Source organism: Aegilops tauschii, chromosome 6 (genome assembly GCF_002575655.3).
Source record: "Aegilops tauschii subsp. strangulata cultivar AL8/78 chromosome 6, Aet v6.0, whole genome shotgun sequence".
Lineage (NCBI taxonomy): Eukaryota > Viridiplantae > Streptophyta > Magnoliopsida > Poales > Poaceae > Aegilops > Aegilops tauschii.
The window spans coordinates 478112452-478184540 of record NC_053040.3 but is presented as its reverse complement, the minus strand read 5'-3'; the positions used below and the strand labels follow the sequence as shown (position 1 = coordinate 478184540).

The window sequence follows — 72089 nt, the reverse complement described above, 5'->3', positions numbered from 1 at the left end:
GTCATTTCCCCTACTGTCACTGGGATTGAGCACCGTAAGATCGAACCCATCACAAAGCACCTCTTCCCATAGCAACAAAAATCGATCTAGTCGGCCTAACTAAACAAAAGATTCAAAGAAGAAATACGAGGCTATAAGTAATCATGCATATAAGAGATCAAAAGACTCAAATAACTTTCATGGATAAAAACATAGATCTGATCATAAACTCAAAGTTCATCGGATCCCAACAAACACACCGCAAAAAAGAGTTACATCAAATAGATCTCCAAGAGACCATTGTATTGAGAGATAGAGGAAGCCATCTAGCTACTTACTACGGACCCGTAGGTCTACAATGAACTACTCACGGATCATCGGAGAGGCACCAATGAGGATGATGAACACCTCTGTGATGGTGTCTAGATTAGATCTGTGGTTTCTGGAACCTGCGGCGGCTGGAATTGTTTTTCGTCAACTCCCCTAGGGTTTCTGGAATATTGGGGTATTTATAGAGCAAAGAGGCGGTGTGGGAGGCCACCGAGGTGGGCACAAGCCACCAGGGCGCGCTTGGACCCCCAGACGCGCCCAGGTGGTTTGTGTCCCCCTCGGGGCACCCCTCTGGTACTTCTTTGACCCATCCTGTGTCTTCTGATCCAGAAAAAATCTACAAAAAGTTTCGCTGCATTTGGACTCCGTTTGGTATTGATTTTCCGCGAAGTAAAAAACGCAAGCAAAAAACAACAACTGGCACTGGGCACTATGTCAATAGGTTAGTCCCAAAAAATGATATAAAGTTGCTATAAAATGATTGTAAAACATCCAAGAATGATAATATAACAGCATGGAATAATAAAAAATTATAGATACGTTGGAGACGTATCATCATCCCCAAGCTTAATTCATGCTCGTCCTCGAGTAGGTAAATGATAAAAACGGAATTTTTGATGTGGAATGCTGCCTAACATGTTCATCACATAATATTTTCTTTTGTAGCATGGACATTTGGACTTTTATATGATTCAAAGCAATAGTCTAGTTTTGACATGAAGACTTCAATACTCAAGCATATCAACAAGCAACCATGTCTTCTCAAAATATCAACGCTAAAGCAAGTTATCCCTAGCCCATTATGCTCAATCATTGATCCATTCATGAAAGACACTCGCATATTAGCTACACCCAATGCTCAAGTACGATCATAGTGCCCCTTTGTTGGTGCTTTATAAGAGAAGAAGGAGACTCAAATAAAAATAAAAATTGCATAAAGTAAATAGAAAGGCCCTTCGCAGAGGGAAGTAGGGATTTGTAGAGGTGCCAGAGCTCAAAGCGAAAAAGATATAGAGATAAAACATTTTGGGCGGCATGCCTTTCCTGTCAACGAAAACGATCAAGTAGTTCCCAATACTTTCCATGCTAGATATATCATAGGCGGCTCCCAAATAGAAATTAAAGTTTATTCCTTTTTCCACCACACTTTCACATTCCACGACTAACCGAATCCTTGGGTGCCGTCCATACCAACACTTTCCAAGGAATTTATTATTTAACAACATAAAGTAAATTCATTTTTCATTTTGGGACTGGGCATCCCTAATACCTTTGCCGTACTCTCATGGAATAACAAGTGAATAAACACTCATCTTGAGAATAACACATCTAGCATGGAAAAATATCAGCCACCCCCTACCGTTTCATGAGCGTTACGAGCGCACAAAAAGGAAATTTATTTTGAAATTAGAGATGGCACATACAAATTTGCTTAGAACGGCATGGAAATACCGCATATAGGTAGGTATAGTGGACTCATGTGGCAAAACTGGGTTTAAGGATTTTGGATGCACAAGTAGTGATCATACTTAGTGCAAGTGAAGGCTAGCAAAAGATTGAGAAGCATCCAACCAAGAAATGAAAAATCTCATAAGCGAGCATTAAGCATAACTAACACCGGATAATGCACCACAAGTAGGATGTAATTTCATTGCATAACTATTGACTTCCGTGCTTGCGTGGGGAATCACAAACCTTAACACCAATATTCTTACTAAAACATAATTACTCATTAACATGGCTCACATATCAACATATCGCAAAACTATTACAAAGAATCAAGTTTATTTTTTCCAATGATCTTCATGAAAGTTTTTATTATATCCCTCTTCAATATATATCACTCTGGGACTAATTCAATATGTTGCTTTTGATAGCTCAAACAAATTTAAGTGAAGAACATGAGCATAAATTTTTTTCTTCTCTCAAAATGATATAAGTGAAGCATGAGAGAATTTCTTCAAAAAGTTACTAACTCTCAAATAAATCTAAGTGAAGCATGATAGCATTTCTTCAAAAATAATAAAGCACACCGTGCTCAAAAAGATATAAGTGAAGCACTAGAGCAATTCCATAGCTCGAGAAAAAATTAAGTGAAGCACATAGAGCAATTCTAACAAATCATGGCATAATTTTGGCTCTCTCAAATAGGTGTGTTCAGCAAGGATACTTGACTTAAACTAAAAAGCAAAACAAACAAAGACTCATATAATACAAGACTCTCCAATCAAAACTCATGATATGTGACAAATAAAAATATAGCTCCAAGTAAAATACCGATGGTCGTTAGAAGAAAGAGGGGATGCCACTCGGGGGCATCCCCAAGCTTAGTTGCTTGTTCCTCTTTGGATAATAACTTGGGGTGCCATGGGCATCCCCAAGTTTAGGCTCTTCTTACTCCTTATTCCTTCATCCATCATGATCTCACCCAAAACTTGAAAACTTCAATCACACAAAACTCAACAAAACCTTCGTGAGATCCGTTAGTATAACAAAGCAAATCACTACTCTAAGTACTGTTGCAAACCCACTCATATTTTATTTATGCATTATATCTACTGTATTCCAACTTTGCTATGGCTCATAACCCCCGATAGAGTCCATAGATTCATCAAAATAAGCATACAACGCAGAGAAAACAGAATCTGTCAAAACCAGAACAGTCTGTACCAATCTAAAAACTTCGAATACTACTGCAACTCAAAAAATTCTGAAACATTAGGAGAACGTGGGAAATTTTTATATCAATCTTGTGTAAAAAAATTCAGAAAAAAGCACATTTCCGTGATTTATGAAAATTATTTTACTGGGCACAAAAGTTTCTGTTTCCCAACAAGATCAAATCAACTATCACCCAACATGATCCCAAAGGCTTTGCTTGGCACAAACACTAATGAAAACATAAAAACACATCTAATCAGAGGCATCTTTATATATTTATTGCAAAACATCAAGGAAACCAAAAAGAAAAAAAAAGATAAAGATTGGGTTGCCTCCCAACAAGCGCTATCGTTTTACACCCCTAGCTAGGCATAATGCATAGATCTAAGTGTTGTCATCTTTGGTTCTAGATCCATAAGATGCCCTCATCATTGCTTCATATGGTGGCTTAATTCTTGTTCTAGGGAAGTGTTTCATACCCTTCCTTAGTGGGAATTGAAATTTAATATTGCCTTCCTTCATATCAATCATGACATCAATAGTACGTAAAAACGGTCTACCGAGTATAATTGGACAAGACGGATCGCAATCAATATCAAGAACAATAAAATCTATGGGCACATAATTCCTATTTGCAAGAATAAGAACATCATTAATTCTTTCCATAGGCTTTTTTGAAGGAAATATGCCCTAGAGGCAATAACAAAGTTGTTATTTATATTTCCTTATATCATGATAAATGTTTATTATTCATGCTAGAATTGTATTAACCGGAAACTTAGTACATGTGTGAATACATAGACAAACAGAGTGTCACTAGTATGCCTCTACTTGACTAGCTCGTTGAATCAAAGATGGTTAAGTTTCCTAGCCATATACATGAGTTGTCATTTGATTAACGGGATCACATCATTAGAGAATGATGTGATTGACTTGACCCATTCTGTTAGCTTAGCACTTGATCATTTAGTTTGTTGCTATTGCTTTCTTCATGACTTGTACATGTTCCTATGACTATGAGATTATACAAGTCCCGAATACCGGAGGAACACTTAGTGTGCTATCAAACGTCACAACGTAACTAGGTGATTATAAAGATGCTCTACAGGTGTCTTCGATGGTATTTGTTGAGGTGGCATAGATCGAGATTAGGATTTGTCACTCCGTGTATCGGAGAGTTATCTCTGGGCCCTCTCGGTAATGATCATCACTATAAGCCTTGCAAGCAATGTGACTAATGAGTTAGTTGCGGGATGATGCATTACAGAATGAGTAAAGAGACTTGCATGGAACGAGATTGAACTAGGTATGATGATACCGATGATTGAATCTCGGGCAAGTAACATACCGATGACAAATGGAACAACGTATGTTGTTATGCGGTTTGACCGATAAAGATCTTCATAGAATATGTAGGAACCAATATGAGCATCCAGGTTCCGCTATTGGTTATTGACCGGAGATGAGTCTCGGTCATGTCTACATAGTTCTCGAACCCGTAGGGTCCGCACGCTTAACGTTCGGTGACGATCAGTATTATGAGTTTATGTGTTTGATGTACCGAAGGTTGTTCGGAGTCCCGGATGTGATTACGGACATTACGAGGAGTCTCTAAATGGTCGAGACATAAAGATCGTTATATTGGGTGGCTATGTTTGGACATCAGAATGGTTCCGGGTAAGTTTGGGCATTTACCGGAGTACCGGGAGGTTATCGGAACCCCTCGGGGAGTCAATGGGCCTTATTGGGCCTTAGTGGGAGAGAGGAGGAGGAGGCCAGGTGGAGGGCACGCCCCCCCAAGCCCAATCCGAATTGGGTGGGGGCCGCCCCCCTTTCCTTCCCTCCTTCTCCCTCTTCCTGTTGGAAATATGCCCTAGAGGCAATAATAAATGGTTATTATTATATTTCTTTGTTCATGGTAATTGTCTATTATTCATGCTATAATTGTATTGTCCGGAAATCGTAAGACATGTGTGAATACATAGACCACAACGTGTCCCTAGTAAGCCTCTAGTTGACTAGCTCGTTGATCAACAGATAGTCATGGTTTCCTGACTATGGACATTGGATGTCATTGATAACGGGATCACATCATTAGGAGAATGATGTGATGGACAAGACCCAATCCTAAGCATAGCATAAAAGATCGTGTAGTTTCGTTTGCTAGAGCTTTTCCAATGTCAAGTATCTTTTCCTTAGACCATGAGATCGTGCAACTCCCGGATACCGTAGGAGTGCTTTGGGTGTGCCAAACGTCTCAACGTAACTGGGTGACTATAAAGGTGCACTACGGGTATCTCCGAAAGTGTCTGTTGGGTTGGCACGGATCGAGACTGGGATTTGTCACTCCGTGTGACGGAGAGGTATCTCTGGGCCCACTCGGTAATGCATCATCATAATGAGCTCAATGTGACTAAGGCGTTAGTCACGGGATCATGCATTGCGGTACGAGTAAAGAGACTTGCCGGTAACGAGATTGAACAAGGTATTGGGATACCGACGATCGAATCTCGGGCAAGTAACATACTGATTGACAAAGGGAATTGCATACGGGATTGATTGAATCCTCGACATCGTGGTTCATCCGATGAGATCATCATGGAACATGTGGGAGCCAACATGGGTATCCAGATCCCGCTATTGGTTGTTGACCGGAGAGGCGTCTCGGTCATGTCTGCATGTCTCCCGAACCCGTAGGGTCTACACACTTAAGGTTCGGTGACGCTAGGGTTATAGAGATATGTGTATGCGGAAACCCGAAAGTTGTTCGGAGTCCCGGATGAGATCCCGGACGTCACGAGGAGTTCCGGAATGGTCCGGAGGTGAAGAATTATATATGGGAAGTCCACTTTCGGCCACCGGGAAAGTTTCGGGGGTTACCGGTATTGTACCGGGACCACCGGAAGGGTCCCGGGGGTCCACCGGGTGGGGCCACCTATCCCGGAGGGCCCCATGGGCTGAAAGTGGAAGGGAACCAGCCCTTAGTGGGCTGGGGCGCCCCCTTGGGCCTTCCCCTGCGCCTAGGGTTGGAAACCCTAGGGGTGGGGGGCGCCCCCTTTGGCTTGTGGGGGAAGCCACCCCTTCCCCCCTTTGGCCGCCGCCCCCCCCCCCCTTGAGATCCCATCTCAAGGGCCGGCGCCCCCCCCCCCAGGGGGCCTATATAAAGGGGGGAGGGAGGGCAGCAACGACAGCCTTGGGCGCCTCCCTCTCCCCCTGCAACACCTCTCTCTCTCGTATATGCTCGGCGAAGCCCTGCCGGCATCCCGCTACATCCACCACCACGCCGTCGTGCTGCTGGATCTCCATCAACCTCTCCTTCCCCCTTGCTGGATCAAGAAGGAGGAGACGTCGCTGCACTGTACGTGTGTTGAACGCGGAGGTGCCATCCGTTCGGCACACGGTCATCGGTGATTTGAATCACGGCGAGTACGACTCCGTCATCCACGTTCATTGGAACGCTTCCGCTCGCGATCTACAAGGGTATGTAGATGCACTCCTTTCCCCTCGTTGCTAGTATACTCCATAGATGCATCTTGGTGAGCGTAGGAAAATTTTAAAATTATGCTACGATTCCCAACAGTGGCATCATGAGCCAGGCCTATGCGTAGTTACTATGCACGAGTAGAACACAAAGCAGTTGTGGGCGTTGAGTTTGCCAATTCTTCTTGCCGCTACTAGTCGTTTCTTGTTTCGGCGGCATTGTAGGATGAAGCGCCCGGACCGACCTTACACGTACGCTTACGTGAGACAGGTTCCACCGACTGACATGCACTAGTTGCATAAGGTGGCTAGCGGGTGTCTGTCTCTCCTACTTTAGTCGGAACGGATTCGATGAAAAGGGTCCTTATGAAGGGTAAATAGAAATTGGCAAATCACGTTGTGGTCATACGTAGGTAAGAAAACGTTCTTGCTAGAAACCTACAAACCACGTAAAAACTTGCAACAACAATTAGAGGACGTCTAACTTGTTTTTGCAGCAAGTGCTATGTGATGTGATATGGCCAGAAGATGTGATGAATGATATATGTGATGTATGAGATTGATCATATTCTTGTAACAGGAATCACGACTTGCATGTCGATAAGTATGACAACCGGCAGGAGCCATAGGAGTTGTCTTTATTATTTTGTATGACCTGCGTGTCATTGAATAACGCCATGTAATTTACTTTACTTTGTTGCTAAACGCGTTAGCCATAGAAGTAGAAGTAATCGTTGGCGTGATGACTTCATGAAGACACAATGATGGAGATCATGATGATGGAGATCATGGTGTCATGCCGGTGACGAAGATGATCATGGTGCCCTGAAGATGGAGATCAAAGGAGCATAATGATATTGGCCATATCATGTCACTATTTGATTGCATGTGATGTTTATCATGTTTTTGCATCTTATTTGCTTAGAACGACGGTAGTAAGTAAGATGATCCCTTATATTAATTTCAAGAAAGTGTTCACCCTAACTGTGCACCGTTGCGAAGGTTCGTTGTTTCGAAGCACCACGTGATGATCGGGTGTGATAGATTCTAACGTTCGAATACAACGGGTGTTGACGAGCCTAGCATGTACAGACATGGCCTCGGAACACACGCAATACACTTAGGTTGACTTGACGAGCCTAGCATGTACAGACATGGCCTCGGAACACGGAGGACCGAAAGGTCGAGCATGAGTCGTATAGAAGATACGATCAACATGAAGATGTTCACCGATCTTGACTAGTCCGTCTCACGTGATGATCGGACACGGCCTAGTTAACTCGGATCATGTTTTCACTTAGATGACTAGAGGGATGTCTATCTAAGTGGGAGTTCATTAAATAATTTGATTAGATGAACTTAATTATCATGAACTTAGTCTAAAATCTTTACACTATGTCTTGTAGATCAAATGGCCAACGTTGTCCTCAATTTCAACGCGTTCCTAGAGAAAACCAAGCTGAAAGATGATGGCAGCAACTATACGGACTGGGTCCGGAACCTGAGGATCATCCTCATAGTAGCCAAGAAAGATTATGTCTTAGAAGCACCTCTAGGTGAAGCACCAATCCCTGAGAACCAAGACGTTATGAACGCTTGGCAATCACGTGCTGATGATTACTCCCTCGTTCAGTGCGGCATGCTTTACAGCTTAGAACCGGGTCTCCAAAAGCGTTTTGAGAAACATGGAGCATATGAGATGTTCGAGGAGCTGAAACTGGTTTTTCAAGCTCATGCCCGGGTCGAGAGATATGATGTCTCCGACAAGTTCTTCAGCTGTAAAATGGAGGAGAATTGTTCTGTTAGTGAGCATATACTCAGAATGTCTGGGTTACACAACCGCTTATCCCAGCTGGGAGTTAATCTCCCGGATGACGCGGTCATTGACAGAATCCTCCAGTCGCTTCCACCAAGCTACAAGAGCTTTGTGATGAACTACAATATGCAGGGGATGGAAAAGACCATTCTTGAGGTATATTCAATGCTGAAATCAGCGGAAGGGGAGATCAGAAAAGAACATCAAGTGTTGATGGTGAATAAAACCACTAAGTTCAAGAAGGGCAAGGGTAAGAAGAACTTCAAGAAGGACGGCAAGGGAGTTGCCGCGCCCGGTAAGCCAGTTACTGGGAAGAAGTCGAAGAATGGACCCAAGCCCGAGACTGAGTGCTTTTATTGCAAGGGAAGTGGTCACTGGAAGCGGAACTGGCCGAAATACTTAGCGGACAAGAAGAAGGCCGGCAACACCAAAGGTATATGTGATATACATGTAATTGATGTGTACCTTACCAGTACTCGTAGTAGCTCCTGGGTATTTGATACCGGTGCGGTTGCTCAGATTTGTAACTCAAAACAGGAACTACGGAATAAACGGAGACTGGCGAAGGACGAGGTGACGATGCGCGTCGGGAATGGTTCCAAGGTCGATGTGATCGCCGTCGGCACGCTACCTCTACATATACCCACGGGATTAGTTTTAAACCTCAATAATTGTTATTTAGTGCCAGCTTTGAGCATGAACATTGTATCTGGATCTCGTTTAATTCGAGATGGCTACTCATTTAAATCCGAGAATAATGGTTGTTCTATTTATTTGAGAGATATGTTTTATGGTCATGCCCCGCTGGTCAATGGTTTATTTTTGATGAATCTCGAACGTGATGTTACACATATTCATAGTGTGAATACCAAAAGATGTAAAGTTGATAACGATAGTCCCACATACTTGTGGCACTACCGCCTTGGTCACATTGGTGTCAAGCGCATGAAGAAGCTCCATGCAGATGGACTTTTGGAGTCTCTTGATCATGAATCATTTGACACGTGCGAACCATGCCTCATGGGTAAGATGACCAAGACTCCGTTCTCCGGAACAATGGAGCGAGCGACCAACTTATTGGAAATCATACATACCGATGTGTGTGGTCCAATGAGTGTTGAGGCTCGCGGAGGATATCGTTATGTTCTCACTCTCACTGACGACTTAAGTAAATGTGGGTATGTCTACCTAATGAAACACAAGTCTGAAACCTTTGAAAAGTTCAAGGAATTTCAGAGTGAGGTTGAGAATCAACGTGACAGGAAAATAAAATTCTTACGATCAGATCGTGGTGGAGAATATTTAAGTCACGAATTTGGTACACACTTAAGGAAATGTGGAATAGTTTGACAACTCACGCCGCCTGGAACACCTTAGAGAAATGGTGTGTCCGAACGTCGTAATCGCACTCTATTGGATATGGTGCGATCTATGATGTCTCTTACCGATTTACCGCTCTCATTTTGGGGCTATGCTTTAGAGACTGCCGCATTCACTTTAAATAGGGCTCCGTCGAAATCCGTTGAGATGACACCGTATGAATTATGGTTTGGGAAGAAACCTAAGCTGTCGTTTCTAAAAATTTGGGGATGCGATGCTTATGTCAAGAAACTTCAACCTGAAAAGCTCGAACCCAAGTCGGAAAAATGCGTCTTCATAGGATACCCTAAGGAAACTATTGGGTATACCTTCTACCTCAGATCCGAAGGCAAGATCTTCGTTGCCAAGAACGGGTCCTTTCTGGAGAAGGAGTTTCTCTCGAAAGAATTGAGTGGGAGGAAAGTGGAACTTGATGAGGTGATAGTCACCCCTTCCGAACCGGAAAGTAGCGCAGCGCGGGAAAATGTTCCTGTGGTGCCTACACCGACTGGGGAGGAAGTTAATGATGATGATCATGAAGCTTCGGATCAAGTCACTGAACTTCGTAGGTCCACAAGGACACGTTCCGCACCAGAGTGGTACGGCAACCCTGCCCTGGAAATCATGTTGTTAGACAATGGTGAACCTTCGAACTATGAAGAAGCGATGGCGGGCCCGGATTCCGACAAATGGCTAGAAGCCATGAAATCTGAGATAGAATCCATGTATGAAAACAAAGTATGGACTTTGACTGACTTTCCCGATGAGCGGTGAGCCATAGAAAACAAATGGATCTTTAAGAAGAAGACGGACGCAGATGGTAATGTGACCATCTACAAAGCTCGACTTGTCGCTAAGGGTTATCGACAAGTTCAAGGGGTTGACTACGATGAGACTTTCTCACCCGTAGAAAAGCTGAAGTCCGTCCGAATCATGTTAGCAATTGCCGCATACTATGATTATGAGATATGGCAGATGGACGTCAAAACGGCATTCCTTAATGGCTTCCTTAAGGAAGAGTTGTATATGATGCAGCCAGAAGGTTTTGTCGATCCTAAGAATGCTAACAAAGTATGCAAGCTCCAGCGCTCAATCTATGGGCTGGTGCAAGCATCTCGGAGTTGGAACATTCGCTTTGATGAGATGATCAAAGCGTTTGGGTTTACACAGACTTATGGAGAAGCCTGTGTTTACAAGAAAGTGAGTGGGAGCTCTGTAGCATTTCTCATATTATATGTGGATGACATACTATTGATGGGAAATGATATAGAATTCTTGGAAAGTATAAAGGCCTATTTGAATAAGTGTTTTTCAATGAAGGACCTTGGAGAAGCTGCTTATATATTAGGCATCAAGATTTATAGAGATAGATCAAGACGCCTCATTGGTCTTTCACAGAGTACATACCTTGACAAGATATTGAAGAAGTTCAATATGGATCAGTCCAAGAAGGGGTTCTTGCCTGTATTGCAAGGTGTGCAATTGAGCACGGCTCAATGCCCGACCACGGCAGAAGATATAGAAAAGATGAGTGTCGTCCCCTATGCCTCGGCCATAGGGTCTATTATGTATGCCATGTTGTGTACCAGACCTGATGTAAACCTTGCCGTAAGTTTGGTAGGAAGGTACCAAAGTAATCCCGGCATGGAACACTGGACAGCGGTCAAGAATATCCTGAAGTACCTGAAAAGGACTAAGCATATGTTTCTCGTTTATGGAGGTGACGAAGAGCTCGTCGTAAAGGGTTACGTCGACGCTAGCTTCGACACAGATCTGGATGACTCGAAGTCACAAACCGGATACGTGTATATTTTGAATGGAGGAGCAGTAAGCTGGTGCAGTTGCAAGCAAAGCGTCATGGCGGGATCTACATGTGAAGCGGAGTACATGGCAGCCTCGGAGGCAGCACAGGAAGCAGTCTGGATGAAGGAGTTCATTACCGACCTAGGGGTGATTCCCAATGCGTCGGGCCCGATGAATCTCTTCTGTGACAACACTGGAGCCATTGCCCTTGCAAAGGAGCCCAGGTTTCACAGGAAGACCAGGCATATCAAGCGTCGCTTCAACTCCATTCGTGAAAGTGTTCAAAATGGAGACATAGATATTTGTAAAGTACATACGGACCTGAATGTAGCAGATCCGTTGACTAAACCTCTCCCTAGAGCAAAACATGATCAACACCAGGACGCAATGGGTGTTCGATTCATCAGAATGTAACTAGATTATTGACTCTAGTGTAAGTGGGAGACTGTTGGAAATATGCCCTAGAGGCAATAATAAATGGTTATTATTATATTTCTTTGTTCATGGTAATTGTCTATTATTCATGCTATAATTGTATTGTCCGGAAATCGTAATACATGTGTGAATACATAGACCACAACGTGTCCCTAGTAAGCCTCTAGTTGACTAGCTCGTTGATCAACAGATAGTCATGGTTTCCTGACTATGGACATTGGATGTCATTGATAACGGGATCACATCATTAGGAGAATGATGTGATGGACAAGACCCAATCCTAAGCATAGCATAAAAGATCGTGTAGTTTCGTTTGCTAGAGCTTTTCCAATGTCAAGTATCTTTTCCTTAGACCATGAGATCGTGCAACTCCCGGATACCGTAGGAGTGCTTTGGGTGTGCCAAACATCACAACGTAACTGGGTGACTATAAAGGTGCACTACGGGTATCTCCGAAAGTGTCTGTTGGGTTGGCACGGATCGAGACTGGGATTTGTCACTCCGTGTGACGGAGAGGTATCTCTGGGCCCACTCGGTAATGCATCATCATAATGAGCTCAATGTGACTAAGGCGTTAGTCACGGGATCATGCATTGCGGTACGAGTAAAGAGACTTGCCGGTAACGAGATTGAACAAGGTATTGGGATACCGACGATCGAATCTCGGGCAAGTAACATACCGATTGACAAAGGGAATTGCATACGGGATTGATTGAATCCTCGACATCGTGGTTCATCCGATGAGATCATCGTGGAACATGTGGGAGCCAACATGGGTATCCAGATCCCGCTATTGGTTATTGACCGGAGAGGCGTCGCGGTCATGTCTGCATGTCTCCCGAACCCGTAGGGTCTACACACTTAAGGTTCGGTGACGCTAGGGTTATAGAGATATGTGTATGCGGAAACCCGAAAGTTGTTCGGAGTCTCGGATGAGATCCCGGACGTCACGAGGAGTTCCGGAATGGTCCGGAGGTGAAGAATTATATATGGGAAGTCCACTTTCGGCCACCGGGAAAGTTTCGGGGGTTACCGGTATTGTACCGGGACCACCGGAAGGGTCCCGGGGGTCCACCGGGTGGGGCCACCTATCCCGGAGGGCCCCATGGGCTGAAAGTGGAAGGGAACCAGCCCTTAGCGGGCTGGGGCGCCCCCCTTGGGCCTTCCCCTGCGCCTAGGATTGGAAACCCTAGGGGTGGGGGGCGCCCCCCTTTGGCTTGTGGGGGAAGCCACCCCCTTCCCCCCTTTGGCCGCCGCCCCCCCTTGAGATCCCATCTCCAGGGCCGGCACCCCCCCAGGGGGCCTATATAAAGGGGGTTGAGGGAGGGCAGCAAAGACAGCCTTGGGCGCCTCCCTCTCCCCCTGCAACACCTCTCTCTCTCGTATATGCTCGGCGAAGCCCTGCCGGCATCCCGCTACATCCACCACCACGCCGTCGTGCTGCTGGATCTCCATCAACCTCTCCTTCCCCCTTGCTGGATCAAGAAGGAGGAGACTTCGCTGCATCGTACGTGTGTTGAACGCGGAGGTGCCGTCCGTTCGGCACTCGGTCATCGGTGATTTGAATCACGGCGAGTACGACTCCGTCATCCACGTTCATTGGAACGCTTCCGCTCGCGATCTACAAGGGTATGTAGATGCACTCCTTTCCCCTCTGTCACGACCGGTTTTTCAATAAAATAATTATTGAGAAACCAATCCCTGTTACGGACCAGCGAGGAAGAATTCCTTCTCACTGATAGACAATACATTGGTCACAGAAGAAAAAAATACCAGGAGTACTAAATATAATACAAGGTTGAGCAGAGACTGCCCAACAATTTATTACATGCACGCCGATAAAACAATACGGCGGATAGGGTGGCAAACTACTAACTCACGATAAAGACGATGGTGGAGATATCACCGCGAGGCGAGTGATATGTCTCCAGAAGACTACAACTCTTCGAGCGTCGGAGTGAGGCTCGAGAAGACTTATTGCGGGTGGCGGAAGCGTAAACGATACAAGTGACCAATATCCGGGATCGCGCAGGACTGACTGGGACTCCTCTAGGCGTCGGACGCGCTATCAAACTCTTCATCCAAGAGATCGCCTTCGTCAACATTTGGCCAAATCAACAAGCCAGGTGAGTACTATGAAAGTACTCGCAAGACAGTTCGGACATAAGGTATAACAAATGCAAACATGAAGCACATGAATAAGTTAACCAGTGCGATCAGACATAGAGATAATAAATACTGGGTGCCAAGCGAGGGTCTGAATGACGCCTCGAGCGGAAACTGCAGAATAGTAATGTGGGTGCCAAACGAGTGTCTGAAAGACTCCTCGAGAGGAAAATGCGGAATAATAATACTGGTGCCAAACGAGTGTCTAAAAGACTCCTCGCGAGGAAAATGCGGAATAATAATACAGGTGCCAAACGAGTGTCTGAAAGACTCCTCGAGCGGAAAATGCAGAATAATAATGCCATAGTCGGGCGTCGGGGCGACACCACATAAAGGGCTTATAACAGAAAATAAAGACAGTACACGCCACAGTCGGACGTCTGAGCGACATCGCATAAAGGGCTTATATTTAAAGTGAGAAACGAATACACGCCACAGTCGGACGTCTGCGCGACATCTCATAAAGGGCTTATATTGTAACACAACAATACAATAGTTCGGGAATATAACTTATCACAAGCACGAGACAAATATAATGTTAATCCATCCACAGGAATAACAATGAAATTGAATTTACCACTTGAGCTTGTTCACCGAAGGCAAGTTTTTCACACGGATAGATTTGGACATAAGGTCTACATTACTGATCATGGATACGATGATTTGGAAAGAATTGACTCTGCAGAGTTTGTACTTAACCACAGCCAACGGATTTCAGTAGTCACGGGGACTAGTTCCGTCTACGGTGTTCTGGAAGGAACACGTCTAACCAGTACACACCCAATTTAACCATCCGAAGCCAGGGATCACCCTCGGCAACCTTCAGGAAAAACCCTGAGTCGGGGAGGCTACAACCTCGCGTAGCATGGGATCAAATTTCTATACGCGCGCTATAAGGGGGTGCCCCCCCTCTCGGTCCCAACCGGAAACACCCATGCCCCCTGACCGAATGACTGGCTTTAATCCTGGGCCAAGGTACCATCATCCCGGCCTCTCTGTTTGGTGTGTACACGGAAAGAGGTTACCAACTTACTAAACCGTATCCTGGCAATGAGACATGTGATAGCACGGAAAGGGGAAGGGACGATAACACGGCTCCAACCATGTTAACGTCGGAAAAGTCGGATGACACAAGGCTGGCATGCTACAACAGTACCACCTTGCTGCCCTTCATGTCACCACATGATTAGGCCACCTCTCATCAGAGGTCATCACAACTTTGGAACATGCGGGAAAAAATCGATAACGTGGCTCCAACCACGTTAACGTCGAAGAAAGTCGGATGACGCAAGGCTGGCATGCTACAACAGTACCACCTCGCTGCCCTTCATGTCACTACATGATTAGGCCACCTCTCATCAGAGGTCATCGCAACTTCGGAACAACTGGGTCGTTGCCTTACAAGCAACGAGATACTTATCGACACTCACATGCCACGCACAAACTTTCACATGAACATGCAAAACATCTGCCATATCAAATGTTCAAAAATGCTTGCCTGGTTCGGAGAAGTCGGAGTCTAGCTCGGCGAAGTTCGCGGCTCCGTCCCCTCTCCCGGAACCTACGGCAATCACGAAACGGGGTACTAACGTGAAAACCAACACATGCACAGAAACTTTGCCAAATATTTTTCAAATAAACCCCATAAAAAACTAGACAAAATTTGGGGATTGACAGAAAAAGAATCACTCAAAAATACCTTTTCATTAAAAAGTTATAAAGGTTTCTGTCCAGGGACCTTTCTGTAATGAAACAGAAAAGTTCCAGGGTTTTAACTGAGAAAACAGAAAACGCTTCGGCTGGGAATGCGCAAGCGCAAGGAGAAAACGTATTTTGCCCGAAGGCGCCAACAGAAAACGGTTCGGGGAAATAAAACAGAGGCTGACACACGGGGCCCGCATGTCAGGTTTGAAAGCTCGCCGGCGCCCGAAGACGGCGGTGGACGCCGGCGTCGAACCACGGTGAGTTAGGAGAAACGGAGGGTACCAAGAGCTTCAGTGTCTTCTTCCGCGTCGGTGGGTGGTGGACTCCTCCAAAGGGGAGGACCACGTCGACGGCGACACTATCTCCGGCGGACGGCGGTTCGGGTGAGGTTGGGGAACTCCGGTGGAGGGCTGCAAAGTACGAATTGAGGCGCGGGTCAGAACGGGTGATGCAAGGAGAAGCTACTGGCAAGAGAATGGGGGCTGTGGAGCACACACGGGGGCGAATCAGGCTGGATCCCGTGGCGGATCGCGGCGGCCGGAGTCGAGGAAGGAGACCCCCTCGCGGCTCTTCCAGTGGCTGGGCGTGCTCTAGGGGAAGTGTAGGGCTGGTGGGTGCTCGAGTTGAAGCTCGGGGCCCCTATTTATGGGCAGATCGACGGGGTGGCCGTGAACGGAGAATCTCCGGCGAGCGATTACGGCGGAGCAGTGGGTTGGCAGGGGGTTTGAGCGGTCGAGCAGCATCAGTGGAGGTTACGGGACTCGTTTTGCAGCTAAACGGAGCTGGCCTTGGCGTAATGGCGTCTGCCCACGGTGAGGTGACCGCACGGGCTCAACGGCGGCAGAGAGCGCGCTCCGCGCCCTGCGGTTCACGACGAGAGCGGCAGCGCATTCGGGGGAGTGGACGGCCACGCGGCGGGCTCCGGTGGTTTGGGCGGCGCTGGGTGGAGTCGGCGGCGCCGTGTCTCCCGCTGGCGTCCGCAAAGCCGCCGCCGGCATCGGTCACGGGGCGGCGCACCTTCTGCTGCTCGTCGCCGACGCCCGCAAGATGCCAGGCACTCGTGCGGTGCAGGAACAAGTGGGCGAGGACGAGGAGCAAGGCGACGCGATGGTACTGGCGAGATCGACGCCCGTTTCTGAAGAAAACGACAGCAGCCACTGCAGTGTTGTCTGAACTTAACTGAAACTTGACATGACCATGCACTGCAGGTGTTCGACAGTGGGTTTTGGTAAAGAGATAAATTTTGCTGGAGCTGTAACTTGGTGAGCTGGTCACTCAGTGCACCCAGAGGCTGCATGAATTTACTTGGAATTTTTGGAGAAGGTTTTGAATGAATTTCACCAAATTTGGCAAATCTGGTCCAAACTTGCAGCTGATGTAGTTTGAAATTTTTGAACTGGAGACCAGTGGATCTTCATGGTTCCAGGTTGAGGGTTCAAAGGACTAGGAGGGGAAAGAAGTTTGGTGGTAAAAGTCCAAACAGAAAATGGAGTTCCTTTGTAAATCTCCAAGAGGTAGAATAGAAGGCAGAAAATATTTGAATATAATTTGAATGGAAAATAAATACATGGGGAGGTTCAACTTGCTGGATTTGATGCAAATCATGATCCAAAGGTGAGGGAAGGGTTAGGGGAGAGGATTTGCACTAATGCCATGGCAAGAAGGAATAGTTGAAAGTGGCAAAGGACTTTCCAAAAGCCATAGTGCATTCTCAAAAATATTTCAAAGGTTATTTTCTCAAATGAAAAACATTTTGTCTTGAGCCCAAATGAAAAGCAAGAACCCCCAAGGTCAAAGGCAGATCTTGGGTGAATCCAAATAAAAAAAAATTGTCATAAAGAAAAATATTTGAGAGTGAGAGTTCTCTTGAAAAAAAAATTTAAATCACTCCCTTCAAGTCAAATAAAAATCTTTTTTGAAAAATCCAAATAAAAACTTGGGTGTCACACCCTCGTTGCTAGTATACTCCATAGATGCATCTTGGTGAGCGTAGGAAAATTTTAAAATTATGCTACGATTCCCAACACTTCCTTCTTCTCCTACTCCAACTAGGGAAGGGGGGAATCCTACTCCCGGTGGGAGTAGGACTCCCCCTTGGGCGCGCCATAGAGAGGGCCGGCCCTCCCCTCCTCCACTCCTTTATATACAGGGGAGGGGGCACCCCATGGACACACAATTTGATTGTTTAGCCATGTGCGGTGCCCCCCTCCACAGATTTCCACCTCGGTCATATCGTTGTAGTGCTTAGGCGAAGCCTTGCGTCGGTAACTTCATCATCACCGTCATCACGCCGTCGTGCTGACGAAGCCCTCCCTCGACCTTAGCTGGATCTAGAGTTCGTGGGACGTCACCGAGCTGAACGTGTGCAGATCGTGGAGGTGCCGTACTTTCGGTACTAGGATCGGTCGGATCGTAAAGACGTACGACTATATCAACCGCGCTGTTATAACGCTTCCGCTTTCGGTCTACGAGGGTACGTGGAAAACACTCTCCCCTCTCGTTGCTATGCATCACCTAGATGGATCTTGCGTGTGCGTAGGGAATTTTTTGAAATTACTCCGTTCCCCAACATTTTTTATAGTAGAATCCGCCAAGTGCAAATTAAGAGATCATTCTTCAATATCGGTAAGACCAAGCACATCACATAAAGATTTCGGAATTGTAGAAACACTAGCACCCAAGTCACATAAATCAAAACACTCATAATTTTTAATCTTGACTTTGATAGTAGGTTCCCATTCATCATGTAATTTTCTAGGAATTGAGATCTCTAATTCCAACTTTTCTTCCAAAGCTTTCATCATGGCATCAGCAATATGTTTAGTAAAAGCTTTATTTTGTTCATAAGCATGAGGTGAATTAATCATGGACTGCAACAAAGAAATACAATCAATCAAAGAGCAACTATCATAATTAAAGTCTTTGTAATCCAAGAGAGTGGGTACATCACTAGTTAAAGTTTTGACCTCTCCAAACCCACTTTTATCAATTTTCTCAACAAGATTTCACCCTCCAGATCATTGGGACGCCTTCTAGCTAAAGTTGGCTTCTCTCCAGTCCCTTTATCATCAATTTTAATCTTAGTAAACAAGGAATCAATAGAGGAAACACCAATCACTTTAAGATCTTCATCACTTTTATGTTCTAGTGAGATTGGTTTAGCGGCCATTTGATTTACTAAGGTAGCCTGTGCATCGGATATTTTACCTAGCAAAATTTCAGCAAAATCATACTTAGATTGGAGATTACAAACTTGTCTACTAATGTCATCAAGTTGTTTCGTTATAGCATCTAGCACAACAGAGTGTTCTTTAAGTTCTTCGGTAAAATATTTATTGTGCTCAAATTGTGTAGTCATATATTCCTTAGTACTTTTCTCAATTTCAACCAAAATATTGGGGTAAGGAACATCATAGTATTTTCTTTGAGGCATCATGACTACACAAACAAGATTGCACTCAAAAGCAGATCTGACGAGAAAACGGCGAACGAAAAAGAGGGCGAATAAAATGGCAATTTTTTGTGAAGTGGGGGAGAGGAAAACAAGAGGCAAATGGCAAATAATGTAAATTGTAAGGAGATGAGATTTGCGATTAGGAATCTGATAGATGTTGATGATGTCTCCCCGGCAACGGCGCCAGAAATTCCTTTTGATGTCGCTTGAACTACGTCGGTATTTCCCCAAAGAGGGAGAGATGATGCATCACAGCTACGGTAGGTATTTCCCTCAGTGATGATACCAAGGTTATCCAACCAGTAGGAGAACCATGCAACACTATATAAACAGTACCTGCACACAAAGAACAAATACTTGCAACCCGGTGTTTAAGAGGGGCTGTCAATCCCTCCCGGGTAAAAGGATAGATAAAATTGTAGTAGATTGGATAAATAGATCTCGCGGGGACGCGAAATAAATTAAATAACAAAAGAGTGCAGCAAAGTATTTTTGGGTTTTTGGATTAATAGATCTGAAAATAAAAGAAAATAAAAAATAGATCTCGAAGGCAAATATGATAAAGAAGAGACCTGGGGGCCGTAGATTTCACTAGTGGCTTCTCTCGAGAAAAAAACATACGGTGGGTAAACAAATTACTGTTGGGCAATTGATAGAACTTCAAATAATTATGATGATATCCAGGCAATGATCATTATATAGGCATCACGTCCAAGATTAGTAGACCGACTCATGCCTGCATCTACTACTATTACTCCACACATCGACCGCTATCCAGCATGCATCTATTGTATTAAGTTCATGGAGAAACGGAGTAATGCAATAAGAACGATGACATGATGTAGACAAGATCTATTGATGTAGGAATAGACCCCATCTTGTTATCCTTGATAGCAATGATACATACGTGTCATGTCCCCTTCTGTCACTGGGATTGGGCACCGTAAGATCAAACCCATCACAAAGCACCTCTTCCCATGTTAAGAAAAATCGATTAGTCGGCCTAACTAAACCAAAGATTCGAAGAAGAAATACGAGGCTGTAAGTAATCATGCTATAAGAGATCAAAAGACTCAAATAACTTGCATGGATAAAAAATAGATGTGATCATAAACTCAAAGTTTATCGGATCCCAACAAACACACCGCAAAAAAGAGTTACATCAAATAGATCTCCAAGAGACCATTGTATTGAGAATCAAAAGAGAGAGAGAGAGAGAGGAAGCCATCTAGCTACTAACTACGGACCCGTAGGTCTACAATGAACTACTCATGCATCATCGGAGAGGCACCAATGAGGATGATGAGCCCCTCCGTGATGGTGTCTAGATTGGATCTATGGTTTCTGGAACTTGCGGCGGCTGAATTGTTTTTCCTCGACTCCCCTAGGGTTTCTGAAATATTGGGGTATTTATTGAGCAAAGAGGCGGTGCGGGAGGCCGCCGAGGTGGGCACAACCCACCACGGCGCGCCTGGGGCCCCCCAGGCACTACAGGAAACAGCTACTTTGCCGTCTGCCATGGCGGACGGCAAAGGCTCGAAAGGCGGACGGCAAAGACCTTTGCCGTCAGCCGCGGACGGCAAAAGGCTCCGGCAAAGAAGGCTACGGTAAACAGCTGCTTTGCCGTCTGCTTCCTGGCGGCGGACGGCAAAGGCTCTTTGCCGTCCGCGGCAGACGGCAAAGAGGGCGGACGGCAATATTTGCGTTGTCAGTCCGTTAAGTGGCTAACGGCAGACCTTTGCCGTCCGCCGCAGACGGCAAAGAGCCTTTGGTCTTTGCCGTCCGCCTTATGATGTCATCTACACGTCACTAGATGGCAGGTTCTTTGCCATCTGCCACTGTTGGCAAAGTGCAGGTTCTTTGCCGTCTGCCACGGACGGCAAAGTCTTTGCCGTCTGCCACTGTAGGCAAACTGACCAAATGGGTCAGCTCCCAGGAAGCACAGTTGGCTGCCACGTGGCTTCTTTGCCGTCCGCGGCAGACGGCAAAGGCTCTTTGCCGTCGGTGGCAGACGGCAAAGAGCCTGCATATTGTCTGTTTTTTCTGTTTTTTATTAAATCCCACAATTTGCAGCACATATCACATATATAAGTTTCATATCCAGCACATATCCAACACATATCTAGCACATAAGTTTCATATCACATATCACATCAGTTTCATCCATACACATTGTTCATACATAAGGAAGTTCCATCCATACACATTGTTCCATCCATATATATATTACAATGCAAAGTGTCATGAAGATAGCAAGCTAGATACAATGCAAAGTTTCATCAAAGGAAAAGCAAGCACTCCATCATAGCAAGCTAGCTTCCATCAAGTGAATGAAATCTGCAAAATGGTAAATAAGAAAGTTAGAAATAGGTGACTAGAACAAGAAGAAGACTAGAACAAGAAGTATATGTCATTTATGAGCTAACTTAGGTGAAATGGATCATATATGAGCTAACTAAGTTGAAATGGGTTGTTTATGAGCTAACTTAGTTGAAATGGATCATTTATGAGCTAACTTAGTTGAAATGGGTCGTTTATGAGCTAACTAAGGTGAAGGGCATCGTTTTTGAGCTAAGTAAGGTGAAATGGGTCATTTTGGAGCTAACCTAGTTGAAATGGATCGTTTTTGAGCTAACTTAGTTGAAATGGATCGTTTTTGAGGTAACTAAGGTGAAATGGATCGTTTTTTAGCTCACTTAGGTCAAATGGATCATTTTTGAGCTAACTTAGTTGAAATGGATCGTTTTTTAGCTAACTTTGTTGAAATGGATCATTTTTGAGCTAATTTAGTTGAAATGGATCGTTTTTTAGCTAACTTAGGTGAAATGGATCATTTATGAGCTAATTTAGTTGAAATGGATCTTTTTGAGCTAACTTAGGTGAAATGGATCATTTAAGAGCTAATTTAGGTGAAATGGATCGTTTTTTAGCTCACTTAGGTCAAATGGATCGTTTATGAGCTAAATTAGTTGAAATGGATCGTTTATGAGATAACCTAGGTAAGATGGGTCATTTTGGAGTTAACCTAGGTGAAATGGTCCATTTTAAAGCTAACGTAGGTAAAATGGATCATTTAGGAGCTAATGTAGGTAAAATGGGTCATTTTTGAGCTAACTTGGATGAACTGCATCATTTATAAGCTAACCTAGGTAAAATGGGTCATTTTGGAGGAAAATAAGCTAACTCTAGGTCATTATGGTAAGCATATTGGAGGAAATAAAGCTAAGTCTAGGTCTTTATGCATTTGTTAAGCAAAACACTAGAGAAACTTACCGTGATCAGGGAGGTGTAGGAGCGGGGTGGCTAGTGCCGCTACCTGGAGAAGGATCGTGCGATGCGTTTCTGGAGTTAAGCTGCACCAAAGATCATTTCCAATGTCTCGTTAGCATTACGACACTCAAATGTTAAGACTACCAAGTAATGCCCATTCAAACTAAACTCACCGTGCTCCCAGGAGCAATCACTGGCATCGGCGGAGCGGGCTGACCGGACTTCTCGCATACAGACTGCACATTTGGTTTTCAGAACAGAGTCATACTAGTTAGTAATGAGACTCAAATGTTAAGACTAGCAAGTAATCTGCAGAAGAAACTTACCACAAGGAGCTCGTACATGGCCCTTGCCTGCATGTCATTCCGTGCCCTCTCCTCCTCCATCATCTTTCTCGTCCTCTCCTCCATCTCCCGCTGCCTCTCCGCCGCCTCCGCCAGAAGTTTCTCCGTTCTATCTCTCTCAGTCTGTATAGCAGCCTGCAACACCACTCACATGACCATTTGTAATCATTGATGGAAGCGCACACAATGTAATGGAGAAAGATAACTGAGTACGTATCACTAACCTTGATGGCGAGTTGCACTGGCCGTTCACGAGGCCTTATCTCAGGAGCGGAGCTCGACTGGCGTGCCTTGATCTCCGGGAGAGTGCTAGGACAACGGATAAGTCCATCTCCAATGGCTATGGAGCCATGGGACCTCCCGCCACCAGATATCATCACCAGCTCTGGATCAATGGGACCCTGGCTCGGGTTAAAGTCCTCCCCTTTCCTCGCCTTCCCCTCATCTCTATATCTCACGAGCTTGTTGTGGGAGGAGATGTTGGTGAAGTTGTTTGCATCATCGAGGTCAGACTGAGAGAAAGCCTTGACTTTCTTGTAAGAGCCAGTGTGGGCCATGGCATACAGGTCGTACACCTCTGGCACCTTATCCGCCTTATTGTGGCGTGCCTGAAAGAGAGAAACAATGAAAATTAGTAATTAAAGGGCTCAAGCTAGCATGATGAATGAATTGCATGAATCATGAAGCAAACCACATACCCAGTTGCGCCCGAACTGATATAAGTTGGAGCTGCCTTGATGGTGTGGCACACCTTCCATTTGGGCACGTTTGTCCTTGGCCTGGTTGTGGAGGGCTAGCCATTCTTGTGAGCACCACTCATCGACCAACACCTCCCAACAATCCATCCGATCCGCACACCATCTCGGAGGCGCCTAAGTTAGCAAATAGAAACTTGAGCGCTACGGCTAAGAATTACTAAATGAAGGAACTTAAGTAGAAGGCCTTAAGAATTACCTTCATGTACTGCTCCTTACTCAGGAACTTATCGCGGCACGCCGGCTTGGTCTTCTTGATACCACGCAAGGCGTAGTAGTCTCGAACAGCCTGCACCCGAGCCTCGTGCCGTAAGTTCTGGAGTAGGCGCTTGCAGACGTTCTGGATAACATTTGCGCAGTCCTCCTCGTATCCCTCCTCACACCTGTAGAATGTCTGCAATCAAATGAGACAATATTGATTAGTACAATTAATAACTAGCTAGTTGAAGATTTTGAAATGTGTAAAGGAGAAATTACCCAGAACGTCCTGATCACCATGTCTGCCCTCGTGTCGCACACGACACCGTCGATAATGACATCCGGCGGGGCCGGGGCAGCCACGTAGTGCTCCCAGCTCAACCCAAGCTCTGGAAGCCGACCCTCACCAGGCAACGTGACAAACCCCGGGAAGTTTTGCCGGCAAAGAACTCCAAGGACGGAGTTGGGCCGGCGGACACTATGATGGTGGTCCCAACCCCTGCAGCATGACAAGGCCAACGCATTAGTTATTTGAAGAAACGTGAATGCAGAAGGTACAAAAATATTAAATGCACTTACGTACCTCTCCCCATCAGGGAAGATCAACCACCTCTGCTCGCGGGTCGCCGGCACGGACGGGAGCCGTGTAGCACCACGCTGGTAGACGGTGCCACCCTCCTCCTCAAGATCAGTCGGCTCCCCGCCATCATCAGCATGGCCACTCGGCTCCTCGGGCTGATCCGGCCAGGTACCCCATCCGGACGTGTGCTCCTCCGGGGTCTCGTGGGCCGAACTCTCGTGGGCCGAAGGCCAGTCGACCCGAGGCTCGTGGGCCCAAGACCCGTGGACCAGAGGCTTGTGGACCGGAGTCCGTGTAGCCTCCTCCTCGGACGAGTCCACCCTAGCAGTCACGTGCTCGGGTGAAACAGCTGGGGGTGGCAGCGAGGAAGGCGCCCTAGCAGTCACCCTACCTCCTCTCCCGCGACCACATGCCCCACCTCCTCTCTTCCTACCTCGTCCCCTGCTGGGCACCGCGGTGGACGAAGAAGGGCCCAGCGGTGTGGACATACTGTCCAGCAACGCTCGGCGAAGAGGTACGTCTGGAATCGAAGACCTCAGACCACGCGCCGAGGAAGAAGGGGCCTTGGCGCGCTCCCGACCAGCGCCCACCATCTTTCAACACCTGCCATGACAAACAGTAAACAAAATTAGTACAACATAAAAAAAAGACCGACATGAATAATAATATGTGTATCACTTAAGTGTATCATCATCAAGTACAACATTAAAAAATTTAATACCTGACACTACTAATAATCTCGATCAGTATCATAAATAAATGCATAATCATCATCATCACTATAATCAATGACGGGCTCATAGGGTTCAGTGGCATCAACATGTGCAAGGCCACCTTGACGTAATCGGTCAAGCAATGACAGGTCATCCGCAGCAGTAACCTCTTCTTGTTCCGGCTCTTCTTGTTCCTCCTCTGGGGTGATGTCGGATTCACTGTCACTGTCTACTTCAATGTTTTGGGGTGAAGTATAGCGGTTCTTGAAACGCTTTTTGGAAAGACGTGTCTCTTGGAAGAATTCTCCTTCATATGTGTCTGGGTTAATGTGAGGTTCATAATCCTCTTCCTTTGGGGGAGATAGTCTAGCACGTGGCGGCACTTCATAAACGACATCCCAACCTTTCAGATTTGGATTAGTTTGGCAGGCCCACGGTAGATAGAATACTTGGGTCGCCTGTTGAGCCGTAATATAGACATCAGGAACATCTAAATGGGTGCTTTGGTTGATTTCAACTAGCCCTATATGTTCATGAGTTCTTCTAGTCTCCTTCGGCTGAAACCAATAACATTTGAAGACTACGACATTCGGTGGGTTTTCACCATAGAATAGAAGTTCATAAATTGCTTCAACTCTCCCATAATACTCGGTCCCTCCTTCGCCGATAGCAGATACACAACAATTTGTAGACTTTCGGTCGGCCATAGATAGCTCTTTGCCATAGGTACGAAAGCGATACCCGTTGATGTCGTATTTGTCAAATGAACGGACCTTATAGTCAAAACCATTAGCGACTTGTCTCAATTCGGCGTCCATAGACTCTGAATTAGCCTACAAGTTTAATATGAAAGGATTGTTGCATTACGCACAAATTAGCGAATGAAACCGGGATAGCCGCCTACAAATTAGCCTACAAGTCTAATAGAAATTACCGTTTGTTTGAACCAAGAGATGAAACCGGGATAGCCGCCACCTTGCTTTGCGAGAAGCTCATACTCTTCGACAGAATCCTTTTGGATCACCGCTCCATACGAGAATAAGGCGACGTATCGACTGTATGAAATATCCAGGAATAAGAGCAGTTCAAAGGAAATAGAAGTTGCGAAACTATGTACCGAGAACTTACTCGATGTACGGCCGCACTTCTATCAGGATGTTGAAGATATACAACGAAATGGTCCGCCATTGTTCGTTATCCAAAGATACTGGATTTGAAACACTGGCTGGTGCGAGATTCCCTTTGAATAGGCTGAGGTTGGATCCACCCTTTTTAGGGTCGTCAGCATTGTACCGAGGCTTCGGATTATGCAAATGACGATTTTTGGCTTCGTAGTGTGCTGTCACGAAGTTTTCCGCCTCCTCAGTGATGAATGCCTCAGCCATCGATGCTTCAATTCTACGTTTATTTTTACATTTTTGTCGAAGCGTCTTCTGCATCCTCTCAGTTGGGTAGCACCAACGATTTTGCACGGGCCCCCCCAATCTTGCCTCGGTCGGGAGATGCAAAATCAAATGTTGCATTGGATTAAAGAAGCCCGGTGGAAAGATCTTCTCTAACTTGCAGATCAACTCCGGCGCCAACTCTTCCATTTCTTCTAGCACGCCAGGCGATAGTTCTTTCGCACAAAGAACACGGAAGAAATAGCTGAGTTCTGCCAGTACTAGCCATTCATCCTCAGGGATGAAGCCACGCAACATCACCGGCATTACCCGCTCAATCCATATGTGCCAATCATGACTCTTGAGACCAAATACCTTCAATTTATCAAGACTGGCTCCCCTCTGTAGATTCGCTGCATACCCATCGGGGAACATCAACTGCATTTTCACCCACAAGATAATTTCCCTCATAGCCGGCCTTCCAAGATTGAACCATGCCTTTGGCTTCGTCCAGTTCTGCTTTCCTTTCGGTTCTTTCATGTTTTGTAACGGCCTATCACATAGCGCCTCCAGATCGACTCTAGCCTTAGTATTATCCTTTGACTTCCCATCTATGCCGAACAATGTACCAAAAAGTGCCTCGGCGATATTCTTCTCAGTGTGCATCACGTCGATGTTGTGTGGGCAAAGGAGGTCTTTGAAGTAAGGCAGATCCCATAAGCATGTTTTGTGAGTCCAGGCGTGCTTAGAATTATACCCCTTGAAGTACCCTGGACGCTCGGGATCTGGCTCGAGAGCGTTTAACTGATCCAGGGTCTGTTGGCCTGTCAATGCATGTGGTGCAGAGTTTTTGACAACTCTACCTCTGATGAAGTTCTTCTTGTCTTTCCTGAACTTATGGCGAGGATTCAGGAACTCTCTATGCATGTCGAAGCAAGAAAACTTGCGACCGGCCTGAAGCCAACGAAACTCAAGAGCTCCCTTGCATGTGGGGCACGGGAACCTTCCATGCACACACCAGCCAACGAATAGTGCATACGCCGGCAAGTCATGCGTCGAGTACATGTACCAGACACGCATTATGAAGTTCTGTTTGCTATAGGCATCGTATGTCTTGAACCCATTATCCCAGGCTTCTTGCAATTCGTCCTTAAGCGGTTGCATGTACACATTCATATTTTTCCCCGGATAGTTGGGCCCTGGAATTATCAACGTCAGGAAAATGTTCTTTCTTTGCATAATCTGTCCGGGGGGGAGATTGAGTGGAAAGACAAATACGGGCCAACAACTGTATTGGGCTGCCGTCATACCAAACACACTGAACCCATCCGTGCTGATGCCGACTCGAGGATGCCTCGGATCTGCCGCTTTGTCACCATGTAATTCATCAAACTTTTTCCACACAACACCATCCGATGTGTGTACAATCATCAGATTCCCATCTGCATCTAGTTCGGTTCTTTTGCCCGTTTTGTGCCATGTCAACTGTCTAGCCGTCTCTTCGACCATGAAAAGACGTTGAAGTCTTGGTACGATTGGCATATACCGAAGAACACTAACGGGGATTTTGGTCTGTGTCTTCTCACCCATACCGTTGTCTACCACAACATACCTGGAAGACTTGCAAATGGGACAACAGTTCAAGTCCGCATAGTCAAGCCTAAACAAGACACATCCTTTCTCACAGGCATGTATCTTATCATAGGGCATCTTCAGTGCACGGAGGATTTTGTCCGACTGGTACAGGTTTGCAGGCATTACATGGCCTTTGGGTAGAAAGCGTCCAAATACTGTCATCATTGCATCGTAGCATTCTCTGCCCAAGTTGAACTGAGCCTTCAGAGCCATTACTTGTGAGATGGCATCCAACTGACAAAGCTCAGTGTGCTCATGGAGCGGACGTTTTGAAGACTCCAACATTTCATTGAAGGCCTTTGCAGATTCCTCCATCTCCTCGTCCGAATCCCGAGCATCATCAAAGTCTTGCACCATGTTTTCCATACCGGTACCATGCTCGTCGGTGCGACGACGAGCCACCTCAGCTCGGTCACGTTGGGCAGACTCACCATGAAATGTCCACACCGTATAATCGGGCGTAAAACCACTCTTCTGCAGGTGTTTGCCCATTTCAGCCTCTGTCCTCTTTTCCCAATTGCCACACCGTAAACAGGGGCACCAGGTTTTCCTCTGGCCATTTGCAAATGCGGCTCGCACAAACCCCTTGGTTTTTGTGAACCATTCAGTGCTCCATTTGTTCTGACCAGTGTGACCGGTGTACATCCACGCACGATCACTCATCTTGACTTTCATAGCTACTAGACACACAACAAATATATATATATATATATAATTCACCATGTATGTATTCATCAGTTGATCTACTTTGTCAATTTTATTACGTCCATGCAACCTACACTCTAATAGGTAATGATAGGTCCTAATCCCACCCAAGTATGTTTAGATTGGGTTCATTTTCCCATGCTATGCCCCGGATCCTACGCAAAATTTCGGCAGCACCTCCCCGCTGTTCTCCTGATACACGTCTCTGCAATAAACAGAGAGGATGTGTACCCGGAGAACAACAGGGGAGGCACTGACGAAATTTATGCGTCGGATCCGGAGCAAAGCATATGGGACAATGAACCCAATCTAAACATACTCGGTCTGTCCATGGATAGCGTTGGACAATTCGAAAGAATCAAGGTTATAAATATGCAAATGCATGCATATTTATAACTATGACGCTTTCGAACGGGAGACACATATTGGTTACGCATACTGATGATTCAAGACACATATATATCTAGCTATCAAGTTTCATCGGAATAGATCAAATAATTAATGGGGGAGGAGGACATGTCATTTGTGCTCACCCACGAACGAAGGGGCAGAGCTCGTCAAACGCACGGCGAGGTCGTCGAACACCAAACCTCGCAGTGATGAAACAACTGCACATTTAAAACTACCCGATCAACACAATTATATATGATGTTTTTCATAACAAAATCGAAAGATATATGACCTAACTAATAATTCACAAATATATGACCCCGTCGGCTTCTGGAAGGCCAAAGAACACCTTTTCGGGGTCGGGGTCTCGGGGTCGGGGTGTCGGGTCGGGGTGCCGGGTCGGGGTCGGGGTGCCGTGTCGGTGTCGGGGTCGGGGTGTCGGGTCAGGCTCGGGGTCGGGGTGTCGGGGTCGGGGTCGGGGTCTCGGGGTCGGGGTGTCGGGGTGTCGGGGGTGTCGTGTCGGGGGTCGGGGTGTCGTGTCGGTCTCGGGGTGCCGTGTCGGGGTCGGGGTGTCGTGTCGGTCTCGGGGTGCCGTGTCGGGGTCGGGGTCTCGGGGTCGGGGTGTCGGGTCGGGGTGCCGGGTCGGGGTCGGGGTGTCGTGTCAGTGTCGGGGTCGGGGTGTCGGGTCAGGCTCGGGGTCGGGGTGTCGGGGTCGGGGTCGGGGTCGGGGTCTCGGGGTCGGGGTGTCGGGGGTGTCGTGTCGGGGGTCGGGGTGTCGTGTCGGTCTCGGGGTGCCGTGTCGGGGTCGGGGTGTCGTGTCGGTCTCGGGGTGCCGTGTCGGGGTCGGGGTGCTGTTTCGGGGTCGGGGCTTCGGGGTGTCTCCTCCTCCTCCTCCTCTTCTTCTTCTTCTTCTTCTTCTTCTTCTTCTTCTTCTTCTTCTTTCTCCTCCTCCTCCTCCTCTTCTTCTTCTTCTTCTTCTTCTTCTTCTTCTCCTTCTCCTCCTCCTCCTCCTCCTCCTCCTCCTCCTCCTCCTCTTCTTCTTCTTCTTCTTCTTCTTCTTCTTCCCCCTTCTACTTAACCTAAACCTAAACTAACCTAAACTAAAAACCTAAAGTAATTAAAACTAAACTATTTAAACTAATTAAACCTAAACTTAAACAGAAAAAAAACAAAAAAACAAAAAAACAGAAGAAAAAAAAAGGGAGGAGGGGCTCACTGTGGGGGGCGGCGATGGGTCGGGGAGGGGCCGGCGACGGAGGGCCGGGGCGGGGCGGTGGAGGAGGCGGGGCGGCGGGGGCCCGGCCGGCGGGGGGCCGGGGCGGGGCGGTGGAGGAGGCGGGGTGGCGGGGGCCCGGCCGGCGGGGGGCCGGGGCGGCGGGGGGGATGGGGGCGGGGGGCCGGGGCGGGGCAGTGGAGGAGGCGGCGGGGGGCGCGGGGCGGCGGGGGGCGCGGGGCGGCGGTGGGGCGCGGGGCGGCGGGGGGCCGGGGCGGCGGTGGGGCGCGGGGCGGCGGGGGGCCGGGGCGGGGGGCGACGGGCCGGTGGGGCGGCGGGGCGACGGGGCGGCGGGGGCGATGGGGCGGCGGCGCGCGGCGGGCGGCGGCGGCGGGCGGCGGCGTGGGAGGAGAGAAACGGCGAGGGAGAGGGAAGAAGTGAGTAACGGGCGGGGGGTACGGGCCGTTAGGTAGTAGGCTCTTTGCCGTCCGCCCCGCTTTGCCGTCCGCTTTTTTGCCTCTTTGCCGTCTGCTAGCGAACGGCAAAGAGGTGGCCCGTTAAGTTTTTCAAAAACGGGCGGGGGGTGGGGGCCACCTCACTCTTTGCCGTCCGCCAGCGGACGGCAAAGATTCTTTGCCGTCCGCTGGCCGACGGCAAAGAGCTTCTTTGCCGTCTGCCCTTTCTTTGCCGTCTGCTTTTGGGTAGCTGATGGCAAAGAGCTTCTTTGCCGTCAGCTAGCAGACGGCAAAGAGCTGGCAGATGGCAAATTAGCTGATTCCAGTAGTGAGGGTTGTGCCCCCCTCGGGGCACCCCTCTGGTACTTCTTTGGCCCATCTTGTGTCTTTTGGTCTAGAAAAATCTCCGAAAGGTTTAACTGCGTTTGGACTCCGTTTGGTTTTGATTTTCTGCGAAGTACAAAACAAGCAAAAAACAGCAACTGGCACTGGGCACTATGTCAGTAGGTTAGTCCCAAAAAATGATATAAAGTTGCTATAAAATGATTGTAAAACATCCAAAAATGATAATATAACAACATGGAACAATAAAAATTATAGATACGTTGGAGATGTATCAGTACACCAATTGCAAGCAACAGTTATGACCAGAGTTGAATGTCGGTGTTAAAACCGGCAGATCTCAGGTAGGGGGTCCCAAGCTGTGTGTCGTGGATCGATGGGTAATAGGAGACAGGGGACACGATGTGTACCCAGGTTCGGGCCCTCTCTATCGAGGTAATACCCTACTTCCTGCTTGATTGATCTTGACGAATATAGGGTTACAAGAGTTGATCTACCTCGAGATCATATGTTGTGGTCTAAGACCTAAGGGTATGATGAGTACTGTCATAATGATCTATCGACTAGCCTGGCCTCGGCTTATATAATGTACCAGAGGCCTAGGATAACAAGAGTCCTAGTCGAATACGCCGGTGGAGAGGAGTCCTTGTCTTGATCACCAAGTCTTGTGGAATCTTCCTCGTGTATACATCGGCTGTCCGAACTGGCCCATGAGCAAACGGCCATGGGGGGTCCTTGGCCCAATCCAACTAATCGGGAGACGACGTGGTGAGTACTTCCTAGTCCAGGACACCGTCAGTAGCCCCCTGAACCGGTCTTCAAATTGGGGAAGCTCCTCGATTCTTCCGAACTGTTCTTCATCTTCGGTCGTCGGTCTTGAAAACTGGTTCAACAAATCATCTCATCTTCGATCTTGAGGATCGCCGAAGTGAATCCAAAGAGTTTACACATCGGGTATCCGAGGACCCCTTTAAGTTCTCGGCCTTTATAAATGCCTTGTTATTTTTTACGCCACACCACGGGTTTGAAGTTGTTCCCGTGCGGCGGTGTCCTCTTGCATCCGAGCTCCAACGCCGGACTACATTCGAGGTATCTTTTGCAGTCGAGCAGCAACGCCGGACCGCTTCCAAGCTCCAACGTCGGAATGTATCCGAGCTTCAACGCCGGACTGTATCCGAGCTCCAACGCCGGACTATGTCCAAGCTCAAACGCCGGACAGTATCCGAGGTGTCATAGATCACCTTGGTTCAAAAAAGTTGAAGGAGTTTAGCCGAGCTTAATGCCAGAAATGCCCTCTATGGAGCCAGCGACTGGCGCCCGAGCTTTGTGCCGGACTGCTTCCGAGGTGGTGCACCACCCCGACCGCGGGCTGATTTTTTGTGAATATTTTTATTGGTGCAATTTATTCTCTGCCGAGATATATACCTAGTATATGTATATCCAGTAGCCCTCAAGGTGTGTGTCGGTCTAAAACCCGAGATGCACCTGGAGGAAAACATAAAACTGCTGATCCTAGTAACCCCTGAGACTCAGGTCAATTTGCAAAATCGGCCTAAAGATCAACTCCTAGCTCGACAGCATACGTAGGAATAGAAACGTAGTGTAATATATTAGAAATAATGATCGGCGGACAGGCCCCTGAGAGAGGGTTGTGAGAAGTCGCCGTGATATATTAGCTTGATGCCGGATAAGTCCCAGATGGTACTTATTGTTGTCAAAAGATGCTTGCCCATAGTTCGGTCATGCCGAACACTGAGCACTTTGAATTCTCTGCATTGAATAAGCAACGCAGTAGCCCCCGAGACACTGGTCGGGTGGCAACACTAGATCAGGGGATCGATATGCCCCTTTAATATTTATAAATAATGAGCACGAAGCCCAGTAGCCCCCGAGCCTTAATGTGGGCACGGGTGGCCGAATTAAGGATCGATATCTGTTTGACGGAAAGTTTTGTTGTGTTTAACACAAACTTCTCGGAAAGAGAATAAAGATCTCTTAAAAGAGCTTAGAGCTGGTCGAAATCCGAGCTCGCCAAGGTAGGCCCCAAGGGGTTTAAAAGATGGATTGCAGTAAATGGATTTTACTCGCAATTTTTATGTGTAATGATTCTATGTATCCAAGGACTTTACATCATTAATGCTCGGATCCGCATTGTACAAAACTTTGTTGACCGACCATCGTCTTCAACCTCCTCGGCCAGTAGCTGGGGAGTGTTTGTTCTACTTTATAAAGCCTTTATGAGGGCAAAGATTTACGGCAAACAAGGCAATCCGGCCATATGGTTTTATAAACAAAGGTACGCGGAGAGATGTGTTATATTACTTTTTCATGTAAGAAACATCTTCCAAAGAAAATAGTCCCACTATCGGTTCCTTTCTTTGGGTTGTCATGCTAAGCATGATCATAAAACCTCAGCTCCAATCAATGTGGGAGCAAAATATTGAAGATTTAGTTTGGGGAAAGTTCCCGAACTATGTGGTCTTTAGCGAACCTAAATTTTCACTTCCGTCGTTGCCGACCAATTATATCCTTTAAGATCGCTAGCTTTTGGCTTCACCCAGTCTGAGGTACTAACTCGGATGACCCAGTAGTAACAATCACAGAGGTGCTCCCTTTACCGCCTAGCCGAACAATCGGGAACGTAGGGGTAAGCACAGGAGCCAAGCAACCCAGCTTGGCCAAAATCTTAAGTCAAATTGATGCATATTTATGGCTTTATAACGATAATTACGGAAGGCAGCCCTCGTATATTAAATACAAAGGCCGATGATATGTTTATTTTCACTCCGTTGCGACTGTTTATCAGTTGAAAGTGGCCTATCGTCGGCTTCCACCCCTTTGTAGATGGTACGCAGGGTGTTTCCGCAATAACAAAACAACCCTTAGCCGACGTCTCGGTGCCCGAAGGCAGTTGTGTTAGCGGAAACGAGGCAATCAGATATGCGGGCTTTATAACTTTCACTTAGTCATAGGAGCTTAAAGTTGGGAGGCCAAATATTAGCCCCCGGTTAATGGTCGGCGACAGCCGAGGTCAAGCCGTTAACAATTCGGCCAATATTATGAACGGCCCGTCGCTTAACACGGGGTGACCTCCATCGATCTTATAGTTTAACACAATCATCGGATCGCTGACCAGTTTACGCTTATTGTGATATTCAGTTTTCGGCTTTCTCCACTGAGGCGCTTAACCATGCGGGCTAGAAGCACAATCGTAGTGGTTCTCCCTTTGCACACCTAGCCGAACAAAGCGGAACGTAGGAGGCAAGCACACGAGCCGGGCAACCCAACTATTGACCAAAGACACAATTCGAAACTAATGCATATATAGCAATATCCGAGAATGTTTTTGCCGAATCTCTAAAGTGTCCGGCGTTGCACTGCGAGAATTATGCTGGAAACACACAAATAGTTTAATAGTGCCATAGGCTTGGAAAACCAAAAACTTCAGTAAAAACTTGATGTCCGAACTAGATCAAGTGTTTGGTGCCAATCCGAAAATTGGTCTTAGAAAAAAAATTGCTTCTGTCGTGCTTTAACATGACACATCCTATCTCAAGACTTCAAGCGGGTTAGCCTACAGCTTCAACCTCCTATCCCGAAGGCGGAGTACTTCTCGTTAGGCCAGTTTAGCAAACTAAACTGTAGCGGCTTTGAGAGAGAAATTAGGCTCCCCGGCTATTGTCCACACACTCGCGTCGAAAAAAGGAGTGATAGAAAAAGACTTTGCAACGACTAAGAAGAAGGGGAGTTTCTTTAACAAACAACGTATGTGAGCATGGCCGAACCGAACACAAATTAAAAAATTTAAAACTTTGAGCATGAAAGCAACTAGCTGGTTAATGTGTTCGGCATTGATGACGCGGTTCGAGCTTACGGCAGGACGAGGTCCCAGCCCCTAAGCCGGTCCAGAGGTGGTAGAGCGAGGAGCTCGGCACTTCGAAGTGGCGACATAACACGGCTAATGTAGCGAGGTGGAACCCCCAGTCCGTCCGAGGCGACGGAGCAGGCCGGCAGTATGACGCCGAAGTCCCCGGCGTGGGTTAATGAAGTGTTGACGAAGCCCCCGTCCAGTCAAGGTGACGTGGTATGTCAGTACACCGAGGTGACAACACTGCCCGACCCGAATCATTTACCTGTGCACAAAAAATAGTGCAAACCGGAGATAATAGTAATAATAATAAATTAAAAAAATTGTTGCATAATAAATAATTTGTGCAAAGTGAGTAATAAAAGAAATATGGCCTGTGCGCCGAACGTTCGATGAGATAGAGCTCTCTCGGCGATGCCAAAGTCCCCGAGGCAACCGAACACGTCGGTATGGCAACACGACCAATAAGGTGGTCACGCGAGACGATTTACGCCGATTGGGACGACTGCATCCGCTTGCCGAAGAGACCACGTGACGCAGTCGAAGTCCATTACTTGCACAAGTAAAATAGTGCAGGCCAACAATAATAATATAAATATATAAAAATCCTTGCTTAATTAATTTACGCAAGATAATTTATTTAAAAATATGTGGCCTGGCGCCGAAGTCAATGTCGATGCAGGGCATCGACGTGATGCGGTAAGGGCGTGGCAAAGCCTGAATTCACAGTTCGGTCCGAGTTCCGGATGCGGCGTTCGCCGAACTATGCACGGAAACTGACTGAACCACCACGCGACCATCGTTAATGCGGCCGCGATTTGATAGACCTATGTACAGATGATGGAACAAACTAGAGTAATAATTTCTTGGGGAAAAATAAAGCTAAACAAGCAAAAATTGCTAGGATTAATAGCACCTGGTTTATTTGTCGTAGCAGTCCAAAGAAAAGTGACTCCCAAAATTGGGACTCGATCCGCATACCCATTGCCTAATGGATGGTGAAGCAACGGCATGGCGATGCTGGTAAAGGTTGGCTCGCCGAGGCAAAGTCCCCGGTCCAGCTAACGTGACAAAGCTGGTCGGCTGACGACGTCGAAGTCTCCGGAGTAGGTTGATGAAGGGATGGCGAAGCCCCCGGTCCAGACGAGGTGACGGAGCAGGTCGGTAAGGAGACGCTGCAGCTGCCATGTCAGCCGAGGTCTTGAAGTAGTTCGACGTGATGGACATCGGCTCGAAGAAGCAATGGTGCGGCCATGCCGATGCAGGTCGTAACTCGCGACGTGGTCAATGCCGACTTGATGAAGTGACCGTGCGGCGATGCCGGTGTGCCCGCTCCATGTAATCCGTGGGGCGGCGATGTTGGTGATGATTTATCCTTCGCGATGCCGAACTCTTGTTCGGCTTGCCGAGACGATGATCCGAAGAAGTTGAGCTCAGCTCAACAAAGCGACGATGTGTCTAGCGCAGGTCGGCAGCCGTGGAGCAACGTTGTCGGGCTGATTTGACACCGGCGCGACGGTGAAGATTATATTGGAAAAGACTTTAAAATTAGTGGGATGTGTTTGGGAACAAAACACAATACCCCATACCAAACTCCTTCAAAAATGATGTCCAAAATCCCGTTCATAAAAAGGATGAACTCGGGTCGGATTCGTTCTCGCGCAGAAAACAGATATGAAAAGTGATGCACTAATCGGAAGGTTCCCGGAGTTTGGACGGTCGGATCGAGCTGAAATTTTGAGGGGTGGTAGATATAGGAATTCCGCAGCTGATCAACGGTTGGATCTTCCAAGGGATGTCCGAGCTAGATGCTGAACACCACGCTCTAAACTCGTCTAGATTCCCGTCCAGATTCGACGGGGCTCCGGTATATCGGAGACCGGCGGAGATTGCTCCGTCGGAACACGACGAAATTTTACAATGTTGTTGTAGACTCAATTCCGCACAATTCCACCGAAGGAATCATCAAAGCGATACTCGAGGAGGTGGTGGAATCGGATACAAGTTCGCTGTTCGAAAAAACAGCACGGTCGCCCGAGGGCAATGTTGACGTTGCGCCCCCGAGCCCCATGGATGATTCCTCCATGATCTTGATAGAGATCGGAGTTGATGTTGATGAAGCCCCTTATCCAAACATGCTAATTGGAGGTAGGGCACAGTCCTCGGTCAAGCCAAGGTGATCAGTCGAGGCGGCGACGAAGACGCCGACGTCGCAGTTGATCTACAGGCGAGCCATTGATCCTTTTGCCGACCACACAGCGGAACTCTCAATGATAGCACCATTGTCGGTGTTAAAACCGGCAGATCTCAGGTAGGAGGTCCCAAGCTGTGTGTCGTGGATCGATGGGTAACAGGAGACAAGGGACACGATGTTTACCCAGGTTCGGGCCCTCTCTATCGAGGTAATACCCTACTTCCTGCTTGATTGATCTTGATGAATATAGGGTTACAAGAGTTGATCTACCTCGAGATCATATGTTGTGGTCTAAGACCTAAGGGTATGATGAGTAATGTCATAATGATCTATCGACTAGCCTAGCCTCGGCTTATATAATGTACCAGAGGCCTAGGATAACAAGAGTCCTAGTCGAATACGTCGGTGGAGAGGAGTCCTTGTCTTGATCACCAAGTCTTGTGGAATCTTCCTTGTGTATACATCGGCTGTCCGAACTGGCCCATGAGCAAACGGCCATGGGGGGGTCCTCGGCCCAATCCAACTGATCGGGAGACGACGTGGTGAGTACCCCCTAGTCCAGGACACCGTCATTGGCCATGAGGAAAAACAAGCATGTGGTAAACCCTTGTTAATTGACTTGCATCTTTCAAATTTTGACTAACTACCATGTTTCCTGTTTTGTTTGCAAGACACCTACAAGATCAAGGAATGAAGCTGAAGCTACTCCACCTGCAAGATCACAGTAGCCACCTTCAAGATCACAGCCTCCACCTGCAAGATCTACTACTGCAAGATCTGCTACTACCAGATATGCAGGAAGGTGAACTAGTGCAAGTGTTCCGAGGCCTTTCACTGCCCCAAGATATGCTGCTGGAGCTTCATCTTCTGGTCCTTCTACTTCTGGTGCTCCTCCTCCTTCTAGTGTCCCAAGAAGTCATTCTGGATGGATGGCATTCTTTACTGCCAATGGTAACACTTGAGTGACAGAATGTTGCAAGTTATGCTTCTGAACAATGTATGTTGGAAGTTTGGTCTGATGTGTACCAAAAGATGCTTCTGGGTTTTGCTTCTGAACTAAGTTATTTATGCTTCTGGGTTCTGCTTCTGAACTACTATGTATGTTCTGATGGAGTACTAAGTTGGGTCTGATGTGTACTAAGTCTCATATGAGAAATGTTTATTGTGTACTAAGTTTGATACTTGCATATGATATTTGTTTGTTTCTAGTTTCATATGATATTTGTTTGTTTATAACTTCATAAGATATAAGTTTCATACTTTCATATGATATTCGTTTGGGGTGGCTCCACGTCGAGGGAACCCTAACCACCAAACCATGAGGGTTTAGGGTGGCTCGGCGTCAAGGGAACCCTAACCAACAAACCATAAGGGTTATGGTGGGTCGACATCGAGGGAACCCTAAGCACTAAACCATAAGGGTTTAGGGTGGCTCGGCGTCGACGGAACCCTAACCACCAAACCATAAGGGTTTAGGGTGGCTCGACGTCGACGGAACCCTAACCACCAAACCATAAGGGTTTAGGGTGGCTTGACGTCGACGGAACCCTAACCACCAAACCATAAGGGTTTAGGGTGGCTCAGCGTCGACCGAACCCTAACCACCAAACCATAAGGGTTTAGGGTGGCTCGGCGTCGATGAAACCCTAACCACCAAACCATAAGGGTTTAGGGTGGCTCGGCATCGACGACCACCAAACCATAAGGGTTTAGGGTGGCTCAGCGTCGACGAAACCCTAACCACCAAATCATAAGGGTTTAGGGTGGCTCGGCGTCGACGGAACCCTAACCACCAAACCATAAGGGTTTAGGGTGGCTCGGTGTCGACGAAACCCTAACCACCAAACTGCAACATCTATCATTCATCTATCAAAGCAACATATATCAAGATATATATAAATTTAACCATCATCTATCATCCATCTATCAAAGCAACATATATCATGATAGGTATAACTTCAACCACATCTAACAGCCATCTATCAAAGCAACATAGATGAAGATAAATAACTTGAGCCATCTAACAAAGCATACTTGAGCATAACCGTATATTCTTACAGCCATAATTAAGAGGTTGTTGCATTACAACATTAGCTACAGACCATAGTATAATGGAGTTCATTAAACCACCATACATTACACTTCATTAAACCACCATTCTTCACAAAAGATTAGAAAGCATACTCTGCTTCATCTACCCAGTTCATCTTCATCTTCATCTACCTCATTCCTTCAAGACGTCATGGATCAACTTCAGCTTCTCTTTGTTCTTCTCCAGTGCCTTCAACTGATCAGCAACCTGGAGTTTGAGCTCATCCCTACGTTTTATGAGATTCTCATGTCCCTTCTTGAGATCAGACATGTGAAGGTTCAGCTGCACATTCTCTTCAGTGACTTTTTTCACAGACTTGGTGAGCTCATCTACCTGAACCTTCAAATTCTTGTTGCCTTCACTTAGCTTTTCCTTCTCTCTTTCAAATGGTTCATCTTCAGGTTCCTAATGACACTGCCTTGAGCTTCTACTAGGTTCATAAGCACTTCATACTTCTCTTGCAGCTTCAAGTTCTCTGCCTCTTTCTTCTCCATCTCAGTCTTCATGCCAGCCACTGCTGCACTGGTAACCTCAGCTCTCTTATCCTCAGCACCCTACATCTTAGCCTGCACATGCTGAAATCCAGGACCCTATCCTCCTGGAAATTGAGAAGTTGATGAAGATCTTCAACTAGTCTGTTATAGTTGGCATCCAAATTCTTTTTTCTCTTCTATAAGGTGGTCAATAGTAAGTGAACTCTCCAGGTTATCCTTCCTCCTACCACTCCTGCTATCTTCATACATTTCCCACAGCTTCAACAATGCATTTTGCATTGTGGGAAGCCACTCTGGGTCAACCCATCCAAGAAAACCACAATTCTGACCTTCCTGCAATATAGCAAACACTTATATTGTTACTCTATGAAGAATTCCAATTTTAAAAGGGCAATCTTTAAAAATCGACAAAGAGCATAACAACTACAACTATGCATGTGGCCAACTAAACAATGATAATTCTACTGCAACCTAAGATCTAGGAAAAATTCCCATGCAATAAAAAATAAAGACAAGCAGCTATGCAACGCTCAACTTTGACCATCTACTCTAGTCAATAATCACCTGCTTGCCTCAATTAAACAATGAGCATCTCCACTGCTAACTAAGCTGCTGGCCAAATATAATACTAAAAACTAGTGGCCCATTTAACTACATAGGAAAATGCATGAGCCCATGCCTACACAACCTGTTTCAGTGAGCATCAATACTAATAAATCACTAAACTATGAGCATCTCCACTGCCTACTAAGCTTCTGCCCAAATATAGTAGTAACATCAGGTGACATGTTTAACTACACAGAAACAAAGCATTAACACATGCCTAAAGAACCTGTTCAAGTGAGCATCAAAACTACTAAATGGTAAACAATGACCTTCGTCATCAGTAGTACTAATTTACTAAACAGAGACTACACTAAACAGGGGCTACCACCTTAATTACAAAGAACAAAATATGTGCATGATTCTTACTGGCTGAGCACAAGCTAGAAACCTCCTGCCCGTCTCAAATCCTTCAAAAGCTACACGACACTCAGTTGGCAGTCGATGCTCCACGCAAAGACCCTCGGGTGCCTTCTCAAGGCCATTGTAGTCTTGGTCTTCAATGCTAGCAGGAATCTACAGGAGCAAAATGAACCAAAATAGCCAAATCAAAAAACAAAATCACCAAATCAGAAACCCTAACCCTAACCCTAGCTCTACCACTGACCTGGTACTGCATGTCATCGTCGAAGGAGTTAATGTACTGCAGGTTGGAGCAGTCGTCGCTGCTGTCATCCTCGAATACCATGGCGCGGCGATTGTGGCGGGCGCGGCGACTACGCGGTGAGCGGCGGCGGATGGGAGAGACGAGGGCGTTGCGGCGAACAAAGGGACAGAGTGCAGTGGGTGCCTCCAATTCGACCCGGCCGAGCCACATAAACGACCAAGCCGGGTTGGTCTGACTCAGCGGCGCGGCACGCACGGGTATGCCACCGTGTCACCTGACATGTGGGCCCGCTCAGCTAGATACACTGTCAGTATGTAGTTAGACGACTGTCAGGCCGTTTTGCAACACTTAGGCTGAGAGTTGGTACTGACTTGCAAAAAATGTGACTAATAGTACCAATTCGTTACGACGTGCCGAAATGTGGTAGTTCCTTGCAATTAACTCTTTTTCTTCGGTTCTGAGGGTTTTCTGGCTATAAGGCCACACACACTCCCATCCGGGGTGAGGCATTGAATTATTATCGGGTTGTAAACCCTAGAAGCGAGTGGCATGCTACAGTACTCTCCCCTTTGCAATACAAACCCGAGCTATTATTCCCCATTACTTGCTGTGTTCATCACTTGATCATGCTTAAATTCAGTAAGTACTAGCTAGTTCCGTCCTGACACCCGCGCAGACCACCACCCGGCTGTCTGTTTCCCCTCCCGCTATATAAACCCTCCCCTCACTCCCATCCCCACTGCGCTTCGACCCCCGTCCGTCCACCGCCGCCACTCCTCTCCTCGCGCTTCTAGCTTCTTCTTTTTCTTCTTCTTCTTCTCCCGCCTGGCCAGGAAGAGACGGGACTACAGGGGAGGAGGGACCCGGATCCCTCGCAGGAGAGAGATGGAGGTCGCGCTCTATCTCGCAGCGGTCGCACGGGATTCTCCGGCGGCCGCCTCCAAGCTCGGGCGGGAGAGGGTCTCCTCGTGCGGGGCCGCTAGGCCGGGCGGGCAATGCTGTGCGCCGAGGGGCCTGGTGTTCCGCTGCCAGAGCGGGGAGGCCGCGTCGGCGGCCACTCTCAAGAAGGGCGCGGAGGCGGATGGGGCCGGGCCGCGGCGGGCTTCACCGTCGTGATGAAGTTCGGAGGATCGTCGGTGTTGTCGGCCGCACGGATGCGGGAGGTGGCCGACCTCATCCTGAGCTTCCCTGAGGAGACGCCCGTCGTCGTCCTCTCCGCCATGGGGAAGACTACCAACAACCTCCTCCTGGTACTACCGCCACCATTTTCCACTCCGTGAAAATTCTGCTCTTTACGTAGCTCCGTTCCGTGCTAAATTTGCTTGCGTTTTGGACTGTGTAGGCTGGAGAGAAGGCGGTGAGCTGCAGCCTCCCCAAGGCTTTAGCTCGCCTTCATCAAGGAGCTTCATCTTAGGTGCGCCTGCTTGTGTAAATTTGTGACGCAAATTTGTGACGCCTTGTTGCTCGAAGGCTGGTTTGGAGTGTGCCAATTTTGACTCTTCGTTGGTTTGCTCTGCTCAGGACGGTTGATGAGCTTGGATTGGACAGCTCCATCGTCTCAGGTATGCCAGCGGTAGTAAATCCTGTAGTATAGTGTCAGCAGTGACGTACTACTGGGATATTACGTAATGCTTATGTCAAGTAGTGGGTAGGTTGGCTCACATTTGCTATACAAGGAGCTCCACCCTCTGGAGTACAATTCTGTATGTGCGTGTGTACTGAATATAGCAAGTGTGTTAAGCTTATTTACTCTGCTTCTGCTTGTGTACACTGAATGTCCACTCAAATCTGCTATCTTTGATCTTTTTCGTTCTGTACCGGGGGAGCCAGCTAGCCAGTAGCTCCGGCTTACATTCATCAGCAATTCCATGGAGTAACTTAATCTTTCTGTTGAATGTATCCGTTCTATGTGTTTTCATATTAAACTAGGCTTCTTATTTGCCCTAGAACTAATTTTCTCCTTTACCGTTCCTTTTCCTATTTTGTGCCCTTACACTGTTGCACACATTCTCTATATACATCTTTCTATTTATCTGATTATCCCCCCTATCCTTAACCCTCTGCAAACATTTTTGCTACTTCGGGATCCTTTCCATTTGACGAACAACACAGTTTTGGTTAATAGCATTACCCAATAGCAACCTCACTCATTTTCATAATATGAAGTTAACGCTGACAATTTAAATTCTTAAGCCAGTGAATATATATTTTGAGTGTCAACATAATTTTTCCCACTTTTGAGGTCCTGATGGCCCAAAATAAACAGATCATAGATTATTATTTTATAAAAGGCCATAGAAGGTTCTGTTAATACCGCAAATGTGTCCGCATTCCTGCTTAATATCACAGTTATTAAGAAAACACGCTTACAAGATGGAGAGAGCGGCCGCCATCCTGACGCTAGGGAATCAATCCTCATCAAAAAGGCCGTCTAGCCTCCCCCGCTCTCCTTTCCTTCCTCGTCGCGGCTAGAGGCTGGCCCTTGGCAATCTTGGGCCGCAGAGGACGGTGGCGGCGGGGAGCATGCTGATGCTCTCGGGGGTGGGCATCTGGATCGGATCCGGTCGATCCGTCGCCATCATCCCCTTCTTGAAGGCGCCGCCTTGGGAGATAGGTGGGTGGTGGACATCGTTTGGTTGGTGTTGGCGGCGATCAGAATCAGGAGGTGATGCGGTGTGGCATCTACTACGTTGGCAACCGCAGGTCTCGGTGGCGTGGCGCAGCGGGGTCTCGGCATTGGACGTGTGATGGACAAGTGCAGAGTGGTGTCTCTGTCTGGTGTCATGGTGGCGTCGATGGCAGTTGGTCTGACAAGGTCAATGCGTCGATCTCCGCTAAAGTTGGGACATCGAAGATGGCGGCGGTGGATTCTGGAGCGTGTGCATGCGGTGCGCGTTGAGGGTATGCTTAATCAGTTGGTGATCTCGGCTTGCCGGCGGGCGGCTTGATGAGGCCAGCGGATTAGATGGTGTGCGTTGATGCGTTGTTAGGCACATCATCAGGCTAGTAGGTGTAGCGACATAGATCGCCGGGAAGGTGGCTTTTAGTTGATTCATATATTTGTTTTGTCAGACTCTGTGGAATACCTGTGTGTATCACTCATGCAGAGGCCGAGGGTTATCCTCCTTTAAAAAAAGTGATAACCATTGACACCAAATTTTATATATACAGTAAGTAAGGGTTCGATTTGCTTAAGCTGCTCTTAGAACATCTCTAATCAATCCCTAAAAAACATTAAAAGAGTAAAATTTTACTTTTCCTCCTCTAAACTGCACCTAACCTATCCCTTAAAAGTTTTGGAGTAAAACATATCCTCCTAGGCAGCGAAAAAACTCTTAAATATACTCGGCTGGCCATGCCCAGCACGGAGTAACCCACCCCCCCCCCCCCCTCGGCCGCACCCATCCCACCCCGCGTCGCATCCACTCTAGTGCCGCCCTACGTGCAACCGCCGGCCATCATGCGTCACAATGGCACCCCCCCCCCCCCCCGCCTAGCACCCATTGCGCTCTTCCACACCTCGATTTGGTCATTTCTTGTCGTCAGTGCCGCCTAAACCGGCAAATATATGGTTGTCGTCGCTGTCGTTGGATTGAACGGACCCAATCGCCGGCACTGTCACATTTTGGATGGATTCAACGGGGACCAAACAGCGTAGCCCCCTCAACGGCTCTGCGCCTCCTCTGAGTATATCCTCCTCTAGGCACTTGCATCTCACCCGTCGATCGACCACCGGCACAGCCACGTCTGGCCATCAGTCAGGCTCAACACTCGCCTAGCAGCTCGTCGACTCGCCGTTGCTGGTCATCAAGTGTGACCACTGCCCGCGGCTGGTGCTGCGCATGCCGAAACATCTCGGGTGAGTGTTCTACAAGTGCGAAAAGGATGGAGTGAGTGCCATTTTGTACAATTGTTCTTTGGATTCGTCGCAATTTGAAACTCATTGCTCAAATTTGCATGTAGGATGGATGCAAGTTTTGGTATTGGGAAGAAGAGTACGTCGATCTATTGATAGCAATAAATTTTCTAGATATTCGTGCACTACCTGCTAGATACAAGACTAGAGAGGACACAATGTCCAAATTTGAGGAGGCGGAGAAAATATAAGTGTGCAAGCACGAGAAGCCAATAGAGAAATTAACAATAATGCAGGCAATGAAGACATAGAGAAAACATTGGTCGGACTATTAGGAGCAGGTGCAGCTAGGGAAGTTGTGTTTATATTGAAGGGTGTAATTTTTAGAGGAGCAAATATACTCCTCCAAATAATACTCTGCCATATCCTCTAAACTATATAGGGAATTGGTTAGAGATGCTCTTATCCTGGCGTGGACAACCTTTATTCCCTTTAGCTACACAAACTGTCATCTTTTTTTTTTCTGTCGTGGTGTGCTACCATTTTCGATGGTGGGTTGTAAATGAACATAGATACACCTATTCTCCCTTTAAATTATGTATGATGTTGAGAAGCCTGGAGGTCCTCGTGGAACATGCATATTTTGAGTGTCAGCAGAATGTTTCCCATTTTTGAGGTCCTTGTGGCCCAAAATAAACAGACCATATACCTTATTATTTTAAAATGCCATAGGAGGATCTGCTCCATCCGTTTTAAACTAAAGCTATGACAAGTATTTTGAACTATAGCCATGACAAGTATTTTGAAAAGGAGGGAGTATTAATACCGCAGCTGTCCTCCGCATTTTTGCTTATGAAGTGAGAACCAATCGACACCTGTACAATAAATAAGGGTTGGATCTTTTTAAGCTGCTATTTCTCCCCTTTGGCTGCACGAACTGTCCTCTTTTTTCTTCTGCCGTGGTGTGCTACTCCCTCCTTCCATCTATATAGGACCTGCTTTGTGTAACTTGCATGTCATATATTATTGCTCTAACACTTGGTCAAAGTTAGCCTGAAAAACGCATTAGGCCCTATATAGATGAAAGGAGGGAGTACCATTTTCGATGGTGGGTTGTAAATGAACATAGATACAGCTGTTTTCCCATTAAATTATGTATGATGGTGAGAAGCCAGGAGGTCATTGTCATCCATTCACATCCTTTTCAGCCTTTTTATTCTATATTCAATAGGGTCAGCTTTTGTACTACTCCCCCCGTTCCATTTTATAATGCGTATGATTTTTTCTCTCAGATTCCGAAATGTAGTGCGTATATGCAGCAGAATGCTCATTTGGACAAAAGTTACCCCTACTAGAATCACAGGACATGCAGCAGCACTAGGCACATGGATAAAGACAAACTATGCATGCAGGCTATTTTAGTCCAAAGTACAGCTCCACCTCACGCATTGGTATAAACGCTACATGCAATGGGGCATTATAAAGTGGAACAGAGGGAGTAGTATTCTACTCCTCCCCCCAATCGAATGCCATTATTTAATAAATTAACTTGAATGTACAGCTAAACAAATTAGTGCTCTACTAGTGATGTTCAATCAGTCTCACTGTGCATGGCAGATTTCCTTGGGGAACAAGCTCTTCTTGGTAATATAGAATTTTTTTATCTTCTAATATCTATGTAAAACATTAAATTAATGTAAATGCAGAAATGGTGGCATGCAAATTTCAATTCACGAACATACCCCTTTATGACTTATGTGGAAGAAATAGAACAAGTGAAATGGCCAGTAATTTAAACCTGAAAGTCCCATACTTGTTGTGTTCCCCGACACATAAAAAATCAGACAATCTGAAATGTGGTATGCTGGATCCCTATACATAACACTAGCACAAGCTGTGGTAATTGATTCTTTAGCATTTAGCCGTTGTTTGTTGCCTCGCATCTTTTGCGCTAATTCAGATCTTAGCATTCGTTACATCTTTCATGAAAGTTTTTTCTGAAGTACTATACAAACAACACATTTTCATTGTTCAATCAAAACAGGTTTTTTGGACGAATTGGAGCAACTGGTTAAGGGTGTTGCTATGATGAAAGAGCTGACTCTTAGGACAAGAGATTACCTTGTTTCCTTTGGTGAATGCATGTCCACAAGAATATTTGCTGCATATTTGAATAAACTTGGGAAGAAGGCACGACAGGTACATACTTCTATTCTAGCAAGCAACAATTTAGTATGTTAAATTGTGATCCAAATTATACCGTGTTGGACTAGACGTAGTACAACTGATGTGGGCCTTTGCGTTGACGTCGAGGCGTACGAGTACAACTCGTTTACTTGTACCCCAAGAACTCTCATGTATTGCCCTCATATATACTCCATGTAGTCGCACCTAAGATGGCATGTCGTCTCGTGCTTGTAATACTCCTCCTCATAATGATTGCGCCTTCGTGCGTTCGTGGTTTTTCTCCCACAAGGGTTTTCACGTAAAAATCTGTGTCTCTCTGTCTCGTTTATTTCTCGTTATTATCTAACAAGTGGTATACAGAGCTGAGATTCAGATACGGGATTTTTGAGACGGGAGATTAGGGTTACATCGTGCGTGCCGCCGCACGTCCAAGCGATCCGTCGATCCGAGGCGGATTGATTTTCTGCTGCAGCCGAGACCGACAGGCTATTGATTTCCGCTACCGTGCCGCCCTACAAAGCCGTGCACTGTCCGCTCTTGTCCGATCTGCAAGTTGCTGCTGCTACGTATACAAGCGCACGTCGCCGCGGTCCTCCGATCGGTCAAACCGCAGGTTCCGCCGAGACCGATCAAGGGAAGTACTACTTTAATCAGCCAAGTACTATTAGTACTTCTGTTCATCACGTGGAGGTCTACTTTTCATCTACAATTGCTACGAGTACATCAAAGCTATCAGGTGCTATCTAATCTAGTTCTGTTTGATCCGCATATTAATTCTGTCAAGAATTTTTTATCGGCTTGTACTATTCTGTGTACACAGTTTTATCTATTCATGGCCTCCATCAAGTATGATCTTCCGCTGCTGGACCGTGACACATGGTTTACCCTATGGCAAGTCAAGATGCGGGCATTGTTGGCACAGTCCGGCTATGATGAAGCACTGCATAGTTTTGGGAAACAAAGGATTCAGGACTGGACTGATGAGGAGAAAAGAATTGATTGTAAGGCTTTCTCACAAATTCAACTCCATTTGCATAATAATATTTTGCAGGAAGTTTTGAGCGAGAAAACTGCCGCCGCTCTATGGTTAAAGCTGGAAGGGATTTGCATGACTAAAGATCTCACCAGCAAGATGCATCTGAAGCAAAAATTATTCCTGCACAGGTTACCCGAGGGAGGTAATGTTTTGAATCATATTTCAGAATTTAAAGAGATCATATCTGATCTAGCTGCAATGGAGGTTAAGTATGAAGAGGAAGATACTACTTTAATGTTACTTTGTTCACTGCCAAGTTCTTATACCAATTTTAGAGACACCATATTATACAGTCGTGATACTCTCACACTTAATGAAGTTTATGAAGCTTTGAACTCTAAGGAGAAGATGAAACTAATGGTGCCTCATAATGGCTCAAGTTCATCCCAAGCAGAGGGATTAGTTCGTGGCAGGACAAAGGAGAAGAACTCCAATAATGGAAACAGAGGCAAAAGTAAAAACGGCTACAGGGGCCGATCGCAATCCAGAGACAAGAAGTATTGCAGGTATTGCAAGAGAGACGGGCATGACATCTCAGAGTGTTTCAAATTGCAGAATAAAGAAAAGAGGAAAGGTAACAAACAAGGTGAAAATTATGCTAACGTTGCTCGTGATGATAGTTCCGATGATGCTCTTGTCGTTATTGCTGGATGTGCTGAGACTAATGATGAGTGGGTACTTGACACTGCATGCACTTTTCATATGTGTCCACATAGAGATTGGTTTAATACTTTTGATTCCACTACTTCTGCTGGTTCTGTTTTGGGTTTTGATAATTCACCATGCAAGATTGAAGGCATAGGTTCCGTTCGAATCAAGATATTTGATGGCACAATCAGAACTTTGACAGATGTTCGGTATATTCCGAAGATGAAGAGAAATCGTATCTCTGTTAGTGCCCTTGATGCAAAGGGGTACAAGTATTCAGGTGGAGATAGTGTTTTGAAGGTCACCAAAGGTTCCCTTATTGTGATGAAAGGTGACTTAAGTTCGACCAATGGTCTTTATTACCTTCGAGGTTCTACCATTTCAGGTAACGTTACTCCAGCTATTTCAAAGAATTCTGATTGTGATGCTGCTAACCTTTGGCATATGCGTCTTGGACATATTAGTGAACTTGGTTTAGCAGAGTTAAATAAGAGAGGTCTTCTGGATGGATATGAACCTGGTAAATTGAAATTTTGTGAGCATTGTATCTTCGGCAAGCACAAGAGGGTGAAGTTCAACACTTCGACTCATACAACCGAAGGTATTCTTGATTATGTCCATTCTGATTTATGGGGACCATCTCGCAAGAAGTCACTAGGTGGTGCTAGTTACATGCTGACTATTATTGATGATTATTCAAGAAAAGTTTGGCCTTATTTCTTGAAGCATAAATATGAAGCATTCTCAGCATTTAAGGAGTGGAAGATTATGATTGAAAGACAAACTGAAAAGAAGGTAAAAATACTTCGCACTGATAATGATATGAAATTCAGCTCTAAGCAATTTAAGAATTATTGCAAGTCTGAAGGCATTGTCAGACACTACACCTTTCCTTATACTCCTCAACAAAACGGTGTTGCTGAGCGTATGAACAGGACCATTATTTCCAGAGTCCGTTGCATGTCCAATGCAGGTTTGCATAGGCGTTTTTGGGCTGAGGCCGCTTCCACTGCTTGTTATCTCATTAATCGTTCAACATCTATTGCTCTTAATAAGAAAACTCCTATTGAGGTATGGTCTGGTCACCTGCTGATTATTCACAGTTGAGAGTTTTTGGTTGCACTGCTTATGCTCATGTTGATAATGGAAAATTGGAGCCTAGAGCTGTTAAGTGCATCTTTCTTGGTTATAAGTCTGGTGTTAAAGGTTTTAAATTGTGAAATCCTGAAACCCATAAGGTTGTTATTAGCAGAAATGTTATCTTTAATGAATCTGCTATGTTACATGATGTTTCATCTACTATTGTTCCCGTTGAGGGTGAACAGCAGCCTATTGTTCAGGAGCCTACTGTTCAGGTGGAGCATGTTATTGATTCAGGTGATACATCTGGTAATGAAATTGTTGATGCACATGATGAACCCATCGTTAATGATGATAATGTCACTCCCACTCCAAATCATCCTATTGTTCCACCCAGTTGGAATCTTGCACGTGACAGAGTTAGGCGGGGTATTAATAAACCTGGCAGGTTAATTGAAGAGTGCAATATTGTTTCTTTTGCTTTATCTGTTGCAGAAGAAATTGAAGGTAATGCTGAGCCTTCTTCATATTCCGAGGCTATTATTTCTGGTGATAGTAATAAGTGGATGGCCGCTATGCGTGATGAGATGGAATCACTTGAAAAGAATGGCACTTGGGATTTAGTAAAATTACCTAGAGAGAAGAAACCTATTCGTTGCAAGTGGGTTTTCAAGAGAAAGAAGGTGTTTCTCCTAATGATGAGACAAGATATAAAGCAAGGTTAGTTGCTAAAGGTTACAGTCAGATTCCAGGTATTGACTATAACGAAGTCTTTTCTCCTGTTGTGAAGCATAGCTCTATTCGCACTTTACTTAGTATTGTTGCCATGCATAATTTTGAGCTTGAACAATTGGATGTTAAAACTGCATTCTTACATGGAGAATTAGAAGAGGATATTTATATGGAACAACCTGAAGGTTTTGTTATTCCTGAAAAAGAAAAGTTTGTCTGTAAGTTAAAGAAATCTCTTTATGGATTGAAGTAATCCCCTAGACAGTGGTACAAGAGATTTGACACCTTTATGCTCTCTCAAGGTTTCAAAAGGTCTAATTATGATAGTTGTGTTTATTTGAAAACTGTCAATGGTTCAATAATTTATTTGCTCCTTTATGTTGATGATATGCTAATTGCTGCAAAGAGTATGCCAGATATTAATGAACTAAAGAAGCATTGAGTAATGAATTTGAGATGAAGGATTTGGGTGCAGTAAAGAAAATACTTTGCATGGAAATATCCAGAGATAGACCATCTGGAAAAGTATATCTAAGTCAGAAGGGATATATTGATAAAGTTCTTCGTCGTTTTAATATGCATAATGCCAAGCCAGTAAGTACTCCGTTAGCTGCACACTTCAAATTATCATCAGCTTTATGTCCTAAGTCAGATGCAGATATTGAGTACATGTCTAGAGTTCCCTATTCGAGTGCAGTTCGTTCACTTATGTATGCCATGGTTTGTTCTCGTTCGGATTTATCATATGCATTGAGTGTTGTCAGCAGATACATGGCTAATCCTGGAAAAGAGCATTGGAAAGCAGTTCAGTGGATTTTCAGATACCTGCGAGGGACTTCTAATGCTTATTTACAGTTTGGGAAAACTAGAGATGGACTTGTTGGTTTTGTTGATTCTGATTTTGCTGGTGATTTGGATAAGAGAAGATCACTCACACGTTATGTTTTCACCATTGGTAGTTGTGCTGTGAGTTGGAGAGCAACTTTGCAGTCTATTGTGGCTTGTTCCACTACTGATGCCGAGTATATGGCTATTTCCGAGGCATGCAAAGAAGCTATCTGGTTGAGAGGTTTGTACACTGAGCTTTGTGGAGATTCATCTTGCCCTACCATATTTCCTGATAGTCAAAGTGCCATATATCTTACAAAGAATCCAATGTATCATGAGAGGACAAAGCACATTGATGTCAGATTTCATTATATTCGAGATGTTGTTGCTAAAGGTGCTTTGAAGGTATGCAAGATAAGTACTCATGATAATCCTGCTGATATGATGACAAAGCCAGTTCCGACCAATAAGTTTGAGCTTTGCTCAGGCTTAGTTGGTATTTCTCATTAGTCCTATGGACTTTGACGCACAAGGTGTTTATGCTGATTTGGATGGAGTTATTTACTTTCTTTGACTACTGGAGGGATTTGGATCAAGGTGGAGATTGTTAAATTGTGATCCAAATTATACCGTATTGGACTAGACGTAGTACAACTGGTGTGGGCCTTTGCGTTGACATCGACGCGTACGAGTACAACTCGTTTACTTGTCCTCCAAGGACTCTCATGTATTGCCCTCATATATACTCCATGTAGTCGCACCTAAGATGGCCTGTCGTCCCGTGCTTGTAATACTCCTCCTCATAGTGATTGCGCCTTCGTGCGTCCGTGGTTTTTCTCCCGCAAGGGTTTCCACGTAAAAATCCGTGTCTCTCTGTCTCGTTTATTTCTCGTTATTATCTAACATAGTAGTTTGGTTACAACTTGTTTTGCGGCAGAAATGTCTGGTCCAGTTGAAAGTAATGCAGTTAGACACAGTTTTTTCAGAAGGGGTTATTAGTTTGTGGGCTAAAGAAAACTGAGTAGGTTATAGGTATATTGTTGACAGCCTCGATGAGTCTTTAACTATCAAATGGTCCCAGCCATGCAACGAGTGAGGTGAACTTGCTTTGCTGTGTCAAGCACATGCAGCATGCTATTATTAGAGGGGAAAAGTATATTTTTCGTCCCTGAATTCTCTCGAAAGTAGAAATGGGTCCTCAACTCTAAAACCGGAGAACCTAAGTCCCTGAACTTCTCAAAACGGATTAGTTTAGTCCGTCAAGAGACTAAATTAATCCGGTTTAAGAAGTTCAAGGACTAAGATTTGCCAGTTTTAAATTTGAGGAACCATTTATGTACTTTCATGAGAATTCGGGGATGATACTTTTCCCTTAGTAGAATGATGATAGCCTACAGTTTGGCTGCGAAAAACATGTGGTGTGCCTGTCTGCCACTTAGCTTCGAAACTATGGAAAGTAGTCAGCTCCATGGGATATATCCAAGTGTGAGGGAGTTGAGAAAGGTGTGAAGTTAGCATCATATTTAGCAGGGATATGACGGAGAGTTAAATCTGTTCCTTCTATACACTCCTGCAGCTAAACCTCCTGTCTATGCCCTAGTGCATGAGGATGCCTCTTGTTGACGGAAGTTTCTTTAGCCCGCAACTATATTATATTGGCTTGGAGTATGTAATGAGTGTTACAACTACCTGTAATTAGACATGTTCCACGAATAATAATGATTTTTAATTCCAAGAATGTCTTAACTATTTGCCTCTTTGCAGTATGATGCTTTTGATCTCGGCTTTATAACCAATGCGGAAATTCTTGAAGAAACTTATCCTGCTGTTGCAAAGAGTCTACATGGAGATTGGATTGATGACCCTGCTATTCCTATAGTGACTGGTTTCCTCGGGAAGGTCTGTAACGCTATTCCTATGTGCAAGAGCATTTTGCTTCGTGTGTGCTTGATGATGCTCGTACAAATAACAGGGATGGAAATCATGTGCCGTCACAACATTAGGAAGGGGTGGCAGTGACTTGACTGCTACAGCCATTGGCAAAGCCTTGGGGTTAAGAGAAATCCAGGTTTGTTTTCTGTTTTAGTGATATATTTGAATTACCTGGTGAAAGGCTGGTTGCTAGCTCTGGAAACTTCACATTCTAAGCTGCATCCGAAATCTTTGTATTTGGATTTGGTTAATTATGTTTCTGCTGCTAAGTTGTCCAGATGTTTAACCAACTAAACTTAAAAACAATGAATAAGGGTGGTGGGCTTGTAATCTATGCTATATTTCAGTGTTGCGGGCTGTAACACAATTTTTAAAATCTGTAACAGGTTTGGAAGGATGTAGATGGTGTGTTGACGTGTGATCCAAATATTTATGCAAACGCGGTACCAGTAACCTACTTGACTTTCGATGAAGCAGCTGAACTTGCTTATTTTGGCGCACAGGTATTCCTTGTTCTTTATTTACTTGTTCACTCAATATTAGAAGTTTGCCTATTGCACCTTAAACCCAGAAAGTGCTATTATATGTTTATTCTCCCGTTCTGGGCTTTTCAAAGTTAGTTTATTTTGTGGTTCAGGGGGTTGGCTGTGTAGGCAGGGGCCTTTACAGCATTCATAACTCTTTTTGTTATATGTGTTTCTAGAATTACTTGTGATACTTCCATGGTGATTTGGCTGAGTGTTATTCTACTATCATATCACTCTTACATAACTACTCTCACCAACTATTAGGTTTTGCATCCCCAATCAATGCAACCAGCTAGGGAAGGTGGTATACCAGTTCGAGTGAAGAACTCGTATAACCGTCATGCACCTGGTACATTGATCACTAAAACAAGAGATATGAGCAAGGTTTGTTGTATGACCGTATCAGTATATATTGATTCTTTCATGCACATTGCTACTGGTCTCTGACTGTACATTATTTTACAGAGCATATTAACCAGCATTGTGCTGAAATCAAATATTACCATGCTGGATATAGTAAGCACAAGGATGCTCGGCCAGTATGGCTTTCTAGCAAAGGTACATAGCAACAGTCCCCTGGCTCTTTTTTCCTAAAGCTATACGGGTTCTTTTGTTGTATGCATTGTTTTTAACTTTTGTGCAGGTCTTGGCTGCAAAGTTCTTTTGGTTCCCTACAGCTATATGTGTTTGTTTATTGTATAGCTACCTCACCATCTTGCATTGTTTCTATGCAGGTCTTCTCAATATTTGAAGATTTGGGTATCTCTGTTGATTCTGTGGCTACTAGTGAAGTCAGCATATCATTGACACTAGATCCATCAAAACTGTGGAGTCGTGAATCGATCCAGCAGGTAAAAACTTGGGACATTATTCCATTTTAATGATCAGTAGTTCTCTGCTAACAATACTGTTTGGTACTGTCCTACTACTGTGTTTTTATCTATGCTCATGTTTTATTGTTTCGTTGGGATGATGTGGCAGGAGCTTGACCATGTAGTTGAAGAGCTTGAAAAGATTGCAGTTGTTCATATCCTACAACACAAATCAATCATTTGCCTGATAGGGAACGTACAAAGATCGTATCTGATTCTTGAAAAGGTATGACTACACATGGTACTCTTAGCAACAGTTGAAATTTTATCCTAACATAATGCATGATGTGATAATGCACTAGAATGCTCACCAAAATTTTGAAGTTGCTTCAGTTGATAATCTTGCGCCGTATAGTATCGTTTACGTTCACTGCTGCATACCAGGCATTCAATGTTCTGCGCAGAAATGGTGTTAATGTTCAGATCTCGCAAGGGGCGTCCAAGGTATAGTACCCTCTTCCCAAATTAGAATTGAACTTTTTTCTTCTACACATGGAAAATGGAATGGCGGTTTCTAACTGTGCATAAGCAGGTGAACATCTCCTTGGTGGTCAATGACAGCGAGGCAAAGCAGTGCGTGCAAGCCCTCCACTCGGCATTCTTCGAGAATGATTTCTTGTCAGAAGTCGAGGAAGCAGATCTTGCGCCATCCACGGAAACTAGCCAACATTCCTTTTAGTTTCTCGCTACGGCTCCGCCATTCATAGGTTAAGAAGTGATTCTACCCAGATTATTTAGGCAACCTGAGCCGGTTAATTGGTGTTCTAAGAGCGGTATCCTATCTATCCCTGATAATAAAGCACGGATTGACTCCGTGGGTTCACCGTCATTATTTTCACACAAAGCCTCCTAAAGTTTTGGTCAATTAACCCACGCTGGATTGACTTTGTGGGCTCACCGTCATTATTTTTACACAAAGCCCCCTGAAGTTTTGGTCAATTAACCCACGCTCTAGATTTAGTTTTGTATACCTCCTGGTCATCGTCGGAATGACAAAAAAAATTGCTAAAGTGTCGATTCGAACTCAGGTTGTCTAGGAAAGAGAACTTAGCCGCTAGCCAACTGACCCAGCTCATGTTTCATGCAGAAGAAAGAAACTTTCCTTATTTGATTATTCTTATGCAACTCTCAAAGCCTGGGCCACGCGACTATCTCAAATCGTCCTTTTCGTCCGTCATCTGTTCGTTGTCAAACTAATTAGTCCCACCTCGCCCCTTTCAATTAAATTGCACTAATTTATATAGGCCTACGAGTTGTGCTACATCACCAAGCAGCCTTGAGTCGATTGAGGGAGGATGAGATGAGGCTAATTACACGAGAAATGAAAGAAGGAAAGAGAAGCAAGGTCACAGAAATAAGGAAGGAAAGGGAGGGAAAGAGAAAGGAAGGGAGAGGAAGGCCTTCCATATATGAAAAGGAAAGAAGGAAAGAGTAGTGGCGTGACAGAAATAAAGAAAGTATATAGGATGGAAAAAGGACACAATCCTTCACATCCTTTTATTTTTCCACTTCCTTCACATCCTTTTATTCAATCTGCGTGATTGGTGTAAATAAAGGTCACAATGACCAGCCTGGTTCACGTGTCTTTTATTTTTCCACTTCCTTCACATCCTTTTCAAGTCATCATTGTTAGTTGCCTGCACCAATTGCCAACAAACAAATTTATTCACGGAAAGGGAGGGAAAGAGAAAGGAAGGGAGAGGAAGGCCTTCCATATATGAAAAGGAAAGAAGGAAAGAGTAGTGGCGTGACAGAAATAAAGAAAGTATATAGGATGGAAAAAGGACACAATCCTTCACATCCTTTTATTTTTCCACTTCCTTCACATCCTTTTATTCAATCTGCGTGATTGGTGTAAATAAAGGTCACAATGACCAGCCTGGTTCACGTGTCTTTTATTTTTCCACTTCCTTCACATCCTTTTCAAGTCATCATTGTTAGTTGCCTGCACCAATTGCCAACAAACAAATTTATTCACGGGATAAATGTAATAGTGTTATATGCTAATACAAACTTAGGACGCTGGTTGAAACCGGCGCAACTTTATTTTCACTATGCTCAATTTTCAACGGAACCAACCCATGCAGATCGAGGAGCTTCTTCATCTCCACAATGGAACAAACATATGTTGCCTCGTCGCGATTGCTCTTTTGCTTGTGAGCTTTGGGAGGCCCCTGCCATATGGATGTAGATGAGCAAGAAGAGTTCAGAAAAACCATCTCATTTAAAAAAAATTAAAAGTGTTTTTTTGGCACCTGAAACTTGGTTAGGGCACGTACAATGCAGGAGCTAGGAATAAAATCCTGGCAGCTTTTGCATCGGCCTGGCTACTTTCGGCATCGACACATAACCTAGAGTCGGACACTAAAAAAGTATACACAATGTAGCCGCTAGGGCTGTATGATTGTGCATGTTAATTTGCTCACGATTGGTGTAAATAAAGGTCACAATGACCAGCCTGGTTCACGTGTCTTTTATTTTTCCACTTCCTTCACATCCTTTTCAAGTCATCATTGTTGGTTGCCTGCACCAATTGCCAACAAACAAATTTATTCACGGGATAAATGTAATAGTGTTATATGCTAATACAAACTTAGGACGCTGGTTGAAACCGGCGCAACTTTATTTTCACTATGCTCAATTTTCAACGGAACCAACCCATGCAGATCGAGGAGCTTCTTCATCTCCACAATAAGATGTCCACAATGGAACAAACATATGTTGCCTTGTCGCGATTGCTCTTTTGCTTGTGAGCTTTGGAAGGCCCCTGCCATATGGATGTAGATGAGCAAGAAGAGTTCAGAAAAACCATCTCATTTAAAAAAAATTAAAAGTGTTTTTTTGGCACCTGAAACTTGGTTAGGGCACGTACAATGCAGGAGCTAGGAATAAAATCCTGGCAGCTTTTGCATCGGCCTGGCTACTTTCGGCATCGACACATAACCTAGAGTCGGACACTAAAAAAGTATACACAATGTAGCCGCTAGGGCCGTATGATTGTGTATGTTAATTTGCTCACGATTGGTGTAAATAAAGGTCACAATGACCAGCCTGGTTCACGTGTCTTTTATTTTTCCACTTCCTTCACATCCTTTTCAAGTCATCATTGTTGGTTGCCTGCACCAATTGCCAACAAACAAATTTATTCACGGGATAAATGTAATAGTGTTATATGCTAATACAAACTTAGGACGCTGGTTGAAACCGGCGCAACTTTATTTTCACTATGCTCAATTTTCAACGGAACCAACCCATGCAGATCGAGGAGCTTCTTCATCTCCACAATAAGATGTCCACAATGGAACAAACATATGTTGCCTCATCGCGATTGCTCTTTTGCTTGTGAGCTTTGGAAGGCCCCTGCCATATGGATGTAGATGAGCAAGAAGAGTTCAGAAAAACCATCTCATTTAAAAAAAATTAAAAGTGTTTTTTTGGCACCTGAAACTTGGTTAGGGCACGTACAATGCAGGAGCTAGGAATAAAATCCTGGCAGCTTTTGCATCGGCCTGGCTACTTTCGGCATCGACACATAACCTAGAGTCGGACACTAAAAAAGTATACACAATGTAGCCGCTAGGGCCGTATGATTGTGTATGTTAATTTGCTCACGATTGGTGTAAATAAAGGTCACAATGACCAGCCTGGTTCACGTGTCTTTTATTTTTCCACTTCCTTCACATCCTTTTCAAGTCATCATTGTTGGTTGCCTGCACCAATTGCCAACAAACAAATTTATTCACGGGATAAATGTAATAGTGTTATATGCTAATACAAACTTAGGACGCTGGTTGAAACCGGCGCAACTTTATTTTCACTATGCTCAATTTTCAACGGAACCAACCCATGCAGATCGAGGAGCTTCTTCATCTCCACAATAAGATGTCCACAATGGAACAAACATATGTTGCCTCGTCGCGATTGCTCTTTTGCTTGTGAGCTTTGGGAGGGCCCTGCCATATGGATGTAGATGAGCAAGAAGAGTTCAGAAAAACCATCTCATTTAAAAAAATTTAAAAGTGTTTTTTTGGCACTTGAAACTTGGTTAGGGCACGTACAATGCAGGAGCTAGGAATAAAATCCTGGCAGCTTTTGCATCGGCCTGGCTACTTTCGGCATCGACACATAACCTAAAGTCGGACACTAAAAAAGTATACACAATGTAGCCGCTAGGGCCGTATGATTGTGCATGTTAATTTGCTCACGATTTAAACGCTCTTGCATTGGAGCTGGCCTTAGGGTGATATTTTTAACCTTGTCATATGTTGGTCGTTAGCTATTAATGATATTCATGTATAATAACTGATTCCACATGAGCTTGTCACTTCATGCTAACCTACATAGACAGTGTGTTATGTGGTGGATCAGCTCATCATCTTGCGATTGATCACATTTGGGTGTATTGTGAACACATAGACATCAAAACTATCGCGGACAAGCGCGGGGAAGAGGATAAGCTGCGAAACAGCAAGGGGTGTGTGATATTGATTTTCACCCGTTGCAACGCACGGGCCTTTTTGCTAGTATAGCTAAGAACTTCATCCCCACTAACCTATTTATCTTAACACGTGTAAATTCTTTTTGAATGAAATGGTGTGATTTAATCTAGCATTGGTTCATCTTCCTGTTCTTCGCATCGTCTGAGTCTCTTATCCTTGACTCCCCACTACCCCCCCCCCCCCAATAAAAAATGCTGGAGTGCTCCTCCGCCGGGCCATCCGTGTCCTCATGGCCATTCTGCTCCCCCTCACAATCTCTACCCCTTCACGATCCTTCTTCTCCCTGGCTTTCCCAATATCTCTCTCTCATGGTATGAGCGGCTATGGGGCTGAGCGAAGCGACGGTGTGGCGAAGGTCGCAAGGTGTGGTTGGGGACAGATGGGTGCTCCCTTTGCATTGGAGTTCTTTGACGGTATATCAAGTCTATTTGGGCCATTCATTTTTCTCCTTTGGATGGCCCGAGAGCTTTTCTACAGTTACGCGACCAGGCGCGCGGGAGCTCCTAGTCAGCGCCTTCAGCGCCAACTAGGGGTTCCGGCGCCTACGCTACCGCGCTCTTGGGCCGGCCCAAAATGGGTCAGCGACTGAAAAGAAAACCAGAGCAAACGCGACTGAAAAGAAAACCAGAGAAAAAAAAAGCGCGTGTAGGTAGAATCAAAAATAGGACCCCCTCGGTTGCAGTTAGGCTGCGCTAACTACTTGGCTATTTAGACAAATCTGCTAGGATAAAACTTTTCCAGTATTTCTCCTTTCCTTTTTCCCCTTTCCACTTTTCTTTTTCTCTTCCTTATAAGATGATATTTTTTCAATTCGTGTACTCTTTTCAACTCAATGAACTTTTTTTAATTTTTGATGAAGCTTTTAAAATTTTATGAAAATTGAAAAAAGTTCATTGGATTTGAAAAAAAAGTTCATCACATTTGAAAAATGTTCATCAATTTTGAAAAAAGTTCATTAAACATGAAAAAAGTTCATTGGATTTGAAAAAAAGTTTATCTGATTTGAAAAAAGTTCATTGAATTTGAAAAAAACTTCATCACATTTCAAAAAAGTTCATCGAACCTGAAAATAGTTCATCGAATTATAACAAATATTTCATCAAATTTGAAAAAAGTTCATCGAATTTTAAAAAGGTGCACCGAATTTGAAAAAAAACATCCAATTTGAAAACAGTTCATCAATTTTGAAAAAAATATCATAAATTTGAAAAAAGTTCTTTGACTTTTTTAATAAAAATGCGAAACTGTAAAATTATTGATTAAAAAATAATATAAAGAAAAAAAGAAAACCCAAATAAAAACAGCCCCAGAAATTACCACGAACCAGGACAAAACCGGTTTGGGAAGCTACCGGAGGATTCCCGCCGCTGAAGAGAAATAAATAGAAGGAAACAAGATATTAATCAATAGTGGTCATGTGGCGTAGTGGTTATTGTCCTTGGGATTGTAGGAAGTTTTTTTTTTTTGAGTAACGGGATTGTAGGAAGTGATCGGGGGTTCAACTACAGGAGCGCGCAAATTTTTTGAACGGTTTTACAGAATAAACATACATGGGCCAGCCCAGCTCGCCAGCGGAGGGGGAGCGCTTCAGGCGCCCGTTTGCCAACGGGCGCTTAGGCGCCAAATAGGAATTCCCCAGGCGCGCACACCCCACTGGCGCGGTGAGCGCTCCTAGGGCCGGCCCATATCCCATTTATTTTCCTTTTCGTTTTTTCTTTAGCTCTCTTTTTTATTTTTATTTTTATTTCTTTTCTGTTTCCCTTTTTCGCTTTCTTTTTCATTTTTATTTTCTTTCCAAATTCGTGAACATTTTTTTGTATCAAATTCAAAAAATGTTCGCAATGTGTAAAAATGCTCAACGATTCAAAAAATGTTCATAAAATTCCTTTTTGGTTCATTGGATTGAAAAAATGTTTATAAAAATTCAAAATTTGTTCATAGAATTGAAAAAATGTTCACCAAATTTTAAAAAATGTTCATCAATTTAAAATTTGTTCGTCGATTTCAAAATTTGTTCATCAAATTAAAAAATTGTTTATTCTTTTTTTTCTTTTCTTACAAAATTTGTGAACTTTTTTGTATCAAATTCAAAAAATGTTCATCAATGTGTAAAAATGTTCATAAAATTCGTTTTTTGTTCATCGGATTGAGAAAATGTTTGTCAAAATTCAAATTTCGTTCATCGAATTCAAAAAATGTTCATCAAATTTGAAATTTGCTCATCAATTTCAAAAGTTGTTCACCAAATTCAAAAATTGTTCATCATCGATTTCAAAAATTGTTCACCAAACTCAAAATTTGTTCGCCAATTTCAAAATTTGTTCAATTAATTCAAAATGTGTTCATCCGTTTTTCAAAAAATAATCTTAAATAGAAATTTTGTTCATCAAGTTTAAAAAATGTTCATCATATTCAAATTTTGTTCATCAAATATAAAAAATGTTCATCATTATTAGAAAAATGCTCATATAAATTTGTTTGTCAAAATAAATAAATTTTTGTTAAAATTCAAAAAAGTTCATTGTTTTGAAATCATGATTTTTTTCAAAATTCACTTTTCTAAATTACGAATTATTTTGAAGAAAAATGAAAAGCAAACATAGTAAAAAAATGAATTAAAAAGAACTGGGGCGTTCAGCCCCGCTCGTGGGCCGGCCCACTAGGGGCTACTCATGAAGTGACAGTGCTCATAACAGGGCCTATTAGACCCGCTTACCATCTTGGTTACCTCGTAACCAGAATCATCATCTTGCCACAGTGATCATCTCCGGATCACAAACGAAACCATCTTGATGGTCTCAATAATTCCACCAGCATAACAAGTGCCACAAGTATTCAATTAGTGTGCAGGTTCAATATTTCTGTTGATTGTGACCTACTACGAACTTGTGTTCGTGACCGAGGACGCGCTATCGATAGATTAAACACACTCTGCAGAGGTTAGTGCACTGTACCCACACCACGGAACCCAAGGCCTTGTACTCCCATTCGGGTGGACCAACGGCGTTCTGACAGAACAATCTATTGCCATGACACTCACCCGGCCACTCCGACCAACTCCCCTTTGGGCTAAGTCATGGGTGGCCCCGATGCCACTCCGGCATCCAACGGCCACCGTCGTGGCAAAACAAACGGTCCCAAACAGGGACATGGTACCAAAAACAACTACGGGCACACAAGGCTATGCCTGCCTACCGGGCCAGGGTAGCGCAAGCGCATAACCTTCCCTAGTTCGAGGCACCGGCGAGAGGCTTAACAACAGACCGAGAAAGGGCATTCCCATAAAAGGCAAATGTGGTTGCACTTTGGGAAGCTCGATTCGGTGGCACCATGACTCGATCAATAGCATGTTCAAGTTGGATTATTATCATATTTCAACTTGCAAGTAAATATTACAGAGTCATGATATGCCATGAGAATGCAATGGACTCTATATGCATCATTTCAACATAGTACCGATATGAATTTAAGCATACTCATCATCATGATCTCTTACTGCATATACTAAGTCATTCAACTAAAATGCCACTGATAACAAAACAAGTAAAGCAAGAACATGAAATTAAGTAGCTCAAGTGACATTACAGGAATTTTCTATATGCATTAAAAATAACCATATTCAAGTGAAAATCATAGTTATTGTAATGACACTCTTGCAAATATTTGTGATGGCTTGCCTTAGTGCAGAGGAGGGTCACACTCCTCCTGGTTATCCTCAAGGAAGCAAGTTCCTTCAGAAAACATTTAAAAATAGCAAAAGAAAATGTCACATAACACATTTAAATGAAACAGAAAAGATCTACAACAAGCAAAAATCTCATCTTTTGCATGCTGATAGAGGAGATCAAGACAAAACTAGTGCAAAAAGAATAAATTCATTTGGACTTACAGAATAGAAACTAGGACTAGTCAAAGTTTGGTCAAATTTATGAATTTAAATTGATTTTCAGAAAAATCATAGAGAGGGGGTGACGTCAATGGCGTAAACCAGAAAGACACCACCACTTATACCGCTTCGGGCGCGGCTGGCTGGCTGACCAGTGGGTCCCCTTGGCAGGTTTAGAGGGAGAGAGAGAGAGGAGGCGGCGCGGTCGCCGGTGGTTCTCCGGCCAGGAGACCACGGCTGCTGCCGAAGATTGGACGGATGGATGCGCAAGACTACGGCGGACCTGCACGTACCTATAGCTCAGCGAGGGGTGGACAGACGGCGTCGCGGTGGTCGTCTCCAGAGACGTTGGCGGAGGGGGGCTCGTCGGAGTTGATGAATTCGGCGAGGTAGGGCCAGTCCAGCAGCTCCAGCACGACCAGCGGAGCACCACGAACACGCTGGAGAGGTCGGAAGAAGATGAGGGGCGCATGAGGAAGCAGAACGCCGAGAGGGGGTCTGCGACGACCTCCGGAGCAGAACGGTGACCGGAGGCCCGCCTGGCCGCGGCCTTCTACTAGCTTGGTTGAGGTCAGAGGAGATGGGTGGTGTGGTGGATGTTGGGGAACGTAGTAATTTCAAAAATTCCTACGCACACGCAAGATCATGGTGATGCGGGAGAGTGTTGTCCATGTACCCTCGTAGACCGAAGGCGTTATGACAACTCGGTTGATGTAGTCGTACGTCTTCACGATCGACCGATCCTAGTACAGAACGTACAGCACCTCCGCGATTTGCACACGTTCAGTTCGGTGAGATCCCACGAACTCATGATCCAGTAGAGCTTCGAGGGAGAGCTTCGTCAGCACGACGGCGTGATGACGGTGATGATGAAGATACTGGCGCAGGGCTTCGCCTAAGCACTATGATGATATGACCGAGGTGGATTATGGTGGAGGGGGGCACCGCACACGGCTTGGAACAATCAACTTGTGTGTCTTAGGGTGCCCCCTGCCCCCGTATATAAAGGAGCAAGGGGGGAGGCCGGCCGGCCCTTGGTGCGCCCAAGGAGAGGAGGAATCCTCCTCCTAGTAGGAGTAGGATTCATCCTTTCCTAGTCCTACTAGGAAGGAGGAAGGGGGAAGGAAAGAGAGGGAGAGGGAGAGGGAAAGAGGGGCCGCGCCCCCCTCCCCTAGTCCAATTCGGACTCCCCTTGGGGGGCGCCACCTCCTGTGCTGCTACCCTCTCTCTCCGCTAAGGCCCACTAAGGCCCAATACTTCCCCCGGGGGTTCCGATAATCCCCCGACACTCCGATAAATATCCGGTGACCCCCGGAACTCATCCGGTGTCCGAATATAGTCGTCCAATATATCAATCTTTATATCTCGACCATTTCGAGACTCCTCGTCATGTCCGTGATCACATCCGGGACTCCGAACTATCTTCGGTACATCAAAACACATAAAATCATAGTACCAATCATCACCAAACGTTAAGCGTGCGGACCCTACGGGTTCGAGAACTATGTAGACATGACCGAGACTCATCTCCGGTCAATAACCAATAGCGGAACCTGGATGCTCATATTGGTTCCTACATATTCTACGAATATCTTTATCGGTCAAACCGCATAACAACATACGTTGTTCCCTTTGTCATCGGTATGTTACTTGCCCGAGATTCGATCGTCGGTATCTCAATACCTAGTTCAATCTCGTTACCGGAAAGTCTCTTTACTCATTCTGTAATGCATCATCCCGCAACTAACTCATTAGTCACATTGCTTGCGAGGCTTATAGTGATGTGCATTACCAAGAGGGCCCAGAGATACCTCTCCGACAATCGGAGTGACAAATCCTAATCTCGATCTATGCCAACTCAACAAGTACCATCGGAGACACCTGTAGAGCACCTTTATAATCACCCAGTTACGTTGTGACGTTTGGTAGCACATAAAGTGTTCCTCCGGTATTCGGGCGTTGCATAATCTCATAGTCATAGGAACATGTATAAGTCATGAAGAAAGCAATAGCAACATACTAAACGATCAAGTGCTAAGCTAACGGAATGGGTCAAGTCAATCACATCATTCTCTAATGATGTGATCTCGTTAATCAAATGACAACTCATGTCTATGGTTAGGAAACATAACCATCTTTGATTCAACGAGCTAGTCAAGTAGAGGCATACTAGTGACACTCTGTTTGTCTATGTATTCACACATGTACTAAGTTTCCGGTTAATACAATTCTAGCATGAATAATAAACATTTATCATGATATAAGGAAATATAAATAACAACTTTATTATTGCCTCTAGGGCATATTTCCTTCAGTCTCCCACTTGCACTAGAGTCAATAATCTAGATTACACAGTAATGATTCTAACACCCATGGAGTTTTGGTGCTGATCATGTTTTGCTCGTGAGAGAGGCTTAGTCAACGGGTCTGCAACATTCAGATCCGTATGTATCTTGTAAATCTCTATGTCTCCCTCCGTGACTTGATCGCGGATGGAATTGAAGCATCTCTTGATGTGCTTGGTTCTCTTGTGAAATCTGGATTCCTTTGCCAAGGCAATTGCACCAGTATTGTCACAAAAGATTTTCATTGGACCCGATGCACTAGGTATGACACCTAGATCGGATATGAACTCCCTCATCCAGACTCCTTCATTTGCTGCTTCCGAAGCAGCTATGTACTCCGCTTCACACGTAGATCCCGCCACGACGCTTTTCTTGGAACTGCACCAACTGACAGCTCCACCGTTCAATATAAACACGTATCCGGTTTGTGACTTAGAGTCATCCGGATCAGTGTCAAAGCTTGCATCGATGTAACCATTTACGACGAGCTCTTTGTCACCTCCATAAACGAGAAACATATCCTTATTCCTTTTCAGGTATTTCAGGATGTTCTTGACCGCTGTCCAGTGATCCACTCCTGGATTACTTTGGTACCTCCCTGCTAAACTAATAGCAAGGCACACATTAGGTCTGGTAAACAACATTGCATACATGATAGAGCCTATGGCTGAAGCATAGGGAACACCTTTAATTTTCTCTCTATCTTCTACAGTGGTCGGGCATCGAGTCTGACTCAACTTCACACCTTGTAACACAGGCAAGAACCCTTTCTTTGCTTGATCCATTTTGAACTTCTTAAAAACTTTGTCAAGGTATGCGCTCTGTGAAAGTCCAATTAAGCGTCTTGATCTATCTCTATAGATCTTAATGCCCAATATATAAGCAGCTTCACCGAGGTCTTTCATTGAAAAACTCTTATTCAAGTATCCTTTTATGCTATCCAGAAATTCTATATCATTTCCAATCAACAATATGTCATCCACATATAATATTAGAAATGCTACAGAGCTCCCACTCACTTTCTTGTAAATACAGGCTTATCCAAAAGTCTGTATAAAACCATGTGCTTTGATCACACTATCAAAATGTTTATTCCAACTCCGAGATGCTTGCACCAGTCCATAAATGGATCGCTGGAGCTTGCACACTTTGTTAGCACCCTTTGGATCGATAAAACCTTCAGGTTGCATCATATACAACTCTTCTTCCAGAAATCCATTCAGGAATGCAGTCTTTACATCCATTTGCCAAATTTCATAATCATAAAATGCAGCAATTGCTAACATGATTCGGACGGACTTAAGCATCGCTAGGGGTGAGAAAGTCTCATCGTAGTCAACTCCTTGAACTTGTCGAAAACCTTTCGCAACAAGTCGAGCTTTGTAGACAGTAACATTACCGTTAGCGTCAGTCTTCTTCTTGAAGATCCATTTATTCTCGATGCCTTGCCGATCATCGGGCAAGTCAACCAAAGTCCACACTTTGTTCTCATACATGGATCCCATCTCAGATTTCATGGCCTCAAGCCATTTCGCGGAATCTGGGCTCATCATCGCTTCCTCATAGTTCGTAGGTTCGTCATGGTCAAGCAACATGACCTCCAGAACAGGATTACCGTACCACTCTGGTGCGGATCTTACTCTCGTTGACCTACGAGGTTAGGTAGTAACTTGATCTGAAGTTATATGATCATCATCATTAGCTTCCTCACTAATTGGTGTAGCAGTCAGAGGAACAGATTTCTGTGATGAACTACTTTCCAATAAGGGAGCAGGTACAGTTACCTCATCAAGTTCTACTTTCCTCCCACTCACTTCTTTCGAGAGAAACTCCTTCTCTAGAAAGGATCCATTCTTAGCAACGAATTTCTTGCCTTCGGATCTGTGATAGAAGGTGTACCCAACAGTCTCCTTTGGGTATCCTATGAAGACACATTTCTCCGATTCGGTTTCGAGCTTATCAGGTTGAAGCTTTTTCACATAAGCATCGCAACCCCAAACTTTAAGGAACGACAACTTTGGTTTCTTGCCAAACCATAGTTCATAAGGTGTTGTCTCAACGGATTTAGATGGTGCCCTATTTAATGTGAATGCAGCCGTCTCTAAAGCATAACCCCAAAACGATAGCGATAAATCAGTAAGAGACATCATAGATCGCACCATATCCAGTAAAGTACGATTACGACGTTCGGACACACCATTACGCTATGGTGTTCCGGGTGGCGTGAGTTGCGAAACTATTCTGCATTGTTTCAAATGAAGACCAAACTTGTAGGATCGAAAGTATGTCTAGAGGGGGGTGATTAGACTACTTGACCAAATAAAAATCTAGCCTATTCCCAATTTTAAGTCTTGGCAGATTTTAGCAACTTAGCACAATTCAAGTAAACAACCTACACATGCAATTCTAAGAGTATAGCAGCGGAATGTAAAACAATTGCATATGAAGGTAAAGGGAGGAGTTTGGAGGGAGCAAACGCAATGTAGACACGGAGATTCTTATCCGTGGTTCCGATAGGTGGTGCTATCGTACATCCACGTTGATGAAGACTTCAACCCACGAAGGGTAACGGTTGCGCGAGTCCACGGAGGGCTCCATCCACGAAGGGTCCACGAAGAAGCAACCTTGTCTATCCCACCATGGCCATCGCCCACGAAGGACTTTCCTCACTAGGGTAGATCTTCACGAAGTAGGTGATCTCCTTGCCCGTACAAACTCCTTGGTTCAACTCCACAATCTTGACGGAGGCTCCCAAGTGAAACCTAGCCAATCTAGGAGACACCACTCTCCAAAAGGTAATAGATGGTGTGTTGATGATGAACTCCTTGCTCTTGTGCTTCAAATGATAGTCTCCCCAACACTCAGCTCTCTCTCATAGGATTGGATTTGGTGCAAAGAGGGTTTGAGTGAAAAGCAACTAGGGGAAGGCTAGAGATCAAGATTTATGTGGTTGGAATGGAATATCTTGACCTCAACATAAGTGTAGGTGGTTCTCTCTCAGAAAATGTATGCTGGAAGTGTAGGCATGTTCCGATGGCTCTCCTCACGAATGAAGAGTGGGTGGAGGGGTATATATAGCCTCCACACAAAATCTAACCGTTACACACAAATCACCAAACTCGGTGGGACCAAATCAGAAAACTCGGTCAGACTGATTTAGTTCAAAATGTGAACGTTAGGATTTTCGGTGGGACCGTCATGTCAACTCGGTGGGACCGATTCCATTAGGGTTAGGGCATAACGTAATCTCGGTGAGACCGGTTACACAAACTCGGTGGGACCGATTTTGGTAATAAGCAAACAAAGAGTTGGTCAGGCAAACTCGATGGGACCGATTCGCTCATCTCGGTTAGACCGAAACGTTACGAAGGGGAAACAGAGAGTTTGCATTGCAATCTCGGTGGGACCGATCGCTCATCTCGGTTGGACCGAAACGTTACGAAGGGAAACAGAGAGGTTGCAATCCCATCTCGGTGAGACCGAGATCCCTATCGGTGAGACCGAAGTGACTAGGGTTTGTGGCAGTGGCTATGTCAAGTGAACTCGGTGGTGCCGGATAGGAAATTTCGGTGGGGCCGAGTTTGACTTTTGGTTTGGGACATATGTGGATATGAGAAAGTAGTTGAGGGTTTTGGAGCATATCACTAAGCATTTTGAGCAAGTAACTCATTAAGCAACACCTCATCCCCTTTTAATAGTATTGGCTTCCTATGGACTCAATGTGATCTTGGATCACTAAAAGTAAAATGTAGAGTCTTGAGCTTGAGCCAATCTTTTGTCCTTAGCATTTTGAGGGGTCCACATTCCTAATCCATGCCATGCCAATCAATGAGCTTTCCTGAAATATTTATCTTGAGATAGCATTAGCTCAATGAGCTATATGTTGTTAGGAATTACCAAAACCACCCAGGGATAGTTGCACTTTCAATCTCCCCCTTTTTGGTAATTGATGACAACATATAGATCAAAGCTTCGACAAATGATAATAAGATTGAAAAATATCGTCGCTTTGAGAAGTATGTGATAAGCAAGAGCTCCCCCTAAATGTGTGCATTATTTAAAATTTGCTTTTGAATGCAAATGCACAATCGATTAGGATCATGGGTTACTCTTCCATGTCACATACATCTTGGTGGAGCGCTCAAAATGATAGAAATTAAAAGCATGCACTCATCACCAAGCAAGTGAATGATCATATATGAGATATAAAAGATAATATCATCCAAACAAGCATTAAGGTAGCAAATGATCACACACATGATCAAATAAGTGTCTCACACAAGGACATAAAGTATCTCACACAATAAAAAGTTCAACCAAAGGCAAAGAAGCAAAACACTCTCTCGAAGCCTATGATCTATACATATTTCTCCCCCTTTGGCAACAATGTACCAGAAAGTTCAAATATGCATAGTGCTATGCGTCTCTCAGGCTTGGTATTCGGGAGGTGGTGTAGAGAGAACTCCAAGGACGAAGGCATCAGTTGATGTAGTTGGAGCTGGTGGAGTGGCTGCTGGAGGTGGTACTGGAGCTGTAGCTGCTGGTGCTGATGCTGTAGCTCTAGAATCTGTCATTGGCACTGCAGCAAACCTCTATCCTCTAGGCACTCGCTGAAATGCATCAGTAGTTGCCTTTCCTCTCTTCTCCTGCTTCCTCCTGAAGCTGCTCAACTGCTGTTTGAATCTCAGTTACCTTCAGATCAAGATCATAAAATTTGGTTTCTATGATCCTCTCCAAGTTCTCCTGGTTTTGAGTCAGGGCGGCCAAGCCCTTCTCAATCCTCAGTGTAGACTGGATCAGATATGCAAGTTGATCTTGCTTGCTCTTCAGGAAAACTTGAGATGCCTCTTCAACACTTGGCATCTTAGCAGCTTTCTCAGCCTTTGCTTTGGCTCTCTTCTCCTGTGCTTGCTCAGATGTGGGGTCTTCCTCATTCATCACAACACTATTATCTTCAAAATAAGGATATAAGGGTAGATGCTCCTTATCCAACAGATATTTTCTTGTGCCCATCTTGGAGTTGATGAGCTCCTGAATGTGTGGAGCATACCCACAGCTTCTCTTCTGGTCAGCAGCAGTCCTCTTGATTGTCTCTACAATCAAACTCATAACCTTGAACTTCTGAGGGACATCAAAAAGCTGTAGCAGGTTGATAGAATGCCCTCTGATCATCTTGTGATCTCCTGACTTGGGTAGCAGAGTGTGCCTAAGGATTGTGTTGATGGTAGGCAGACCAGACAGCAAGAAATGTACAGATCCAAGCTTGTGAGTCTCCAAAGCCTTATCTGGGATCTCCTTGTACATGTTTGCCATAGTGTTGTGGTCCTTCTTCATGGTGGCATACACATCCAAGTCATCTTCATGTTCTTCAGGGGCATTTATCAGCTTGGCCCACTCCTCAACTGTGGATTGGTACCTAATACCTTCTAACATCCAAACTATCCTCCCATCTGGATAGAAGTGGGCAGTGGAGTAAAACTGCATGATCAGCTCATCATTCCATTTGGTGAGCTTTTGCCCAACAAGTTTGTCAACTCCACATGCCTTGAAGCTGTCATAAACTCCTGGAAAGTGATCTTCTTCTTACTTGATGTATTCCCAATCCACCCATCTCATGTCACATACAATGGGCTTCTTGTCAAGCAAAATAGTTTCATAAAAGTCTTGATGTTCCTTTGTGTGAAACCTGTAATCAACTGCTGTCCTCCTCCTCACAGCATAAGGATCAGACTGTCTCCACAATCTCAGTCCAGCATCCTTTCTGATGTGCATATCTTCAGCTACTGGATGAGCATCATTATGGTCAGGAATCTTGGGCTTCAACTTCCTCAAAACAAGTGAATCATCCTCCTCTTCTTCAGCTTGAGGCACTGGGGCCTTGTTCTTCTCTTCAGCAAGTATACTTCTGGTGTTCCTCTTGGGCTTACTGGGCTTCTGAGCTGGAGCTTTGGGAGCAGACTTGGGCTTTGATGGAGCAGCCCCTGCCTTTATAGCATCTCCCATAAGTTTTTGAGCTTTGGGTGCTGGAGCATCCTCTTTTTCTTCTTTAGAATCTCTCATCATTGAGGGCTTGCCAAGAACTTTTGCAGTAGTGGTTCTTGCCCTCTTCTTTTTCTGGCCATCACCTGCTGCTTCACCAGCATCTGATTCTATGGTGAATTTCATTGTTTCTCCTGTTGCTACTTTCCTTGGCTTTGACATTGGGATCCTCCTTGCTGGTGCCTTCTTATTCAAGCCTGGCTTTGTTGCAGCAGCTGTGCCATACTCCTTTTTCAGCACCTTCTTCTTGGAGCTTACTTCCTCCTCAGTGGCAACATAATCCTCATCCTCAGATTCTGAGGTTCTCTTCTTCCTAGATCCGGTGGCTGCCTTTGGCAAGTTGCTTGGAGTGCTCCTGCTGCCATCATCAGAAGTGCTTGAGGGATCTGAACCGTCACTCAGCTGCACATGTTCCTCAGACCTGTTCTGACTGTCACTCTGATCAGACATTTCTGCAAACTTACTGACAGCAGACCGTGTGAGAAGATGTAGATGAGGTAGAGTGGATGAGCATCACAAAGTGCAGAGTTTTTGCAAAACAGATGACTTAAAAACTTGGTTTTAGTTCTCCACATAAAGCATTTTGGAGCTACCG

General features: G+C 45.1%; 1 pseudogene; it reads left to right on the top strand.

Annotated features, from left to right (window-relative positions):
* The first annotated feature begins 41795 nt into the window (after positions 1-41795).
* On the top strand, positions 41796-55404 carry LOC109762191 (aspartokinase 1, chloroplastic-like; annotated as a pseudogene).
* The last annotated feature ends 16685 nt before the right edge of the window (positions 55405-72089 follow it).